Raw genomic sequence first — 70995 nt, forward strand, 5'->3', positions numbered from 1 at the left:
AGCTCTTTACGCAAGAGGTTATAGATAGAAAGGTTTGGCGGTTATTTGCCTTCTTCTAGATTAATTATATAATTGTACTTTAAGTTTTACGGTAGGACTTTAGCTCTCCTGCCCAAAAATACCCTTAGTAAGTCCCTTAGGCCTACTAGAATATTTAATAAATTAGGGTCGCGTTTATTCTTTGCGTTATTATTAGGTAGGTCCTAGAGCTCCCTTAGAACACTTATAGGCACCGTTATACGCCGTGGTAGTTGCTTATATATAGTAGCTAGAGGGTAGGAAATTCTTTAATATAACGTTTAAGGTATTAAAGTATACTCTTTATATATTGCTTAAGCCAGAGCAACCTATAGTGGTTAAAGTATCTTATAAAATCCTTAAGATTGCTACTTCCCTATAATATCTCTATAACCTATCCGGTAGTTCCTTATAGGATCTCCGTTATAAAGGGGTTATTACCTATACTAGGCTCTATACCTATTTTATTATTAAATAGGGGTTAGATTTAATACTCCTTTAGGTATAAAGTGTACACTATTTTGCCTGGGGCTATATTCTTTAGAATATCCTTTAAGCTTATTAGTAATATACACCCTTTTAAATCTTTATTATTCTACTATTTAAAGGCTTCTATTTTAAAGTGTATTTTAAAATCTACTTCCGTAAGCTAGGGGTATCTAAAGATAAGGTTATAACCTATAAATTTAGCCACTTAGAAGGGTTGTGGGCTAACTACCTTAGTACGGTTATATATATTAGCTACTAATACTATAAGCTTATAGGTACTATATAGTTTAATTTAATACTTATTTAGGAAGCCTATAATAGGTTTCCACTACCTTTATAATAGGATAAGTTTATACTCTTTTACTAAATTATATTATATAAGATTAATTTCAGCGCTACTATTATATAGTACTTAGAACTAATATACCTTACCTATAGGGAGTATTATTTTTAACTTAACAGTAATATAGAGAGTTTTTTCTTCTATATTTTGCCCTAGTTGCAGCTAAAAGAGGTCCATAACTAGGGCTTTTTTTTAGATTATTAGTGCGGTTATTGCCCTATTTATTTTTCTAATAGGATCTGCCTTTAAAGTTTTCTCTTAACTTCTTAGAGTGTTTCCGTAAAGGTGCTAGATAGGTATTAAGATAACCCTAAGAGTTTTTCCTGTTATTTAAGGTTTCTAACTTTAACCCTTTTAAAGTTCTCTTTAAGAACGGCTTCTTTAAAGGTTAAGCCTACCCTATATTATTACTAGAGTGCCTACGCTTTTAGTGACCCCTTAGCTTTCTACTAGAAAAGGTTTAGTTCCTTACTATATCTTTAGCGTTTAGAACTATTTATTTAAAATCCGTGTATATAATAATCCGTAATAGGGCTCCTATACACTTTATTTTATTATAAATTATTAACTTAATTTTAGCCTAAATAAACCCAATCTTCTTCTTTTTATAGATGCTACCGTTCTTATTTTTAAAGAGCCCCAGATCTATCTATTAAGTATAAGTTTCTATAAAGTTTATAAACTAGCAGAAGTTATAGCGGTTAAGCTATATCCCATTCTAAAATAGCTCTATATTATTATATTATACAATATATAGATCTTAAGTTTATTTCTTTAGGAAGGTTTACAGCTATAGCTATATAGTAATTTACTCTTTATTAAGCTAATTAAGTGCGATCTGGTTTAGTAATTAGTTTTTAATCTTACTAATAATTTAGCATATACGCTCTTTAATATTATCTTATATTATTAGCATCTTAAAAAAGTTATCTACCTTATAAACCCAATTATCTAACTACTAGGCGTTAGGTCTATAATATAGTTTTAAACTACTAAAGGCCTTAGTTAGTTAGTTTATATCCCTTTTCTATTTATAGCGTAGATAACTCTCTAAGTCTTTTATACCTCCTTAAGTAGGTACTAGGTAGCTCCTAGGAAGCCCTTAGCCTTAGCTAGGATATAAAAGATTTTATCTAGCCTAGATTAAGCTCTGCTAAATCTAAACCTACCCCTAAAGGTTTCTAATATATTTATTAGTGGTTCCTTCTTATATAGCTTTTAAGAGCCTTACGGCAGCTTCCAAATATCTATCTTAAAGAATGTTGGTTTAGGGCTCTTAACTTTCTAACCTTAGCCTTAGGGAAGCTCTAGCTATAGAGGTAGTATTAATACTAGTAGCTAGTATATATTTCCCTATAAGGCTTAAGTCTTAAGTTAGTAGTTAGTTTAGATTACCTAAAGGGGTAGACCTACTTAGCTTATAGGTAGTTTATATACCGCTACTATACTAATTATAGGCCGGTGGTCTTCCGGGAGGGTTTTAGTTAGTTCCCTAGTTAGATATATTAGTATATTCCTCTAGCATTTCTAGCTTAAGGGAAGATCTTAAAGTCGCCTCTAGTACTTAATCTTTTAATTAGCCTAGGTGGGGCTAAAGGGGTTTTAGCTGCTTTTTAGTAGTATTATAACCGTCGTAAAGAGTATTTATATTTTCTTTAGCGTTACTAGTAACCGTAGGTATGCGAGAGTCTTTAAGCTCCTAAAGTATCTAGGTATTAGGGCTTATTTATCTATCTTACCTAGAGGGTTATATTATTACAATCTCTTACTATTAGAGGGACCTTCCTATCTTTGCGCGACGGCTTTCTATAAGGTATCCGTGGAGTTTTCATTTAGGTTATTATAAGATTTTAAGGGAGGATAGTAGTTGTAAATAAAAGATATAAATAAATAATCTGGTCCTTAAAGCTAACTACCCTTTTAAGAGGAGTAGAAAGGGTTTATATATAAGGGGATTTTATAGATAGGGGGCTATAAGGACACGATTATAAAATAGGATAGATTAGTAAGAGAGACAAATCCTTAAGAAGGTAAGGCCTTTGGGATTGTGGAGACTATATACTACGGGCATGTGCTTTTAGTATGTAACTAGCGACTATCTAAAGGGCGTCTGAGGGTTGTCCTGAGGGCAACCTAAGGTGTCTATAATAATATCCCTTATATCTAGTATCTAAAACTATAGGGAAGTAATTATTAGCTATAACAAACTAATAGAGCTAGTAGAATGGCTCCGCCAGTCTAGCGAACCTTAGGCGCCCCTTTAGCAAACCCTTAATTAAACCCTCTAGGCCGTCGAAAACGGACTCTGCACCTGTACGTGGTGACGGCTACGAACCTGGGTCTTCGAAGTTCAGACCCAGAGCCAACGCAGAGACGTTGCACAGCGCGTGCAAGTAGGACCTGGTGGTTGTATGCGTCGTGGGGCGTAGTGAAAAGTTTTCANATGGGATGGTGAGATCTCGAAAACCACTACTGACGGTACCCCTTCACAATACAGCTACTAGTTCTCCTATTAAGCACCTGTGTAATCCAACGTGGATAATGGCTCTCAAAAACATCCCCCGACCCCCAACAGAAAGCATCGACGACCTCACATCGACGAACGAGCGATCGCGAACGAACGAGCAACGAGCAAATATACGGCCCCTCCTAACCCCCAGGGCGATCGCCCGCGGAGCATGCGGTCACTCGCCGTTATTTCTACCGAATACTACCTAGCAGCCTGGATTGCGACCCACGGTTTTCCCTGTCTCCTTTCGACGGAGTGGTGACCCTTAGGAAGGGCCTAGCTGGGGCCTAGGTATAAAAGATACCCAAATACACAATATCCCGCTCGCTTATCAGTATTACGGTGGTTAGAATGGATGAATCCCCCTTACGCCTTCGATGGCCCTAGGGGGGGGGAGGCATGGCGTATATGGCAAAGGTCTACGAGAGATAGCATATAGGGGATGGTTAAGATACGGAACACAAAGTATACAGCAATCGATTGGCAAGGCCTAGCTAGGGCGTAGTGAACCCTAGCTTTGGATAAGCTAGAGAAGGAAGCAGTGGTTCCCAAGGAGTTCGAACACCTAAGGAGGACAGGACGTAGCTGTAGGCCCGCAGGGCCGCTGCTACGGACGGACATGGCAAATCAGGGGTTTTTTATCCTACTGAGGTGGCTCAGAGGGTTTTTCCGTCCCCTACATTAATAAGGGTTTTCTTCTTGTCAACTTATAAGTTTCCCTTGTGTATAGAGTAGTCTGCGTGGGCCTAGATAGGATCCGTATCAGACGTTAATTAAAGATCTTACTACTAATTAAACCCTCTAACGGCTAAGCAAAATTAAAAATAAATAAAACTCCTTTTATAGGCAAACCGTACCTAGGCCGCCGTAGCTACGCTCTTTAAGTATAGGGAACCTACCCCCCTTAAGATAATAATCGGGTATATAATTATAATATAGCTAAATATAGAAAAAAATAGAGGGACTTAGGGGATAATTAGAAATAAAAGTTTCTATAGAGATTTGTAAAGAGGTCTATAATACTATTATAGTCCAATATCTTAGGAGTAGAGATATTAGAGTTACTCTAAAGGACTAATAGATAAAGGAGTAAGCCGTAAGGGTAGAGGATAGGCTAGGAGAATATATTAGTATAAAAGTACTCTATAAAGATTACCTAGTTAAAGTCCTAGTGGCTCCTATAAGCCTTAGAGTAGAAAAGGGACGCTAAGCAGACAATGTAGTAACTATATAAAATATAGTAAAATAAATAGAACGCCTTATATTAGGACTTAAGATTACCTAGCTTTAATAGCTTTAATAGAAAAAATATAAACTAAGTATATAATAAGAATAATAAGAGGATATAAGGGTTACTAGAAACTTACTAGGGAGACGCTAAATAAATATATAGCTCCCTTATTATTAGCGTATATATACTAGAAATATAAAAACTTCTTATCTAAAAAGGAGTAGTTATAGATAGCCTTATATATAATATAAGGTTCTATAACTATAGACTACGCCTAAAATAATGCTATTGCTATATATAATAAGGATATACCTAATCCATATACGTAGTATAGGTGTGCTATAGCTACTATTTAAGCCCTTATAATATAAGACACTATATAAATTAAGACTAAATAAAATATATAAACTATTGCTAAAGCATATATAAGCGTAGAAGAGAGAAAACTATATTAAATATAGGACATAAAAGGCAAAGGCTTAATAGCTACGGTAATAACTATACGCTAGGTTATATAAATAGAAACAATAGGCGATAAGCTATGGGGACGTAGGTACCTTCTTAGCGTTTCCTACCTTTAATACTAGGGGGCTAAGCTAGCTATCCTAAGCCTTAATAGGCTAGAAGCGACGCTGTATAATATTACTAGACTAAATAGGGATATAATAGTTATTATAGGATATAAGGGAGAGGACGCCCTATAGACAGCTATAGTAAGCTTAAGGCTAGGATAATTAAGAATTAGACTAAATATAGTAAATATAATATATATAGCTAGCCTGTAAGGGGTATATAGTTAACTAGTAAAAATAGGGGAAGAACTAAAGATAATAATAGATTTAAAAATAGAAGGGCTAGTAGGAATATAAGATATAGAAATAAAAAGCTTTATATAAAATAAATAGTAGCTAGGGAGTAGATATAAGAGATAGAGGTTTTAAATATTTTAGAGAAAGTAGAAATAGTAGATGTAAGGAATAAAGAAGAGGCGAAAGACCCTTACTAAGAGTCCGCCACTTATCTATTATATAATATAACTACAGTAATATAAACCGCCGTCTTATAAGGCCCTTACTAGACAGTTTAGACCTAAAGAAATACTATATAAGAGCTGTATTATAATACCTATATATAATTAATATACTGCCCCTTAGGGCTCTAGCTCCTATATAAACTAAAAGCAGCTATATATATATGCTTTATAATTAGCAAGGCTATTAGCCTAGCCTTATAGTCTTAGTAGGTAGTTAACCTAGGTATTATAGTTATTATAATCTAGATATATAGGGGACCTATATAAATTATTAATATATATAACCCTAGGGTTATAGGGGTACTATAAACAGAGAATATTATATTAGTAATAAGCTTGTTAGAAACTAAAGATATAGAGTTTATTCTATTAAAAGATATAAACCTTTACCTATAGTAGAAGGGCATCTATATTGCTGCTAAATATTAGGTAGAGTATTTACTAAAAGCTATAAATATCCAGGGCCTTAAGCTAGTTACCCCCCTAGGAGCAATTATATGGCAATAAGGCATCGCTAAAAGTATAATTAATCTTATATTTATAGACGAAGGCCTATACTAAAGACTTGAAAGGTGTACCCCTAAAGAAGAATAGGCATATGCTTTAGACTATATCCCTATTTAGATATAGCTAAACCTAGATATTAAGGTATAACTAAATAGTAAAAAATACGTAATAAGGAAGCTTAAAATAGACAGTTTCCTTAATATAGTTAAATAATAACTCTAAGACTTAGAATAAATCTACCTGTTTATACTAACTTAATAGCATAAGTGAGTTGTATCCACGGGCACGAAATACATGTAGTATTATATGCTTGTTTAGATGGTAACTGTCGATTATATAAAGCAGACTACGTGGTCTATATACTAATGCACCTCCCCCCTAATTAGTTAGTGCTTTATAAGTGCACCAGACGCGTAAGTAAGTGGTTAGTGCACTGAACGCGTAAACGCGTACCTAGTGTACCGAACGCGTAAGTACGCGTTTGGTACAACAGGTGCTGTAATTATATACTAGCAGTACTTGAAAAATAAAACCACCTATATATAGCCTCTGTAATTGCTTTAATAAAACCATAGAATATAAAGGAAAATACATAGGAAATCTCCCCAAGGTGCCGTCTAGGCTGCCTTCTAAACGGTGCCTTAAGCTAGTTGTAAGTTCTGCTTACAGTCCGTAAAATGAACTGTACGGCCTTTTAATAAGCAGTAGACGAGCCATAAGTTAGATTTTAAGGGCCGCTAAGGCGCTAGTGCTAAGCGAACTAATGGCGATTTTCTATCCCGGGGATAGAAAATCGTAATTGGTTAATTTAACCACCCTGTAAAATTCGGTAGGTTACATAAGTCCACCAAGTTCCACCGTAGCTTTTTACCATTTTCTACCTATACTATATAACGAGCCGTACGGCCTTCTAACGGGCCGTAGATATACTATAGGTGCTCCGTTAGTCCCGTTCTACCTATTCTATAACTTTTAGGTTAAGCTTATTTGTGTTAATTAGGGTTTTAAGGGCTTGACACGGCTTTACCTTAGTTATAGCGTCCGCTGGGTTATCTCCGCTGCTAATTTATTTAACCTCCGTAATCTTACGTTGTTTGTAGGCCTAATATAAGCACATTAGGTTAACCATGAGCCTCTTCTCTTATGTTATACCTAGTTTAACTAGGTAGTTGTAAAGGGACTTTAAATCGGTGTATAAAACCAAGGGTAACTGCTCTAGTTATAGAATCTTCTGGACCATTAATTTAATTGTAGCTGCTATATTAAATTTATAAGCTAGTGTATATAGTTTAGAAGCTAGTACACTACGGGTTACTTATTTACACTTAATTGAAGACTAGTATAGTATATTTGCGTCTTAATTGCGGTCCGTAAGTACAATTATAAAGCCAATTTGTGATAATAGGTCTTTGTTATTAGCAAAGGAGGCGTCCGTAAATGCTAGTAGGCTAAGGGAATTTAGGTCTAGTGGTATAAAAGTAAGTCCCCTTGCTACATTGTTAATTTGCCACTAAATGCGCTTATTAAGCTACTTAACATTTTCTTCTTGCGGATCTACTGCCTGGGCCGCAAAGGATAAGTTATAGGTAGATTTAGGTTGGCAGACTGTAGCAATGTAGGCGCCTCTTGTACGCTGTGCAGCGTATTGGTCCTTTATATTTATGGTCTTACGGGTCTCTTCGCGGGAACTAGTAAGGTCCGTAGGCTTTGCTGTAACGAGCTTTAGGTTTTAAGCTTGGCGTTTCTGAGTTAGCTTAATTAGGTTGCCCTTTTGTGTAATTAGGCCTCTATTAAACTTAATCGGATTCTGCTTAGTTAACTACTTTTACGGCTTTGCTAAGAACTTGGCCTTTTATAGTTTAGTTTCTTTAGCGTCCATAAAGGTCTGGTCTACTAGGAATAGGGTATTATTTATTTAAAGTCTAATAATACTAAGGCCGTTTAATGGGCTGTATAGGAGGTAGGGGTTATAGGTCAACTGTTTTATTTTAAGCTTACTAACGTAATGCTAGTAGTATATTTTAAACTAGTAGTTCCTAGCTTCTAGTACTCCGTAAAGAGGTTTTATAACCTATAAAATTGTTCCTGGTTATAGGTTAAGCTCATAGGGTGGTTATATAAAGATGTCCCTACTTAGGTAGGTATTAGACTGCATATAGGCTTGCGAGATGTCCCGTAAGTATAGGGCTACGGGTTTAGTTTGCTATAGTCCCGGCGCAAGTGCAAGTATAATTCGTTAGCTAACTTGTTAAATTATAGGCGATTATATAAGGACTAAGTCCTTTCCCTTATTATTATAAGCTTATACAATAAGCCTTAATTTCTTAAAGGCTTTGTTAGTACTAGGGTGCTTAATCTTGTTAACGAAGCGTAAGTTAAATATACGGACGCCTTGCGGGATGTCTTTCTCTATTATAACTGTAAAGACACCCTTTTTAAGTAGTCCGTTAATCTTTTTACGTCGTGAGTCCGTAAACGGGGTTTCCTGTACTAGAACTGATATATCCGTAGGCGGAGATTGCCTTGCGGATATTCCTACGGAGGTTAGGTGATTTTCTATTACGGTGTTCTTGGTTATAGGGTGCTTTTAGGGGCGTCCTTGACTACGCTTTACGGTAGGTTTAGTAGGTTTAGTGGGTTTTTAGGGGACTTCTGGGGTAGGCAAGGGTGCTTCTAGTTTATTTGATTTGGTGGGTGCTTTTAGTTTGTCTAGTTTAACGGGTGCTTCTAGTTTGTCTGGTTTAACGTCATGGGTGTTTTTAGGCCGAAAGTAGGGTTTTACGGACGTGCTTCTGAAGCTGGTTAGCCCACTAGGAAGCTATACGCAGCACGTCTCGTTTTTTACGGCTAGTAGACGATAAGGTCTATTCTAACTGCCGCTTTTACGCTATATAAGGACTTTAGAGTTAAGCGGGAGGTCGTGTACTAGGGTCGTGTTAGGTCCGTTGCGGTAGTATAGGGCGTTATTAATAGCTTGCTTGGCCCGTAGCTTAACTATTTTAGTTATTGCCTTCTGTATTGCAGCTGCTCGTTTTATAATAGACGGGGTAGAAGGGCCTAGGTTGCTTATTCTTAGGTAGGCTCCGTAAACTAAGAGGGTAGGTACTAGTCCGTTGGGGCTAGCGGTGTCGTTAATAGCTTTTACGGCCATCTATAAAGCCAGTTCCTTTTAGATGTCCTTATACTTGTCCGTAATGATCTAGTAAGCTCTTTGTAAGGCTAGGTAAGCTCGCTTAATAAGCCTAATAGACTAGTGCGCCTTAACTGGAATAGCTTTTGTTAATATAGCCATGGCCGTAGTATACTGCTGGAATTCCTTACTAATAAAGTTCCTACTGGCGTTGTGGGTGATATACTGCGGAGGTCTGACGTATGTGTCGATCTAGTAGGTCCGTAAAATATCCTAAGTGTGTTTTATAGATATATTTTGCAACTAACGGGCGGCTTAATAGTGGGTTACCTCGTCGATTATATGTAATACTAGACTGCCGTTAATGTATATAATGTCTACGTATACTAAGTGGTTAAAGTTAAGGTCCTTATAAAGGGTGAACTTAAATTGGCCTAGGGAACGTCCGTATTTCTGGTAGAAGGAGCAGTATTTAGTTAGGTGGTTAATTGCCTTTCTGTTAACGTTGTTATGTCTAGAGCGTTTAAGGACTTTATATAGCTTTTCGGCTGACGGGTGGCCGAAACGGCGGTATAGGCGGTGGATCTCCGTACTGGTAAGGTAGTATAGGTTATAGTCGAAAGATTCCTGAATGTAGGTCTGTAAAGTCTCTCCCTATATAAGGAACGGGTGTCTAAATCGTCGTGTAATTGGTAGGGTAATATGCTTGCTTCCTAGGGCAGTTATAGGGCTAATTAGGGTGTCCGTAACATTATTATAGTATATTTATAACCTGTCCATGTCTATAAGATAGAGTAGGAAGGGGGTGTCCGCTTTTACTACGTGGAAGTTAACTAGGCTAATTAGAGTCTTAACTTTAACTGATCTAATTAATGCGGTTAAGCCGATGCCGAATTGGACATTTACAGCCCTAGTTTACATAATATTAATGTCCGTATTATCATTTGTGGTGGTCCTATATGCGAGGTATTATCTATAGCCTGTGGTAGACTTCTTAGAGGTACTTATGTCGATTATAATACCGTAGAATTTCTTGGGGGTATAGCGTTTTATAGTGATATATGCAAATAGGTCCTGCTTATAATCTATAATATCCGTAATAGGGGTACTTATGGAATGGTTTTTGGGCGTAACTAAGTGTATAAAGGAACGGTTGGCTAATATGGTCGTAATATTAAAGGCTTAGCTGTCCGTAAAAGGTCTGAAAGTGGTTAAAAATGTCTTTAAGGTCTCTTGTTCCTAAGCGTCTGAGTTAAAGTTAATTATAAGGGCTTTTATTAACTTATTAGGGGGCTTTTCTACTTCCTTTCCTTTGTATTCTAAAATAAACTAGTTAATACGGCTATTAAGTCTCTTTCTAGACTTATTACGTTCTTTCTAGGTATGCCTTATAGACCAACATTCTTCCTTACCATATACAAAGCACTTCTGGCTGGTTTATCTGCGGGGGTATATTTTTGTACGGGGGTTGTTATAGGGGTTACGGGTGGGACTTAGTTGGTATAGGTGCTGCTGGCGGTAGCGGTGGTCCGTAAAGTAGACGTCTAAGTCTATTTATGGATATTAAATATCCGTAATAAAGGCTTAAGTGCTGCCTGGTGGGTTTAAGACTTTATACGTTATAATAGAGGAGCGTAGGTCATTAATAAGGCTAGCTAAGGTATCTATAGGCTTATAGTAGGCGTACTTATAGGGCTCTACTTCCTGGTAGGCTGTAATAAGTTTATTGTGCAGGAAGTTATCTGTTTGAAGCTTGGTGTTAAGGCCGTGCTATAGGTGCTAAAGGTCTTTAATGAGAATTTATAGGCACTCTATAGTTGATTTTTCAGTGTTCTTATTAATTACGGTCCGTAGCTTGGTTATATTCCATTAAGTAAGAATATTACGCTTATATTCCGGTCCTTTAAAGTAGTTACGCGTAGCTTTGTATAGCTTATTAAAGGGAACACTAAGGGGGTTACTCTTAAGGTTAGTGTAGTAGTGGTTAAGTGCTAGGCCGCGCAGCATAGTGGAGTAGGCTTGGCTAAATTCCTGTTTAGGAATATTAGCCTTCTAATAGAGGTCCGTAAAGATAGTAAGTTTAAAGTTAAAGTTATTGTTTTTACTGCTATACTTGGATTCGTTGGTATAGAGCTTAGCTAGGTTAGCTAGCTCCTTACCGTAGGTCTTTACTTAGGTAGGTTGCGGATTTGTAACTTATAGATCTGTAGCTTGTGGATATATAGCTTGCGGATCTATGACTTAAATAACGGGGGTAATTTGGTCCGTATTTTGGTTTATAGGGGTATTATAGTCCGTAATTTGGGTTACGGGGGTATTGTGGTCCGTAACTTGAGTATTAGGTGTACTTTGGCTAGTAAGATTAATTCTAATGCCACTTAGGTTTGTGGAACGAATTTGGTTAAATGGGTTAGCTATAAGGCTAGAGATTCTGTTAAGTTTAAAGGAGGCAAAGAGGTTGCTAGTTTTAATGTGATTTAAGATTTACTCTTTAGTCTATTCCGTTTGGTCCTCTTTACGTAGTGTATTGTATAGAGACCGTATAACAGTGACTTATTTATCCCTTTTAACCTATACGCCTTAGTAACGTAAAAGGGTTCGTAGGTTATGGATAGTAGTAGGGTTATAAGCCTTAAAAATAGCTTCCGTAAAGTCTATAAAGTCTTCCTTGTATTGCTTCTATAGGTCGTTATTTATAAGCTTAAAGTGTCTGTATTTAAGGATTTTAAAGCTAATGTAGTTGTTAACGTTGTTTGTAGACGTAACGTCGACGCCTTATCTCTACTTCTTTTGACCTTTGCTAACTTACTTGCTAATATCTGCTATATTATAGTGTAGTGTGGTACGTAGCGGGTGGTAGCAGCTTATAACGGGTGGGGGAGGTCTTATAACGGTCCGTAAAATCGATTAATAGGTCTATAATGGTTTATAGGAGGGTAGGGGGTTTCCGTAAAAGGTCTGAAGAGGTTTAAGGTTTAAGGGGGTTAAGGATAGGGGTTCCGTATAGGTCTATATTTGCGTCTATAACTTCTAGTAAACCATACTAAGACTTAAATAAGTATATAGAGTTGGAGATAAGTCCGTAATCCCCGACTTTTAACCTTTTAGTAGGTCGTACTAGGAGTCTAAATAGGTAGTTGCTGTCGTGTGTATTGCTTGGGGGGAGGTGTTAAGTAATTGCTGATCTGTGCGCGCTTACTAATTAGTGTTTGTACTAACTTAATAGTATAAGTGAGTTGTATCCACGGGTACGAAATACATATAGTATCGTATGCTTATTTAGATGGTGACTGTCAATTATATGAAGTAGACTACGTGGTCTATATACTGATGCACCTCCCCCCTAATTAGTTAGTGCTTTATAAGTGTACCAGACGCGTAAGCGAGTGGTTGGTGCACTGAACGCGTAAACGCGTACCTGGTGTACCGAACGCGTAAGCACGCGTTTGGTACAATAGGTGCTGTAATTATACACTACCTAATACTAACTAAGTGAGGCTTACTAGCTACCCCTAAGAAAATTAATTAAAGACTAGAAAAAATCTAAGTAGTAATTAAAAGTAGGCTAAATGAGCACTGCGTAATCTTAAAACTAGGCCCCTATACGCGATATATATAGTTTTTATTACTAGCTAATAATAAGTAAGAAGTAAATATATAGGTAGCTATAATCTTAAAAGTAAGAGATAATATAAAGATATAAGAAACAAGTTAAAGAATATCCTAAAAAAGACGTAAGAAATAACTGGAGATAGTTTATAAATAAGTATACTTTTAACCTAAGCCTCTCCTATAATAAGGGCCTTTGGGCTATAGTAAAATAGATAAAGAAAAAGGTAAGACGCTTAGTAAAAGAGTTATACTTACCGCCCCTATAAAGAGTAAGGGAATTATAAGCCACTAATAATAATAAGGTTTTTCCCCCAACTAGCTCTAGTAAACCTTAGTAACATTATAGGTAAAATACTAGTAACTTATCTGTAGGCTAACAGCGATATAATAATAGAAGAAATAGCCAGAACTATTAGCCGCCTTTTAAATAATATAGTACTAGGACTAGATAGGATTCTAAATAAGGCTTTAAAGACCTATAGACTATTTATATTACCTTAGCTTGCAGATATAGCTAGAGTATACTTTATAATAGGCTACTACCCGCAACTTAGAAGATCTATAATAACGGTTATTTAATAAAAAGAAGGTAAAGTAGACTACTTAATCCTAAGAAGCTACTGCCCTATTACTTTAGAAAACGCCCTTAGCAAGATCTTAGAAAAGGTAAGAGCGGGCTATATAGTAGATACGGCTAAGAAATATACCTTACTACTATAAAGCTAAATAGGGGCAAGAAAGAACCGCTTAATATTATTAGTACTTCTGTTACTTACTACTATTATTAAATCTACATAAGCTATATAAAGGGACTTTATAGTATTAATACTTAGCCTAAATATTAGCGGCGCCTATAATAATATACCCTATAAGTGCCTCCTATATATCCTTAGGGTAAAGGGCTTCCTAGAATAGTTTATATAATTTATTTAAGGGGTTATAAATTAGAAGGAAATATTACTAGTCTTTAGCAGATACTAAAGCGCTCTTATTATAGTTATAATAGGAATACTATAAGGATTACCTTTTCCGCCTATACTCTTTCTTTTCTTTATAAGAAATTTACTTAATACCTTTAAAAAAGGGGCGACTTAGGGGATAGGCTTTATTAATAATACAAACCTAATTATATATAGGCTAATAGCTATAAAGAATTACAGAATACTAGAGAAAGCCTATAATATCTATATAAAATAAGCAAGACAATATAGAGTCTAATTCTTACTAAATAAATACTAGCTAATCCATTTTATAAGAAAACGCAACTAATCTATAGATCTTTAGTATATAATTTATATTTAAGGCTTTAAGGGTTAACCAGTTTAAGGCCTAAGGGTATTAAAAGTATAGGTAGATAGTAAGCTCTAGTAGAGCCTATAAAGGCTAAGTATAGTATATCGCAATATCTAGGATAATTAATTCTATATAGGGTCTATACTTCTAGAGGTTACGGCTACTATATATAGTAGTTACCTAGCCAACTATAATATATAGATCCAGTATTTGGGCCATTAAAGAAACTAAAAAAGGCCCCCTTAAATTACTTCTTAAACTACTTTAAAAGGTCTAAATAGTATGCCTCTAGAGTATAATAGACGGGTATAAGTAAACGGCTATAGTACTGCTTAAAAAGGATGCTAATACTCCCCCTATAACTATATATTAAAGCCGCTATAATATAAAGGGTATAAAAGAAACGCAACTCTAATATTATAAAGTATATTAAGATACGCTTAAATAAACTATAAAGGAACTCTAGGGTACCCTATAGGAAAATAAGCCAATAACCCTAAAGTAGGGGAAATATATTAGAAAAATAGGTAGAGATAGTAGAAGAAAAATAGTACTATATTAGGGCCTAGGCCTATATAAAAGAGAAAGGGATAGGCGTAAGAGGCTAGTAAAGATAATAGTAAGAGAGAGAAAGGAGCTAAAGTAGAGTATAAAAAAATACTAGAAAACTATCTACTGTAATATAATACTGATTAGACTAACACTAAAAAGTTAAATAGTAGTTAAAGATATAGAGACTAACTTAGGCAAAAGGAACTTAAGCTATAGTATAGTTAATACGATTAGGGGTAAATACTTAAGGGCTCTAAGAAGGCCTAATAAAGGTAAAAAATATAATAGTAATACTCTTAGGGACAGGAATAATAGGACTAAAAGATTAGCTTTACTAGGTAGGTATTTTAGTAGATAGCCTAAGGTACGAATATAGCTAGCTAAGATAGATACTAAAACACGTAATGCTGCTATGCCCCTTATACACTAACTAAGAAATAATACTTTTAGTAGCTAATATAGAGAACTATAATATACTACTCTTAATAATAATAATTTATTGCTTAACGTCCGATTTAGATCCCTATTGGGCCTACGCGGACTACTCCTTATATATATATATAGGGAGAAAACTCTATTTAAGAAAACCCTGTAATTTATCTTCCCGCCTTTTAGGACTCGCCTATAGGGCGCCTATAAGGCTCCTGCGAGTTACCTATAATGCTCCTACTACCTTACTTTTTAACCTCCTTAGAAACCACTGCTGCCGTAATAAGCCTATAGACGCGCTAGTATTGTAAACTTTACTTTACTACTATAGAGTCATTAGGGGGCACCCATTACTTACCCCCCTGCCTTTTATTACTATTTCCTTTATAACCCGGAACTAGTTTAGTATATTTTAGCTAATAAGCTACTAGGTAACCGCCTTAAGGCCTTTTTATATTAAGAGCAGTATCTTATAGTTCTCTATACTAGCTACTAAGAGTATTACTTCTTAGTTAGTATGTAAGGGGCATAGCAGTATTATATACTTTAGTATCTATCTTAGCTAGCTATATTTGCATCTTAGGCTACCTACTAGGACACCTACCTAGTAGAGCTAATCTTTTAGTCCTATTACTCCTATTCTTAAGAGTGTTACTATTATATTTTCTACCTTTATTAGGCCTTCTTAGAGCCCTAGAGTGTTTACCCCCTATAGCATTAACTATGCTACGGCTTAGGTTCTTCTTGCCTTAGTTAACCTCTATACCTTTAACTCCTATATACCTCTCTAGCATTGGTCTAGCTAGTATTATATTATAGTAGTTAGTTTCCTGGCGTTCTTTTATACTTTACTTTAGCTCTTTTCTCTCTCTTACTATTATCCTTACTGGCTTCTTACGCGTCTCCCTTTCTCCTTTATATAGGCCTGGGCCCTAAAGCAGCACTATTCTTCTTCTGCTTTCTTTACCTGTTTCTCTAATATATCTTCCCTACTTTAGGGTTATTAGTTTGTTCTCCTATAAGGCGCCCTAGGGTCCCTCTATAGTTTATTTAGGCGTGTCTTAATATANTTTATAANATTANAGTTNNNTTNNTTTTNCGCCCTTTATATTANAGNGGCTTTAATATATAGTTATAGGGGGGGAATATTAGCTTCCTTCTTAAGCAGTGCTGTAGCCGTTCGCTTATATCCGCCTATTATACTCTAAAGGTAGGCTGTTTAGACCTTTTAGAGTAGTTTAAGGAGCGATTTAAGGGGGCCTTTTTTAGATTCTCTAATAGCCTAAATACTGGACCTATACGTTATGGTTAGCCGGATAACTGCTATATATAGTAGGCGTGACCTTTAGAAGTATAAGCCCCATATAGAATTAACAATCCTAGATAATGCGATATACTATACTTAGCCCTTATAGGCCGCTTAGGCCGCATATACGCTCTACCGGAGCTTACTGTCTACCTATACTCCTAATACTCTTAGGCCCTAAACTAGCTAACCCCTAAAGCCTTAGATATAAATTATATGCTAAAGATCTATAGATTAGTTACATTTTCTTATAAAGTGGATTAGCTAGTACTTCTCCAGTAAGAATTAGACTCTATATTGTCTTGCCTATTCTATATAGGTGTTATAAGCTTTCTCTAGCGTTCTGCAATTTTCTGCGGCTATTGGCCCGTATATAATTAGGTTTATATTATTAATAAAGCCTATCCCCTAGGTCGCCCCTTCCTTAAAGGAGTTAAGTAGGTTACTTATAAAGAAAAGGAAAAGTATAGGCGAGAGGGGTAATCCTTATAGTATTCCTGTTGCAACTATAATAGGGGGGCTTTAGTATCCGCTAAAGACTAGTAATATTTCTTTTTAGCCTATAAACCCTTAAATAAATTATATAATCCATTTTAGGAAGCCTTTTACTCTAAAAATATATAGGAGACGCTTATAGGGTATATTATTATAGGCGCCATTAATATCTAGGCTAAGTATTAATACTATAAAGTCCCTTCGCATCACCTATGCTAATTTAATAGTAGTAGCGAGTAGCGTAAGTGCTAATAGTGTTAAGCGGTTCTTTCTTACCCCTATTTAGCTTTATAGTAGTAGGGCGTATTCCTCTGCTATATCTACTATATAGTCCGCTATTACCCTTTTTAAGATCTTACTAAGGGTATTCTCTAGGGTAATAGGGCTCCCTAGAAATAAGTAGTCTGCTTTACCTTCTTTATATAAAATAAACGTTGTTATAGCTCTTCTAAGTCTTGGGTAGTAGCCTATTATAAAGTATACTCTAGCTATATCCGTAAGCTAAGGTACTATTAATAGTCCGCAGGTCTTTAGGGCTTTATTTAGAATCCCATCTAGTCCTAGTGCTATATTATTTAAAAGGCGGCTAATAGTTCTGGCTATTTCTTTGGTTGTTATATCACTATTAACCCTTAGGTAAGTTACCAGTGCTTTACCGTAATATTACTAAGGTCTACTAAAGCTAGTTAGGGGAAAAATCTTTCTATAAGGATTTTTGCCTTCTTCTTATTATCGCTTGTAGCTAGTAATTTACCTAGTCTTTGTAGGGGCGGGAGGTATAGGTCTTTTACTAAATATCCTACCTTTCTTTTTACCTATTTTATTATCCTCTAAAGACCTTTATTATAGGGGAGGCTTAGGTTAGTAGTATACTTATTTATAAACCGTCTTTAGCTATTCCTTACTTCTTTTTTTAGGGTATTCTTTAGCTGGTTTCTTGTGTCTTTGTAATATCTCTTATCTTTAGGATTATAGCTGCTTATGTATTTTCTTCTTACTTATTATTAGCTAGTAATAAGAACTGCGCATTATGCGGACTATACGTGTTATGCGTAGGGGCCCGCTTTTAAAACTGGGCAGTATTCTTTTAACCTATTTTTAATTACTGCCTGGATTCTTTCTAGTCTTTAGTTAATTTCCTTAGGGGTAGCCACTAAGCCTCGCTTATTTGGTATTAGGTAGATTTCTTTTAGGTCTTAAAGTTATTATTTAACTATATTAAGGAAGCTATCTATCTTAAGCTTTTTCATTGCGTATCTTTTGCTATTTAATTATGCCTTAATATCTAGATCTAGCTATATTTAGATAGGGATATAGTCTAAAGCGAGTGCCTATTTTTCTTTAGGGTTATACCTTTTAAGTCTCTAGTATAGGCCTTCGTCTATAAATATAAGGTCAATTATGCTTCTAGCGGTGCCTCATTGCCATATAATTACTCCTAGGGGGGTAGCTAGCTTAAGGCCCTAGGTGTTTATAGCTTTTAGTAGGTACTTTACCTGTCGTTCGGCAGCAATATAGATACCCCCCTACCGCGGGTAGTGGAGGTTTATATCTCCTAATAGGATAAACTCTATATCTTTGGTTTCTAGTAAGCTTATTACCGATATAATATTTTCTATTTATAGGACCCCTTTAACCCTAGGGTTATATATATTAATAATCTAAACCGGTCCCCTATATATCTGGATTATTATAACTATAATATCTAGGTTAATTGCCTGCTATAACTATAAGGATAGGCTAATAGCCTTACTGATTATAAAGTACACGCGTATAACTGCTTTTGGTTTATATAGGAGCTGGAATCCTTAGGGGCAGTATATTAATTATATATAGGCATTATAATACGGCTCTTATATAGTAAGGATATAGTATTTCTCTAGGTCTAAGCTGTCTAGCAAGGGCCTTGCAAGACGGTGGTTTATATTGCCGTAGTTATATTATATAATAGATAGGTGGCGGACCCCTAGCGGGGGTCCTTCGCCTCTCCTTTATTCCTCGCTTTCTCTATTTCCACTTTCTTTACGATATTTAGAGCTTCTATCTCTTATATCTGTATCCTGGTTACTACTTATTTTATATAAAGCTTTCTATTCCCGTATCTTATATTCCTAGTAGCGCTTTTATATCTAAATCTGTTATTATCTCCAGTTCCTCCCCTATTCTTGCTAGTTAGCTATATACCCTTTAAGAGTTGGCTGTAAATATTATGTTTGCCGCGTTAAGTCTAATTCTTAATTATCCTGGTCTTAAGCTTGCTATAGCTATCTATAATAGTCTTTCTATAGGGCGTCCTCTCCCTTGTGTCCTCTATAACCCTTATATCTCTATATAGTCTGGTAATATTACGCGGCGACGCTTTTAGCCCATTAAGGCTTAGGATAGCTAGCCTAGCCCCCCGGTGTTAAAGGTAGGAAATGCTAAAAAGGCACCTATGCCCCCCTAGCTTATCGCCTATTGTTTCTATTTATATAATCTAGCGTACAGTTATTCCCGCAGCTGTTAAGCCCTTACCTTCCGTCTCCTATATTTAATATAGTCTCCTCTCTCCTACGCCTTATATATGCTTTAGTGGCAGTTTACACATTTTATTTAGTCTTAATTTAAGTAGTTTCTTGTATTATATGGGCCTATATAGTGGCCGTAGCATACCTATACTACGCATATAGATTAGGTGTGTCCCTATTATACATAGCGGTAGTATTATTTTAGGCGGAGTTTATAGTTATAGAGCCTTGCGTTATATATAAGGCCATTTATAATAATACCTTTTTAAATAAGGAGTTTTTGTATTCCTAGTATATATGTGCTAATAATAAGGAAGCCATGCGTTTAACCAGCGTCTCCCTAATAAGTCTCTAGTAACCCTTATATTCTTTTATTGTTCTTATTATATACTTAGTTTGCATTTTCCTATTAAAGCTATTAGATTTAGGTAATCTTAAGTCCTAGTATAAGGCGTTCTGTTTGTTTTACTATCTTATATATAGTTACCGTATTATCCGCCTGGCGTCCCTTTTCTACCCTAAGGCTTAAGGAAACCGCTAGAACTTTAACTGGATAATCTTTACAAAGCACTTTTATACCAATACGTTCTCCTAGCCTATCCCCTACCCTTATAGCTCGTTCCTTTACCTATTAGTCTCTTAGGGTAACTTTAATATCTCCGCTTTTAAGGTATTAGATTATAACGGCGTTATAGACCTCCTTATAAATTTCTATAAGGACTTCTGTTTCTAATTATCCCCTAAGCCCCTCTACTTTCTCTATATTTGGTTATATTATAATTATATATTTAGATGTTATCTTTAGGGGGGTAGGCTCCCTATACTATAGAGGCGCAGCTACAGCGGCCTAGGTACGGTTTGCCGGTAAAAAGGGGTTTTATTTATTTTTAATTTTGCTTAGCTATTAGAGGATTTAGTTAAGGGTTTACTAAAGGGGCGCCTAAGGTACGCTAGATTGGCGGAGCCATTCTACTAGCTATATTAGTTTGTTATAGCTAACAGTCGCTCCCCTATAACTATAAATACTAAACGCGTCTAATAGGCTTTATATTTTATTAGATGCCTTCTTAATAGAGGTCTTTCTGCTTTATAGTGTAGTATTCGCCCGTTCTTATTGTGGAGGGCTATTACTAGGCGTGGTTCTGGTGGGCGCGCGCGAGTGCGAACTACCGTCGTTTGACGTATGCCTCCCCTGCGATGCATGCATTTTAGGGGGATTCTCTGGGTATTTTTCAGGGTTCTTGTGGTTGTTTTTGGTCTTTTTAGGCCGGGTGCAGCAAGAGCTCCAATCCCTACTACTACTCTTAATATAAAAAGGCCTTAAGGTAGTTACTAAGTGGCTTATTAGCTAAAATATGCTAGACTAATTCTACGTTATAAAGGAAATAGTAATAAAAGGCAAAAGGACGAGTAATAGGCGCCCCCTAATGACTCTATAGTGGTAAAGTAAAGTTTATAATACTAGCGCGTCAGTAGGCTTATTACGGCAGTAGTAGTTCTTAAGGAGGTTAAAAAGTAAGGTAGTAGAGCACTATAGGTAACTTATAGGCACTAAGTAGACGAGTTCTAAAAGGCGGAGAGATGGATTATAGGGTTTCCTTAAATGGAGTTTTCTCCCTATATATATATAATGAGTAGGCCGCGTAGGCCTAATAGGGATTCAAATCGGACGTTAAGCAATAAATAACAATAGTTTTAACTAAATTATAGGTAGTTCAAGGCGTAAGAGAAGATAAATTATAGGTTTTTTTTTTCTTAAATAAAAAGGAAGGAGTTTAGAAATTTAATTAAGCGGTAAGAATTATTAATAAGAATTTATTAAAAACTATACTAAGTAGGGTTAATTAGAGAGAAGAGTAAGTTAGTAGTAAATATATATCCTAGGTACTTTAATACCAAAGTACTTTGAGATATGCTATCGTATAGTTATATTAGAAAATACTATATTATATATACTGCTAGGATATAGGCTAAATAAGGCGATTTAGTAGAGGTCGTTTATCTAATAGGCCCGAATCTACTACAGCAACTTATTCCTTTCCTATTTTTTTAAAGCTATAAAATATACTAATTTAAAAGGTTAGTAAGTAGTTTAGATAACGGGGAATATTATTCTTAATAAAGTCTTATTATTACTTAGATATTATAATCGCTCTAATCTTATTAAATAAAACGAATATGTCTACCTTTTTTAGTATTGGTTTTAGTATCTCTTTAACCCGTTGCTTTTATCATTATATTATTAATAAAGATCTAGCCAATAAGAAGCTCTCGCCTAAACCTTTATAATAAGAACTACCAGTAATAGCAATAATTAGTTTATTAGTTATAATTATATTATATTATATAGAAATATAACTAACTTAATTATAATCGCACCTAATAATTATGTTACATAAATAGAACTCTATAATTAACTGTAGAAATAGCGGAAATAAAAAAAAGGAGAGGTAGAGCTTTAGGAGGGGCTTTAGGTAAGCTCTGGGGCAAGTATATTATCTATTATTATTATTAATTCTATTTATTGCCCGATTTGGTCCCTTTTTAGGTCTATATAAGCTACTACCTTTCTATATAGGAAAAAGCTCTATAGGGGGAAAAACCGAAGTATTTCCTTTTAGCTAGTCCTATGCGCTCCGCCTTCGCCTAGTTAGTATATCTTTATATCTTTCAGTCTGCCTTACGTACTATACTTTCTAGGTATATTAAAAGCTCTTTAGGGGGGGTAAAAGGGTTTAGCAATTCGCTAGTATGCTATATATGGCTAGGCGGGGAGTCCTTAAGGGGCTGGAAAGGGGCGTATTCTTTAGGGTCCTCCTATTAGATCTTAAGTATATTATCTATATATAATAACTTACGTATATATAAAATTACGTAGAGGTCCGTGCCTAAAAGACGTGATTAATATAACTATATAACCAAATTATAATTACTTTCTTTAATTATATAACATTCCTAAGGCCACCGCGAAGAACTTGTTAAGGCCCTGCCTAGAGAACTCGTTAAGGCCCCTCTATAAGGGCCTATCTGGTATCCAGTACAATTAGGTGACTTAGAAGAGGGTCTTAATAGGCGTGGTGCGCGCGACCTGGGGGATGGCGACGCGATGGCGCTGTAACGGCAACGCGATGGCGACCAGACGGCCTAACGAGGTGGAAACACGGGCAAAGCTCTAGGCAGGGAAATACAGGCCAGCTTCGACGGCCCCATGGCGTTCAACTCACAGTCGACTTACAGGCGACTTACAGGAGGGTCTTAATAGGCGTGGTGTACGCAACCTAATGTGTATATACATAAGGCGACTCACAGGAGGATTTTAATAGGCGTGGTGCACGTAACCCGATGTATATATATAAGGGAGGCTATAAGGGAAACACAGGCTAGTTAGATAAGAACTTAATAGTTAGAGATACAGGCCAGCTTATAAAAGGGGGGGACACAAGCTTAGTTAGTAGGAGAGGGGAGAGTAGGTCGTCCGGTATAGGACCTAGTATCTCTATAGCCCCTCTCCTGTAAGACACAGTCGGCCTATTATAGGGAGACCCTTATAGGCAACGCGAAATGGGAGCTAGTAGTGTATAGGGTGTTACGCCCCTATATTACTACTAGCCTCCTATAAGGCGTAGTGCGTAATAGCTACTGCTGGCTTTAGGGACCTTACCCCTTAGCTAGGCTCTAACCCCTAGTGCACCTAGTATATAGGTAGGATTACGTCCTAGCTGGAGAAGATTACTACGTGGCTTAAGAGAACGGATGCGCGTATTAGTATATTAACAGACGGAACCGTTCGCCTTTAGGGCGGCTTGCCAGTAAGATATACTTAAGGAGTAAACAGGAGTTACTTAGGTAGGGGAGGCTTTTTTAGTCTAGGCCTTAACTGCAGAAGGTACCTAAGGCTTCTATATTACAGGATGCAGCTACGACGCCCTTATAAGATTACGCCAGTAGGCATATAAGAAGGGAGTTACAACCCCTAAAAACGGTAGCTTATGCCTATACCGGCGGAAATAATAAAGAAAGGCGTAAAACCAGAGGCTATAGAAGGCTCCTAAGCCGTATAAAAGCGTACTAACTCTAGGAGGAGACTCTTATATAGACCGCTAGGGGGCGGTCTAGTACTTAAGCTAATCCCATTATAAGATACCTAAAAGAATAGTGAAATTCCCCGTTAATTGGTGGTGGCAGCTAACTACTTATAGAAAGCCCCAGGCCCTTAGGCTTAGTAAGGGAAAGCTACTTAAAAACTAAGGTAGAGGCCTAAATAAGTAGGCATATTAAACTCTACTATATAACTACCTATACTAGCTAGACCAACGCTAGAGAGGTATATAGGAGTTAAAGGTATAGAGGTTAACTAAGGTAAGAAGAACCTAAGCCGTAGCATAGTTAACGCTATAGGGGGTAAACACTCTAGGGCTTTGAGAAGGCCTAATAAAGGCGGAAAATATAATAGCAACACTCTTAAGAACAGGAGTAATAGGACTAAAAGACTGGCTCTACTAAGTGGGTGTCCTAGTAGATAGCCCGAGATGTAAATATAGCTAGCTAAAACAGACACTAAAGCACGTAATACTACTATACCCCTTACGTACTAACTAAAAAGCAATACTTTTAGTAGCTGGCATAGAGAACTATAAGACATTGCTCTTAATATAAAAGGCCTTAAGGCGGTTACCTAGTAGCTTATTAGCTAAAATGTACTAAACTAGTTCTGGGTTATAAAGGAAATAATAATAGAAGGCAGGGGGGTAAGTAACGGGTGCCCCCTAATAACTCTATAGCAGTAGAGTAAAGTTTACGATACTAGCGCGTCCGTAGGCTTAGTACGGCAGCAGTAGTTTCTAAAGAGGTCAAAAAGTAAGGTAGCAAGAGCACTATAGGTAACTCGTAGGCGCCTTATAGGCGCCTCGTAGGCGAGTCCCAAAAGGCGGGGAGATAGATTACGGGGTTTTCTTAAATAGAGTTTTCTCCCTATATATATATAAGGAGTAGTCCGCGTAGGCCCAATAGGGATCCAAATCGGACGTTAAGCAATGGATTATTATATTAATTATATAACATTTGGAATTATAGAGCCGATTATAATTATATAGTTATTGCTATTATTAGGAACTATAACAACCTAAAGTTATTTAAATTGCTGATTTCGCCTTCTTAATAGGAAAAACCATATATTTAGTGTTTTTTTTTACAAGATTAATATTATTAGAGAATATTCGTGATATTTTAGATATATAATTTTGCTAATAAAGTCGCAGTGTTTATATAAGGGATATTATTGCTATTACCTTAGGTTGCACTTAGGACAAACTCTAGGCCCATAGTAAGACTAGCTACTTAACTAGCTACTAGATTAATAGTAGGCTATATAATAAGAGATATAGAAGTTATAGATTATGCTAGGGCGCTATAGGCCATTCTTATAAAGCTTATAGTTTAGTTTATAGAGTTTCTAGCTTTATATTACTTAGCTTATACCTTAATTTAATAAAGGCCTTAGTTAATAGCTAGATAGTAGTCCGCAAGTACCTTTAACGTCTATATAGTAGTAAAAACTAGTAGTATAGCGCGCTATAGGTCCAGAGTAATCTTATTAAAGAGGTCTAGCATTAGGTCTTTATAGGGAATTTAGGCTTAGCTAGCTAAGTATAAAAAGTGGGTTTAAAAGGCTGGGAAGGTCTCCGTTATTTTATATTTAGGCTTTTATAATTAAGGCGTGCATTTTATATCTTAAAAGGTTCCTTATAAATAGAAGATAAGTAGTTAATTATTATTTTTTCTAAAATAAAAGGGTTTACTAAGTCTATGGTATATCGCGAACGTAGGTGCGTTTAGGCGTCTCTACTAGTACAGCTAAAGATATAGACCTTCTTAGCTTGGTTATTAGGGAAGTAATCTTTATTAACCTTAGGCTTATTTTATAGTTAAAGCTTCTAATTATTAAATATAGGGTTAGTCCTATTTATAAGTAATAGGGGGTCTGTAACCTTCGCGGATTTTAATAATATAGTACGTTAGGCTAGGGCCTTAAGGACTATAGCAAGTCTATTTAATAGGTTATCTTAAAATATAGGAGTATTTCTAGTTCTAAGCAGCTTCTATAGCCGTTTAATTTTAGTATTAGCTACTATAAGCTCTACTTAGGAGGTTAAAATATTAATTATTTCTTTATCTAAGGTATTTGCAGGCCCTATAGCTGCTTTACCTACTACTATATTTTCTAGTATCGTAGTAAGGGTGTTAGGTAAATCTAGGTAATTTCTTTAGGGGTTCTAATCTATGCGTATCTTATAGGTCCTTTAAGGTTTTATTTTTTCCCTTTAGGTCCTGTCCTTATAGTCCTAATAATATCCTTAGGGTCCTATTCTATGTCCTTATCCTATTTATAGTCTTATAGATATTCCCAAGTTCCTTTTTAGGAAGAAAGAGTAGTATAAGCTTTAGATAATATTAGTAACTTAGTTAATTAAGGCATAAGTACGGCAAGAGGGACGCGTAAGTCTATATAATTGGATTGTCTATAAACAAGGATCTAAAGCTAGAGAAAGGAAAGGAGAAGAAGAATAGCGCTACTAGATGTTTTATAAGATCTTCATGTCGCGTAACCGCAAGGTTCTGCCAAGTTCTGCCAGCCAGGTTCTGCCATTTTCTACCAGTGCCGTAATAAAGGCTATATGTAGACTATCGCGGCCTTAATAAAATTATAATTAAGAACTGTTACCTACTACTACTAATTAGTAAAATGCTAGATTAACTATTTAGGGCGAAGATCTTTATAAAGCTAAATCTACAAGACGCCTATTATAGACTATATATTAAAGAAGGGGATAAGTAAAAAACCGCTTTTAAAACCCAATATAGCCACTTTAAATATCTGGTAATGCCTCTTAGGCTAGCTAATACGTCTATAATATTCTAATTATATATTTATAAAGCCTTAGAGGAACTAGTTAACCGCATATATATTATCTATTTAAATAATAGATAATAGATTAATTATAACATTTAGTAGGTATATACTACTACTAAAATACTTATTATATAAGGTATAATATTTAAAGAGTGCCTATTATAGAGCTTGTTATACTTCGATAGCGAATAAAGTTCATTATAAGCTTAGTATAATATTTAATTGTAGCAAATTCTAGTGCGTTAATACCTTGGACGAAATGATAAACTTTACCCACTATACTCTCTTAGTAGACTCCAGATCTGCTTATATAATCTTAATTATACCTATATTTATTATATATATAGGTATTATATAGGTATAAAAACTCTCTTTTTTAAAGCTTTTTCTAAGTCTATTTACTTTAAAAATACCAAATAGATTGTATGGCACGTAAGTATACGTGAGAGTACTAAGAAGAAATCCTTTAGATCAAAGAGGGGGGGGCCTTATCGTAGTTGTATTAGCGGCATTATATACTAAATCCGCCGTCGGCTACATACACTAGGTGTTTTAGAGAAAGCCAATCTACTACCTACGGCTCTTCCTAAACTAGCAGGCACCATCGTCCCAGAACTTCTCAACAAAGCTACAGAAAGAGAAGCCGCTTATCTCTCTATTAACCCTCCCCGCTTATTAATAAACAACAAATAGCTCGTCTTTTTAACAGAAAAGAATCTTATCCCAAGTCTCGGTTTACACCCTCTATATCAAAAAATGGCTAAAAGTCAACCTAAAAATAATACCTATGTGCTTAATCGCAATTATACCGCAGCGTTAAGGTAAGAAATGCCTAGTTATAGACCAAACTAGGCCACATTTCTGACTGGCCATTAAGGTGTAGGCTGAACTACTAATTCTACTTATAGAAAGACACGCTTAAATTTAATCTCTACCTAAGTATCCTAACTCTAAAGCTAGACGTAAAGATTACTAACGTTGCTACTAGGACTGGGTATTTTATAAATTACGAAAACAGAACCTTAATAATTATGCTTATATTACTCCAGCATCTAGATTTTAGACCTCGCTTGTTATTTACTAAAATCTATATAGCTTAATAGATTTAACATTAACATTTCCCAATCCCCTCCTCCATACTAGCTCCCCCCTAACATAAATATTAGAACTTAGGATATATTCTAAGATATACCTATTAAATTTATTAGAAAATATAATATTATATATATAAAACTAATCGGGTTAGTTATTAAAGATAATAATCCTCTTTTAGTAATATATAGCTTATATAAGTTACTTAGTAATATATCTTAATTCCAGTTATAAAAAGAGCCACTACTAATATCTATAGAGCTTAGCGGATATCATTAATAGGATAAGATAGATAATGCTTCGTCCTTTATTACTTTTATTAATCCAACAATTAAAACAGAAGTAGTTAAAGCGATGCGTTAATACATATACACCCCTAAAGGGGATATTAAAGGGCTGTATAAGTAAGCATCCTTATATTATATAGAGCTTATACTAAAACAAATTAGATAGAGATATTAACTTGCGACCTTTTTAAGCTAACATAGCTTTAAGGAGGCTAAGCTTTATAAATATCAGACTAACCTTAACATGGCGAGGTTTTGGACAAATAAGTGAGCTATTACAACCATCCTAGTATTGCTTTAATGCTAAGAAGCCATTAACTACATAGTCCTTATAGAAGAGTTCACCGCAAAAGTACTAAAAGGCACTAAAGAAGCTTCTAGGGTCTACCAAATCGTCAAAAACGCGGCAGGCAAAGCCCAGCACGGTATTACAATTATCATTCCATAGCTTATAGTGGTAGCCAGGAAAAGTTTCAACTAGCCTAAATTAGTAATCTTTTTAGACTAGAGTGGATTTGAGCTCAAATCCACTCCAGTTCAAATTACTTAAGGTTTAGCTCATTCCTAAACAGGACTAGCGCTTGCCTATCAAGACTAGCAGCCTACTCCACTCCACTCCACTCCAACTTTAACCCAGTCCAAAAAGATCACTAGCCTAAATCTCGGAGAAAGCGCTGGGGCGACTAAGAAGCTCTAGGAATAGAGGGGTATCCACTATATCGGAAGCTCATCTCCGAATACCCCGCCTTGCTTGGCGTCTCAATTCTCGTATGCGCTGTGTTGCATTATTTATTCCGAACGTTGTTTCAGGACGGCATTAAGCTCAATTTGTATTTTTATGCAGAAGGGATGCAAGGGAAACAATCTGTGTGTCCCCGGGCATTTTTATCAACTCATGTGTTTAGAAACTTCGAGACCAACTTCTTCGGTAGCTCTAGGCAAGCGTAAACCTAATTACTACACATATGCTATTAAAATGATTATACCTCCTCTGCTAGAAGACTTTGGTTCGGCCTGTAAATGAACGTGATCCACATTTTTCCAAGTGTACCATTGCATGCATGAGCGGCGCATATATGCATGTCGAGCAGGATAGTGGCTGGCAGAACAGCGCAAGCCCTAGGAGTTGCGGGTGTGCTGTGTAAGGATATAAAGATTGTTTGCGTATGGCAACGGCCCGCATAGACTTGCTAACAATTAAAGGAGGCTTAAAATTTGGAGTTAATTGATCTTCTAAGGCCCTAATTAATTATATATCGATTGCCTATTTATATAGGTAGTGGTTGTAAGGTTTATAATAGACTTTTAGTATTACAGTATTATTTTTATTTATAGGGCTAAATATAAATATAGTAAATAATATACTTTAGGTAACCACTAAACCTATTTAAACCGCCCCGAATTAGTCCCAAATATAGCCAAGACACAGATATAGACTTATATTATAATTAGTAAGATTCCAGCTACTAGAGGACTTTTTGAGGGAACAATCCGCTATAGAGAAAATCTATATTAAAATTTATATATATTACATCATCTATACAATCAACAATCAACTTGCAATCAATCAGCTCGGATTTAGGCAAACAATTAATCAATCAATCAAGCGGAAGGGTCGTCAGATTGTTTGATTGCAAGTCTGGGCCCGCACGGCACTACCAGCACAGCCGCACAGCTGGCCCAGGAAATAGTACTACAGCTGATCCTGCGTCATGTACGAAGCACTAAATCTACCTTCAGCCACTCAAAGATAGACTGAAAGTATCACCAACTGTCCCTCCAGATTCCAGTAACGAACCCCAAGGGCTTCACCGGTGGTTGTGAAACACTTTACACACCCACCGGTTCTTTCTTGCTTGTCAAACTCTCGCTGTTTCGTGACCCTCCAGCTGGATCGGCCTGAGGATTTCTGTGGTGGTAGGCTATATATTCTAAGGCAACCGACCATAGGAATGCCGCGCTCCTCAACTGAGTGAATGAAGTCGAACAAGGTCTGAGCCTCATTCGCCTCCACCGTAATCTAGAGAAAATAATTACTTCTCTCTGCCTTTCTCGAAGCCTCACCGCTTTCCTCTGCGCGCGCAAATTTTCGAAACCACCCTCCAGTCGGCAATCATGTCTCCACCAATCCTTACTCCCTCCCCCCCTCCCCCGGGAGGAGACGAGAATCGCGGTTATCAGGTTCTTATTGTACTGATTGTGACCTTCACTACAGCCCTTATTTCAGTCTGTCTGCGGGTGTGGGTTCGTTTGCGTATAGCTGGTTCTCTCGGATGGGACGACTACACCATTATCGGGGCTATGGTACGTACTGTGAGAAATATCATGTAAATATAAGTCACCTTAACTCTGCTGACTAATCTCGTAGGGTATTGGTGTAGTTGGCTTAATCACCTGCATTCCCTCGGTAACGAATGGGTTTGGCAGGCACATATACTATCTTTCCCAAGAACAAATCGTGGCGGCCAGAATGTGGAATGAATTCTCGCAGCTTCAGAACATCCTCGGAGTCTGGCTGCTTAAGCTATCCATTATCATTTTCCTCCTGCGCATCCTTGGAAGAACACATAGGAATTTTACCCTATTCCTCTGGGTGCTTTTGGGCGTCTCTACCGCCGTCAATATCTCTTTAGTCATTATTTGGTTTGAACAATGCACACCTCTCAAAGCAGTGTGGGACTTCCGCCTGGATCATTCGAAATGTCTGACTAAGAACGCTATCGTGGGTGTGGCGTATCTCACAGCCGGTATGAGGTTTAATCTAAATGAATACTACTCAGTTGCTGACATTTCGCAGGCTTCAACATGGCCACGGACATTATCTGCGCGACGTTTCCCATGTTTTTCTTCCGCAACATCCAAATCAACCGCGGACGGAAAATTGCTCTAATGGTTTTGACCAGCCTTGGCCTTCTGTAAGTAGTACTCGGAGTATAATATTACCATGCACTTACCGCTGACGCCTCGTAGTACCTCTGTTGCTGCCATGCTCAAGATCATCTTCCTTCAAGGTCTTGTTGAAAGTAAAGATGTAACCTGGGCGCCTGTCAATGTCACCATATGTGCCATTGTAGAGGAATATGCGGGCATATTCTGTGCCGCTCTGCCAGCCTTAAAGCCGCTTTTCAGCAAAGCGCTAGCCCTCATACATTACGGCAGAGCAAAATCCAATTCTAATGCCACACGGCTTTTTATCACCCGCGGTTGTGGTGTTACTAGGGCGACAACAGGAAGCGGGCTGAACGATAGGGATGAGGGAATTCTACTTGATACAGGAATGATACAGGAATAACAGCCACGACGGCTTATGAAGTCAGTGCACACACACGTACGGGAGAAGAACCGGGCGGTTTGAGCCAATATGAGTATGGAAGGAGGCCAGAGTGAGTGATTCTCAGTTAGTTTGAAGATATCCGTGACTATCACGGGGCGAGATCAACGGGTGTTCATGGAATCTGTGGTGCTGCTATAAATGTTACCCTGGGTCGACATAACTTAGCAGCGAGGGGAAGGTAGACCTGATAGCTTTGGGTTGGCGGAGTATTTTTGCGGCCAGGATCCGGGCAGTAACACTTGGCAGCAGAGTTGGTAACAAGCAAGCTAGCTTGCTAGCTTGGCTTACTTGCTTGATTATTAATCAAGCAAGCCAGCAAGCTGAAAGGCCCGATTTGGGCAAGCAAGCAAGCTAAATGAGCCCCAGCTTGCTTGCTTGCCCGCTTGATAGGAAATATATATATAAAATTTTGGGTTGAGAGTTGAATCTGATGATATATTTTTGAATGCAAATACTGTAAACAAACACCGTTTATTCATTTTTCTGTGCCGAGCGTATATCTGCTTCGCACATGTACTTTCACGTGACGCGTCACGTGCAACAGCACGTGCCTCTCGCATCCTTTTAGAGCCTCCCTTGGAGCCTCCGTCGAAGCCTCTGTTGAAGCCTCCGTCGAAGCCGTCCTTAACACCACACTAAGCCTCGTAATAACCATCTGCACCGTATTATTACTATAAGTTATAGCTATAAAGGAGCTTTAAGGTAACTCCAGCCTTAATTTTATATACACTAAATATTTCTACACAAAATTAATCAAGCGGCCAAGCAAGCAAGCAAGCCGAACGATTTAACCCAAACAAGCCAAGCAAGCAAGCTCAAGGTGTCAAAAATTGCAAGCCAGCAAGCTGAGGCCTCTCAGCTTGGCTTGCTTGCTTATTACCAACTCTGCTTGGCAGTAACTTTACTGCCCGAATCTTTTGCCAAGTGCGATTCTGCCGGTGTAAAATCAGTGGCTTTGAGCTTGTTTTTAGTGTTATAGATCTTGATTTTAGGGCTGTATATTAATTAATTGATATAGAGCCACGACGTCGTAATTCAGCTATGCTTAAGTCATGATCTGCACCTGCATTGCAATTATAAGGTTTAGGAAGGGGTTATAATTTAATTTAATTATAGATATTATAATGCAAAGTCCCTGCGGCGTAGTAGTACGGTAAGTTCTATAATTGCTTTAATTTGGAGCTAGCTTAATATAATTATACTACTTTTCCGAAGTTCTTAAGTAGCCTATCTAGGCTATAATGTAAATATATAGGTTTAATATAACTTGGGGCGTTGAAAATAAGATAAGAATAATATAATTAATTTAAAGCCTTATTAATACGTGATTTAATAGGAAATAACCTTTTTTTTAAAATATTTTTAATACGCTATTAATAGAAACTAAACCCACAACCTCCTATTACCTAATTAGGCTAAGGGCCTCGGTGGCAACATAATAAGGCTTATAAGGCTTAGCGGCAATAAGACTTAGCGCTAAGTATTAGAAGTTAAGGCTACTCGGTTACTATAGGAGAGCTATAGTGCTTAGGGTAGTATTAAACTTTAAAAAAGTTAATTATTTAGGGTGTCTCTATTACTATAGTAGCTACTACGGTAATAGAGACACCCTAAATAATTAAGATCGCGATTATTAAAAATCGTATCGCTAGAAAGCTTGCAATAGAGATATTATTAACAACCCCCCACTAATATCGTTAATATTAGTAGTAGGATCTAGCTAAGTTATAAAGGACTTCTTTATATATATATTAAATATAGTATAAGGCAGTAACTTTAATAGAGTAAGGTAGTAAGCTATAAATCACCACTATTAGTTAGAAACGGTTATATTTATTAAAGCTATAAAACAGCGTTAAATAGCTATATCTCTAGTTAACTTTAAGCTAGTATATAATTTCTCAACTAGGTTTAGCCTGCTATGTACTTAATTGCTTAATTATATAAGTAGAATAACTATAGCTTATATCTTAAATTGCGATAACCTAAGGTCCTAAGTATTTAGCTATATAAGGGAGTTATTAGAGTTATTAAAATCTTTAGAGTCTTAGCTAGAGGATATTAGTATAGGAAATAGTAAGCTAAATAAATAGACAAATATATTTAATATTATTAATAGTTGCTCTTAAGAGGATTTAGATAAGGTAAACTAACGTTTCCGCTTATTAATAGCTGCTTATAGTAAGCACTACAATCTTATAGGTGCAGTTAATATAGGTAGTATATTTAATAATATTTTAAGTTTTTTACGGACCCTTACTATCAATCTCTGCCTTTTTTTTCTATTATGATATCTATTATTTTGCCTACTCTTTATACTTTATAGCCCTCTTAGCTTGCTTAAGGCTAGTAAAACTACGCTTATTAGCCTTACCCTTTTTTTTAAACGTTACCTTTAAAGTCTAAACTAGATTAGGTAGTTTTACTAGAATAGTATTATTCTTTCTATACACTCCTTAAATTTAAGAAGAAGCTATTAAGTTTATTACTAAAATAAGTCTATAAGAACTTCTGGCACCACAGGAGATCAACAAGGCTGTTAAGGAGTGGCCACATGAGAATGCCCTGCCGCTGTACCCAGGCTACGTTTGAATAATTAGAATGAGCCATTTTGTTGCACCAGGCAGAGGAAGAGATACGCACGACAGATAGTTGTTGGGTTCACCGTGGATGGCTATAGCTAGCATTAGTCTCAGTACTCTCACCCACTCATTTATTGCAGACCCTTCTCCACTCCATCAACTTAATTCAAAGCAAGCAGACGCCTAAGTTGATACCAGCATGGATTGCTCTGAGTTCAAGTGAGAACCCGCATTTCGTTGTAATCTCGGGGTCCAAGAGCAGCAAGGTGCAGCCACCATAGACATGCTGTCATTGATACAGCTATTCTATTACCAATGCCAATCTCTGTGACGTTGTAAGTGTTGTGCCCCATCTCCACCTTGCGTCGGTTCTATGCACCAAAATGCACCGATCTCGTGTCGCTCGCGTGCGGTCCCCCGACATTTTGGCGACAGATCTGAAGCACCGCATAGCGGCAGAATGTGTTTGACCTGATTGTTAGATCTTGTGGACAGTGTGTAAACCTTGTGACTCAAGCACAGCCGAGTGCCAAGGTACTGACCCGCTTGAGTTTGTCTGCTCTGGAGGAAACCCGACGTTCACCATCACAAGTCTCAAGCATCATATCAAGACTCATTCGTTCCTTGTTACCGTTGCGGAAATGTCAAATTCCCCACAAAGTGTGTCAAGCGTTGACAAAATGCCTCCCGATTCTTTTCAAACCCATGGGTTCCGCGAGGAAAAGACGGAGGAAGGACGCGAGGGAAAGAGGAACCCCGCGGGCCTTTTCCTAATACCACAGCTCACGGACTACCCAGAGGATCCTTTGGTATGTGTTTACGAAGGGCTTTAAGGAGATGACTTATAGATCAATCAGAAAGCTCATAAAATTACATAGAATCAGCGCTTGAGCAAGAAGTTGCGAATCCTTGCAGTGCTCTATCTAGCTGCATTCTCTGGTACGGTAGCAACAATGGCTGGATAGTTAGCATATCTGACGCAGGCAAGAATCTATCGTAAGAGTAGTACGGATCCCTCTTACTCGGTCAGTATATTGTTCTATGCCGAATGCCATGAGGAAATGGCTAACCTGTACGGTCTAGATATCTGCTGCAATAGCAGTTTTAGCAGGTGGCCCGCTCGTCTTTGCACCACCGGCGCAAATTTTTGGGCAATGTTAGGCGCCATGAGGTGTGCGATATGGTCAGCGCAAATGACGAATCAAGGAGACTACATATCATTTATATGCTCCCGTTTCCTGGGAGGCATATTTGGGTCACTACCTACAGTCATCGGAGCTGACACCGTTATGGATATCTTCTTCCTCCATGAACGCGATAAAGCATTCCTATGCTATTCGATCAGTCTTCTGCTTGGAACAATTGCTAGGCCGACCCTCGGAAGCTTCATCTTAACAAACCAATCGTGGACAATTTGCTTCTGATGGACAGTGCCGCTGCTGGCAACAACGACAATTCTCGTCTCCTTTATTGTAGAGAACACAAGCTTCGTACGAGAAGGTATGACTGGAAAAACCATACCTAGACGGATACCTTGCCTTAAGACTCAAGACGTACTTTCCCGGTATAAGTGTTACTCTACATCCAGCTACATCCGAGTTAGTGAGTCATCAAAGCTGAGGGTTGAGGTTTGAGGGTTCAGAGGTAGGAGCCAGACGTGCCAGAGTAACTGATTCGCTCATCTTGTAGGCTGGACGATCCCTGGCCCCGTTTTTGATTGGCATATCCCCTGCAACAGTCGTAGTCGGATTGTTCATCATAGTCCTCTTTGGATGGGCGCTCCTTCTTAGCATTCTCTCGCCAATCTTCCTACAGACGCCGGTTAAATTGGGCGGCTACGGCTTCACGCCAACGCAGAATGCTGCATGTGAGTTCATTTTTTCCAGACATTAGTGGACATCAATCCTGACTAACGCCGAGACCCTCAGTCAGTTTTGCCGAATGGGTTGGCCTTGGTACCTCTCAAGTATATGGCTTCTTTACTAATGATGGAAATCCCGTTATGGATCTGCAAGAGGTATAAGCATAGAATATGGTCTCCAGAGCTTCTGCTGCATTGCCTTTGGATGCCAATAGTTGTCATGGACATTTGCCTATGGTTATGCGGCGCAGCACTCGAGTACCATTTGCATTACATGGTTCTTACAGTTGGGATATACCTGTGTGCCTTTGCAGTGCTTCTAATGGTGCCAATTTGTGTCAATTATGTTGCTGAAAACTACAAAGAGTATGCGCCGCAAGCTGCAATTGCTATGGGCGTGTATCGGTTGGGTTGGGGTATCGCGATCCCATTCTTCTTCAAAGAGTGGGAGAAAGCGGTTTCGGTGGGTTGGGTCCTTGGCACAGCGACTTTTCTCAACCTGTTGGCAGGTATTTTGATTGCCCTGTATGCTGGAAGGGACCTTAATTGAGGCGATTGCCTTTGATGCAGGGCTTGGTATACACGGAGGAAGGGCAGACAATCTTACGAGAGAATAGCGTTTAGAGGCTGTTACGTGGGAGAAGGCTGAAATGAATATTGGCATTCTACAGTATATTGACGTGGGCTAACAGCAGTTCTTTCGTGAATTGCGGAGGATGTAGGAGGGATTCCGGTTACGGCTGCTCTAATACAAAGGATAGCTATCGTGGTGGTGAGTTCTGAGTGTGTCTAATAAGTTACTGTACGAATACTTTACTGTACGAAAAAGTTACTGTACGATGCGATAGTTAATGTTGGAGAGAGGTGGAGCGCACTGGGCATGCGGGGAGTGTGACGTGCCCTATAGTGGGGCCTGGAGCGCTGTTAAGAGCGGCAGCTTCTTGTTGCGTTTCATTTCTAATGGGCAGTCGAGCAGTTGAGCAGTTGAGGCAGGCATCCTGCCTTTCTTCGTCCCACTGTGGCTTCCCGATCTTGTTGCACAGCTGTTGAAAAGACTGGCGTCGCGACAAACTTCACTTACAGTAGTCTCCGCGCCTAAGCGATTTTACACCAAAACTCACCTAAAACACTGCTATATTTTACCGCAATAATATTTGCCAAGCTACTATTAAAACCATTAACTAGTTCTTACTACAATTAAATTTTTATTAATTATAGGAATTTGTTATAATAATATAGTAAAATATTATTAAGTGGTAAAGTTTAAAGAGAAGAGGGCATTTTATATATAAATTCACTAAAATTTTATAATACTTAACTTTAAAGTATATTTATATAAACTAATGGTTTATTATTAAATAAAAATACTACTTGTTCTTAATTATTAAAATTTTTAGAATAAATTTATAATTTATAGCAGTAGAAATTATGCTGCGAATATAGCGAGTTTTGGTGTAAAATCGCTTAGACGCGGAGACTTTTGTCCCATGACTGTAAGCTCGGGCTCCAGGGCGACCAAAGTAGTTATTGCGTGCAGCCACTGCCGTTCGCTACAATTACTATATACAGTTGGTGGTAACCAAGCAAGATTGGATGCGCGTACCGAATTTTGAAATCTCGCAGCGCTCGGGGAGGAAGCTGGTCGCGGACATGACTGTAGAAAATGGGGGACAAATCGGTGGTATGTTTTTGGTTAGGGTCCGAGCTTTACTATAGGCTTTTAGGTTGTACTGTGCCGCAATAGTTGCTTCACTCTTTATTATGTGCATCTCTTAACTCTCCTACTTCTCCTACTGACTCCGCCCTTATAACTCCTTTTCCTCTTGCTCACCATGGACCCCCAAATCACTGCTGCGATTCATGCATTCCGCGAAAAGCTGTACAAGCGCTCCTTCATACCATTGTCCAAACAGCAGGCTGTATCCGCTGTAGACACTCCTGCGAAAGGCCCTGTTTGGGTTAGCAGAGTCAAGTTCCCAGCAGCACATCTTGAAGGATTGAGCCGAGCTGTCGTCGATGCGGTAAAGGAGCTTGGGAATGGCAATGAACAGTTTGATATTCCCCATAACCTGGATATTGTCGGGGAATGGGTAGGATATCGCAGCGGCGTGAGCAAAGCAGAGCCAGAACCGGAAATATGTGATCAGCAGAAGTACGATTGCCTGATGCGCGACGTTGGCAGTGAAGTTACCATTCTTTACGTCCACGGAGGAGCTTTGTAGTACGTCTCTGCTCCATAGCCCTTTTGCTTTCCTGCCTGGATAGTCTATATTTCTTAATACTGATGGAATTTTATTATAGCACTGGATGCCCTGCAACCGTTCGACCTGCAACAGCTGCCCTTGCAAAACTCACTAGGGGCCGCTGTTTCTCAGTAGACTACCGCCTCTCACCCCAAAATTCTTTCCCAGGAGCTCTCGTAGATGTGCTTGGGGCATACCTCTCGCTACTCTACCCACCCCCAGGATCGTACCACAAGGCTGTCTCATCATATTCGATTGTTCTCGCCGGAGAAAGCTCTGGGGCTTACCTTGTGCTTGCTCTTCTATTAATCATTCAACAGCTACGCCCGTCTCAGCAAATTCAGGATACCGGAATCAAAGTAAGTGGTTCAAAGGTCGGGGTACCGTTTCCTGCAGGAGTTGCATTATACGCAGCCGAGGGTGACCGCACCCATTGCCTGTAGGTCTTTTTGCTCGCCAACTACAAGAACCAATCTGTGGTGGGGTGTCTAATCCTATTCTCAGACCATCTTACAAAAACAACGCTAAACTCGATCTTCTTCAAGACCCTCAACCATGTCTTGACGATCGTTTCCCGCCGGATGCCATATGGCCCTCTAAACCTCCTCGAGGTGACGTCTTCTGTGAAATTTCTGCCCTCTGTCATCCACTTGTTAGTCCTGCGGCCGCTGCTTCCAAATATTGGTCGAATATGCCGCCAATGTGGTTTGCATACGGGCAGGAGCAGCTGGTGGATGACGGGCGGATAATCGCAAAACAAGTCCTTGATCGCGGCGGTACGGTGCAGTTCGCCGAATATGAAGGCCTGCCGCATATTTTTGCGTTTCTCTTCCCGGCCATCCCACAGTCAGCGCATCTAATCGGTAGCTGGGCAGATTTTTGTCTGCGGTGTGCGCAGAACCCGGACGAAATAGAAAGCATAAGCATAAGATACGAGGCGACAGATAGGAACCTCGTAGGAAAGAAGATTGGACGGCTTACGGACCTCGATGAGGAGACTGTGAGATCCCTGATGCAAAAGAAGAAGAAACAATATAAAGTGTGGACAGGTAAGCGAAGCAACAAGGTTTGCCTATAGCTGTTTCTTCATTGTCCTGTCTTGGGTTGAAGTCACACATTAGTGGCCGGGCTACCATATAACTATTTGTTGCCAAGGGGGGTATTGTGAGGGGCATAATAAAAAACTTGGATTAAGATGCTAAAACCCCATGTTCTGTGTTTTGACTGTAATATATTCCTTTTATGACTTCTGTGGTTGTAAGGCCCAAATTCACTAAGAACGCGTAAATTTGTGCATGGTGCTCGATTGGACCTAGATGTATCCGTGCAGCGCGCCTGTGCAAATGTGTATGGGGGCACGAGAGGGTGGAATCCTTTCCTCACCTTAACTTTTAAATCAACAGGGCGGCCGACGCCACGGCTCTTCAACGAGAGCATGCTATCCAATCTGCAACCCGATCACAACTTGGAAACTGCTTCAAAATATATGTAACGCCTCTGCTGTTGCCCCGGGAGCTTGCGGATAAGGAGCTTCTTATGTCAGAGGGCGGTTCTTACGATGCTGGAAGTGACAAAAGCAGTAATAAAGACTATAATAATCATTCGGACTGCGACAGTAACAGTAACAGTAAGGGAAACGTTCGTGGAGATATTGCGAGGAATAATATATTGAGGAGAAAGAGGAAGGAATGCATGCTGCCCAGGTACCTGGTATGCGAGCATTGCGGGGAGGAGGCTGATATTACAAAGGACGAAGATGGAGTACGAACTGACACGAGAGTGAAGAGCCTTGAATCTATGCCAATAATCGTTCCTGGTAGGTGAACTTGAGACCAACTATGGTAATGGTTGCTGGGTTTATTGGGGTGAGGATGTTGCTGGACCCATAGAGGTTAATGGGAACAAAGAAGAACATCATCCCGAGGGGTTAGTTTGGACTTGTTGTGGACGGATCGGAGATGCAGACGGTCGTTTACAGGGGCTACGCTGGGCAGTAGACGATAGCAAATACCGTTGCTGAAGTTCGTATACTGACCTTTCGCCCGTTAAATTTCATTAATTACTCTCAGAAGGTATCTTGGTCTTGCGCAAGTATCTTTCGTTATGCACTGGTACGCTCTAGACTAACCAGAGACCATGGGCGAGCCCTAATTAGTGTGATACAAGAGTTAGCATGCTGAGACCAAGGTGCGTAGAACCAGAAACGATCTGGACATTAATAGCGCGAGGAACGGAGAAAAAAAAGACATAATACACTTCAGTGCACATACCACATATCTACAGGCCCGGATTACACATACAGACCTCATAAACGCCTATTAGATGGCGCACGTACGCCAGTGAACCATATGCTTATAGTGAATATTGATCGGAGGAAGACACGCGCTATCCAGTACAATACATAAAGCTCACACATCCTTCGATCATTAACCCTTAGCCAGAAAACCCTGGAATGCCTTCTGATCAATGGCCACGTTCCCAACAGCTCTCAGCTTCTTCCTTCCCTCCTTTTGTTTCTCGAGTAATTTCTTCCTTCTGCTTACATCACTGGCGTGCAGTTTTGCTAACACATCTTTTCTGAATGGCTTGATGGTCCCCCGCGCTACTATCCTCTTCCCTACCGCTGCTTGAATCACGACCTCAAACATCTGTCGATCGACATGCTGCTTGAATTTCTCTACCCAAGCTCTTCCGAGTCGCTCGACCTGGCTAGTATGCAGAACTCTCGCGACGGCGTCAACAGGTGCGCCGTTCACAAGGAGCTGCAGCTTGACGATGTTCGAGCGACGGAAGCCTGCGTCTTCGTAGTCAAGTGAGGCATAGCCTTTCGTTGTGCCTTTCAGCTTACCGAAGAAATCGTCAACAAGGTGGGCGAGCGGGATGTCGTATTTTAGGATGACTTGAGTAGAGGTGAAGAAGCTGAGCTCTTTCTGCTCGCCGCGGTTGGCTTCGCACAGTTCGATCACCTTGCCGATGTATTCCCCGGGGAAAGTGAGGGTGGCAGAGACGTATGGTTCATGTAATTCCGCAACCTTCGAATGGTGCACATCCTGGTCGGGAAACTCGGCGGGGTTCGAAATGATGGACTCGGCGCCGTCACGCCAAACGATTTTGAAGGGTACGGAGGGAGGCGTGATAATAATACTGGCGCCATGTTCTTGGCGCAGACGGTCTTCAAAAACAGAGCAGTGTAGAGTCCCGAGGAAGCCTAACCGCCAACCAGCACCCAGGGCATCTGACGACTCTTTTTGTACAGTCACACTCCGATCGTTAAGAACAATCTGGTTGATGCTTTCTTCAAGATGTTCGTAATCGCCTTGGTCGACGGGGAATGCCGCTACGAAGACCATAGACTTCGGCTCCTCGAACCCCGGCAGCGGCTGGACTTTTTGTTCGGAACCGATAGTCGTGTAGGTGTCTCCGACTTTGGCCTCTTGTGATCGTTTCATGCCAGGGTTGAAGTAGATATACCCGACCTGACCTGCTCGCAGCACAGTCTGAGGTGTCTGATCCGGATACATGATTCCAACTTCTCCCACAATGTACTTCAGACCAGTGGCGAAGGACGTAATGTGATCTCCGGGTTTAACCTGACCGTCGAATATCCGAACAAGGAGAATAACGCCCTTGTACACATCGTACCACGAATCCACCAGGAGCAGCCGTAGAGGTCCGGTGTCCCCAACTGGGGCAGGTATTTGCTCAATAACAGTGGGTAAAAGAGCTTCAACATTTAGACCCGTCTTTGCCGAAACCAAGACTGCTTTCTTCGGGTCCAATTCGAATGTAGTTTGCATCTGCTCGAGAGCTCTCTGAGGATCGGCGCTTGGCAAGTCGACCTTGTTGATTACCGGCACTAATTGAAGGCCTTGGGAAAATGCGAGATAGAAATTTGCTACGGTCTGTGCCTGGACGCCTTGGCTTGCATCCACCAGCAAGAGAGCTACAGCTGGATTAGCCATATCGGCCTTTTCAATCGCTCAAGGGACAAATTGTATACCTCCTCCGCAACTCGCATAGCTCCTTGAGACCTCCGCACGGAAATCCACATGGCCAGGTGTATCCACGAGATGAAGTAGATAGTCCTCTCCCTTGTAGTTGTATATCATAGAACATGTCTGAGCTTTGACAGTGATGCCACGCTCGCGCTCGACATCTAACTTGTCTAGAATCTGCTTATTCCCGCCGGGTTGAATTGTGCCTGTAAGCTCCAGCAGACGGTCGCTAAGAGTGCTCTTGCCATGATCAACATGCGCAACTATACAAAAGTTGCGAAACCTTTCTATTGGGATGGCTGCGATCCTTTTCTCTAGATCAGACTGAACTCTGTAAGCTTGCGCATTTCTTCGGCTGGTTGAACGGAAAGTCCGGAGGCCAATTGAATTGGGGATGTGGCGGAGAGAGGCATCGAAGTGCGTGGTATTTGCCCGCCAGCACTGCAGTAGGCTATTCGCAGTCCGAAAGCATGGTCGCATGAGTCCGGGGTGGTGGAGTCGTTTTCTATGCTGACAACCTCTCTCGTGCCCTTTTACCAAGCGTGCGAGGAAAACTTCATGTGCCGTGCCATCTTATCTAATCTCCCCACCTGCCATACTTTCAAGGCTGCATCCTCGCCGAATTTGCCTGCAAGGGGTCGGCGTTAACACTGCTTTGACACGCTCTTCGCAGATTGCTGGTAAAACCAATTTACAATCATTCATCTATCGAACTCAAATCTGCTTTCTACTCTTGCAGAGACAGGCCGCTTTTGCCATCGCACTGTTCAAACACTCCAAGCTCTTCGTCCGTTGCCAAGTCAACAAACCTGTAAACACGAATCGCGAAATTCCCTGCCCATCTTCTTGCGACAGCAAGACACTGCATAGAAAATCTTCGAGGAATTATGTCTCAATCAAAATTAGTTTCAAAGAAGGATTCCTCTAAGGTGCACAAGCTTGCGCTGAAGGGTATGTGAGCAATTTCCCAGATCCGCCGAAGAATGCCACGCTAAGTCTTCTTAGGGTCCTCTAAAGTCGTGTCGGAATTTGTGTGTATCCCATTAAATGCATTACCTCCCCCCAGAATGAGGTTGCTAATCATTTACAGTTTGAGTACTCGATAAATACAATACTGTGCATTAACCGAGTCTCAATGCCATCATGTGTGCTAATAGACCCATAGGTTCCAGCGGGGCGTCTACCCAGCGGAGGACTTCACAGCGTAAGTACCTAGAGAGTTTCAGCTGTAAATTGGCTGTACTAATAAAGCACTCAGTGTCAAGAAATATGGCTTGACGATGATGGGTGAGTTTTAGCTCGTTCTTTCTACTGGAGATGTGCACTCGCTGATGCGCTCCAAGTTACCGCCGACGACCAAGTCAAGGCCTACGTCAAGAAAATAATGTCGCAGCTTAAAGAGTGGATGTACGGCGGCAAAATCTCGAAGTTAGTTGTTGTGATTACTAGCAAAGAGACGGGAGAGCACGTGGAGAGATGGCAGTTTGATGTTAGTTTTGTCTTTCGCCCCACCAAGGCCTTACTAACTTTGGAAGGTTCAAATATTCGGCAAATCTTCAAAGAGCAGGTCGTCTAAGAAAGCCTCAGACAAGGAGAATGCGGCACCGGAGTGAGACTAGCTTTATGACGGATTTCGTTTGATATGTCCCCCCACTGACAGCAAGTAGGGCCGTAGAGCCACCTGTCGAGAAGACGGAGCAGGAGATTCAGGCCGAGATTCAGTCAATCTTTCGTCAGATCACGGCATCCGTCACATTTCTGCCAATGCTTGACGGTAACTGCACTTTTAATGTCCTGGTGTACGCAGATGCGGATTCGGACGTCCCGATGGAATGGGGAGATAGCGACGCAAAAGAGATCAAGAATGGAGAGAAGGTGCAGTTGAGGAGCTTCAGTACGAGTAACCACAGAGTGGATACACTTGTAAGCTATAGGTAGGTGACTTAGTCCCTAGATGTATTGGTCGTAGCTGACGGTGGTGTAGGCTTGCGGACTGATATTGTCATTGGGGAATTTTCTTTTGGATCGAATGATATGGAGTTTGTGATCGGGACCAATGGGGTGGAGTATGCGGATTCGTGGATACCATTGTAATTTGCCTCTAAAATCATATTTTGCAGACACTTCCAACTTATTCAACTGCTACTCGGACATCTCTACTTCAAATGTGTGAGACCTGAACTAGCTAAGTTGGCAGGTCTGATATGACCGCAGAGCATCTATCGCGCAAAGGACGCTAAAATTTGGCTTCTTTCCTATGAGATAGACGCATCTAAGAATACATACCAAGAATACCACTAATAGTAGCGATGGCAAGGTTAGTATGGTTCAGATACGTATTGTGCTGCAAGTTTTAGCGAGTAGATGGCTCTGGAAGACGGTCAAGCGGCAAGGATAACAGGCCGTTAGGGCAGATTATATGCACGGAGGAAATGTTGTCTGTGACGAGCCGATTATCTAACTACATAGTATTTTCCATTGCCTATAGAGCAAAAGTAGAGCAGGTTTTGGTCGAATATGGCCCGAAATTCTACGGAGGCGGTACCTCAACGGCGGTGCGGCTCCGTCTGCCACTCATAGAGGGCAATTTCCACAGGTCTGCATTCGGTCCTGTGACGATTTGGCTGGCTGGCTGAGGCAGGTGGTGGAGCGCGCGGCTGGCCTGGCTTGGCGGTGACTAGATTTTCTCAGGGGGTGCGAGGGTTCGAGTGAATAGCGAGGACGAATGGGTAGGATGCGGCTGATGTTGAGTTCCCAGGGCGATTATAGGACGGATTCGTCTTATTCAGCAGCAATGGCATGATGCAGACACATTGGTAGAGGCAGAGGTCCATACTTGGCCGGACAATATTGCACGATAGGCGCGGGAGGGGTGTTAATAGATGACGACAATATTTTAATTTCACAGTAGCCGCTATCGAGGATCAATTGATAGGAGCAAGTATTTATCCTGCATATAGGCTGGTCGGACAAGGCGATGCTTGTCTTGCATGACTTTGCATAGATCTAAAATGTTGTCCTTGGCCATGACTATTGAAGTTTAGGGCGCCACCATTCGTTTTCTATCTCATCCTCGGACTCGTCTCTCCATCTTCTGTTACCGCAGCGGCATAAGTCGGCTCGCCGGCGACGTGCATCAATAGGATCTATCTCAAAAGCTTGTACCCAGACCTTCGCCGTGTCTCTTGATCGTCGCCGATCAGTGTGGGAACGGCTGGCAAGACCTTGGGAGGCTCTACTACGTAGTAAGCAATGCACACAAGCAATAAGTACGGTTCCAATCCAATGTGGATAGCTTCAGGGGTTACAGCCAACCGTCAGCTGGGGTTGTACGGGCGTGGCTTGTCTTGGCTCTGCAAGTTCAGCAGACCACGCTTTCGCTTGTCCCAGCTAGTGTCGCGTGTCCCAACTTGACCGGCTTGTTATCTCAGCGTGTCCAACTTGTCTCTGCCCCTGTAGGACGCGCCGGTGGAAGCACTCCTGGGTGCTCTCTGCATGCCCTGGCTGGTGTGCCTGGATGGCCTCGATACCTAGGAATAGCACTCGCTTCGACACCGCTGCTTCCCTATCATCATGTTTCTCTGTACCGTCTCAGCCCGCCGTGTCCGGATGCCTACCTGGGTGGACGCTCGACTGCAGTTCGATGATTGCAGTTCAATGATTGCTTCCCTGCCCCCTTATTGTATTATTGTGGGCGTGAAATGCATGTTCGATAGCGCGCATTCTTTTAATGGTAAAGTCCATCATCTGCTGAGTAGGGTGGGGTGGGATGGAGGTTGAAGGTTTGACGAACTACCTTCTTCTCAACACTCCGGCAACAACCTCACGCAGCGCTCCAGACATGACGGAACTTCTCTGTCCCGCGCAGGCGAGCGGATCCGCGTGATGACAAGGAATTCACATTAATCACCGGCCAGGATTCGGCGCCACCATTCTCTCGCCAAGTGGGCAGCTAAACCGTGTTGCGGAAGGGGGCATGCAGCTGAGGTCAACTGCCCGGGTGGGCCAAAACAGACGGACGCCGCCTTGCGCCACAAAAGAGCTATTGGCACCAGGAAAACGGCTGTAATGGCATTTGCTCCCCCTCTCCCTTGGACCAAATAGCCATTCTACAGCTCCATTTATCCTTGCCGTCTATCCTATTTTCTCTCACTGAGTTTCCCCAACCCCCCCACGCTCGCTGCCCATTCCCCTACGCTTTTAGCTTCGTGCGCGTTCTAGTCTCTCATTTCTGCTGCTCGATACCATGCTTTGAGTCTTTCGCTCCTGTCTACTTTCAATCATCCGTCTGTCGTTCCCTCCGGCGCAATTCCACTCACTTAGCTTCTTAGCTGGAGCTGGCCATCCATTATTTTTACCTCTACCAGCCGTCAATTGAAGTCTGATCAGCAACTCTCTGGCATCCTGCTCTACATCTCAACCTCCTGGCGCGGTCCGGCGCTCTAGCCGAGCAGCGAAGCAGAACAATCTACAGCCGAATTGCAGGAATAAACGCTTTTTTGTTTTCACACACTCGTTATCATGTCAATGCTAAAGGGTTACTTTACCCCGGCGCGGGAAGATGCCCAGGGAAAGAAATCGGAGAAGGCCGTGGAAATGTCAGAATCACCACGCATGCCAATTTCACCGCAACTCCAACAACCGCAGGCCCCAGCCTGGAGAACAGCTCCGTCATCACCTTACGCATCGAGGCCTGGGTCAATTTACCCAGTTGGAGATTTCCGAAACGCTGCTATGGAAGAGATCAACGAGATCAAGTGCGATGTAATGGTGAACTGGCTTCATTCGCAGCAGGAGGAAAAGCTGTGGACCACGGGTGAGCCCGAGGAGGGGGTAGTGCTGAAGATGTCAAGAGGGAAATATACATGCAGCCCACCCGATCTAGCTGATGAACCCGTGGGCTTCTTCAAAGCAGTAGAGACCTTGAACGTCCGGGTATTTATACTGAATTGTCTTCATGAGCCGTGCTGACTGGTCTAGGTCGCTATGACGGTGAATACCCGAGTCATCAAGATCCTGCTACACTCCAACGATATGCCTTACGTGGAAATTCAACCTGGTCTTCGGTTACAGGTTCTTCCTGACATGTCCTATCTCCCTCGGTGTCAGAAACATCAATTTGCCGCCTTCATCGCAGATAGAGGTATCCTAGTTGTATGGGAGGATGAGCCGAAGAAGCTTCTTGCTCGAGCCGACACAATCCAGGAAGCATTGATGAAGATGATCTGGGGGAACGAATCGGCTTATCCTGAAGAAAACGAAAAGAAAGAGCCAGCGACGGAAGTATCAGCTGTAGATGCGGAGGATCCCGAAAACCAGCCAGAAGAGAAACCTCGTCGAATAGTTCTCATCCAGCCCATGCTGGGCGCAGCCACTCTCCTTCTGACTATCCTTGCTATCGGGTCTGGATGGCGTCAAATTGCCATCGAAACCTACGTCGACCGGAATTACGCGCGTGCCGCGTTCGCTGCTGTCGCACTGCCGCAGATGTGGTTGGCATTGGTAAGATGTACCATATGAGGAAGACCGAGGGTGAACCACGGGAACCACGCTAACATGTCAATAGTTCTTTTTCCAAGCTCTTGCAGGAAACGTCGCACAGTTGATCGGTCCAATTGGGCAGATGGCCCAGAACTCGAAATTCTATTCTGGTATTGCACCACGCCGTCTTGAGCGAGATACGGTGGGCAGCTCACTTCCCCACATTACTATCCAAGCGCCAGTGTACAAGGAAGGCCTTCATTCAGTTATTGAACCGACGATTAGATCAATAAAGGCGGCTATTTCAACATACGAAATGCAAGGCGGGACAGCCAACATTTTCGTTAACGATGATGGTATGCAATTAATCTCTGAAGAGGATGCCAGGGCTAGACAAGACTTTTACGACGAACACAATATTGGATGGGTTGCACGACCGAAGCACAACCCTAAGCCAAAAGACGGCGAGCAACCATTCCTTCGAAGAGGTAAATTTAAGAAGGCTTCGAACATGAACTACGCAATGTGGGTCAGCAACAGAGTCGAAGAGAAGCTTAATCGGCTTCATCGTCCACAGACCTGGAATCAGCAAGATGAGAACGCCGCCTACCGAAAGGCCCTGGCCGAGATTGTTGCTGATGATGAAGGCCGGACATGGGCTGACGGAAACATTCGGATAGGAGATTATATTCTGCTCATCGACTCTGACACCCGTGTGCCCACTGATTGCTTTTTGGACGCTGTCAGCGAAATGGAACGGTCACCACAAGTCGCAATTATCCAATTCTCTTCCGGAGTCATGAATGTTACGGAGAGTTTCTTCGAGCGCGGTATAACTTTCTTTACGAATCTTGTCTATACTCAGATCCAGTATGCTGTGGCCAACGGAGACGTTGCACCTTTTGTAGGCCATAATGCCGTTCTTCGTTGGTCCGCTTTGCAGGAAATCGCATATGATTGTGAAGACGATCATCGGGAGAAATACTGGTCTGAAGCCACCGTGTCCGAAGATTTTGACATGGCACTTCGTCTGCAAACCAGTGGCTATCTGGTGCGACTGGCTGCATACACCGGCCAAGGTTTCAAAGAAGGTGTATCGCTTACCGTCTACGATGAACTCGCCCGATGGGAAAAATATGCATATGGCTGCAACGAACTCATTTTCCACCCGATCCGCTACTGGCTCACGAGGGGCCCTTTTACGAAGCTCTTCCGAAACTTTATAGCCTCTAACATGCCGCTTCCATCCAAAATCACCATCCTCGCATACATCGGGACCTACTATGCGCTTGGTTCGGCTTGGATTCTCACACTCATGAACTACTTCCTAATAGGCTGGTTCAACGGTTCGCTGGACCATTACTACATCGACAGCTTCAAGGTCTACTTCGCTATCATCGTTGTGTTCACCGCTCTCGGAAACGTGGCTCTCGCTATTCTCCGCTATCGAATCGAGGAGAAATCTCTTTTCGCAGCTTTCATTGAAAACTTCAAATGGATCCCGCTCCTCGTTGTTTTCCTCGGCGGCATTTCGTTGCACGTGTCCCAGGCGCTACTGTGTCACATGTTCAGCATTGATATGTCGTGGGGCGCCACAGCGAAGGAGGTTGAGAATATTACTTTCTTTGAAGAAATCCCTAGGGTCATTAGTAGATTCAAGTTTACCTTTCTCTTCTGCATTACTATGACAGCTATGATGATTGTGGTAGCAAGATTTGTGCCGGAGATGTGGCGCATCAACTTCTTCACACCCATCTGGCCTCTATCGAGCATTGTCTTCTGTCATTTCTTCTTGCCGATTGCGCTGAATCCGAATCTAATGTTGTTCACCTGGTAGATGGCAGGATCGTGCTTGAACTCTTTTCTCCAGCGACATTACAGGCGTTCAAGGGCGTTACGATAGCTGGAATGTCCTTTGTCATCTTCTACTTCCTTATCTTCAACGACTTTCTCTTTGGCTACGACACTTATTTCTTCCAATCTCTCTTTAACGCGCACAGAGCTAAGGAAACGTAGATGAGGAGATAAACTAAACAGGGCGTTTGTATATAGACTGGACTTCGGGTAATTACCCGCAACTGGGTTTGAGGTGCTTATACATTTGAAGGTATTGTAATGAATAATCAAGATTATTGTATAAATTTGCCTTTGGAGTTGGTTGATGTGTTTACGTATGTATTGGAAGTGTGTGGCGTCCTTCCCGTACAAATCCGTACTTGAAATGGTCCAGTGCCCGGGTGCACGTGGGCTGCCCTCGAAAGTTACCTACCTTCCCTTCACGTCCCGGGCTTGAGTAAGCCCTCAAAGGCTCCTACTTGACATTCGCTATGGCTTCTTCCACTTTACTCTTCCCCTTATGCCATCATGGTACTCGTCTCCATCAAAAACCTCTTCTTTCCCCCGAAACCGCTCTTCGGTACTCGGCGGTACTCGGCCGTCGACCTCGAAAGTCCCTCCACAGTCCCTGCGTCCGCTTCTAGATATTCGAGTGATTATGGGCATTCGTCCGAGTCTACATGCTTTCTTGACAAGACCGAAGCCGGCGTGGATCCATTAACATCGAACTCATCAGTACATGCACCATCAAGTTCGCGGAGCTCGATCGATCCCCGTGTCATATCAGATGCGACAATCGGCCTCTCGGATGGCCTCACTGTGCCTTTTGCTCTCACAGCCGGGCTGTCAGCCCTTGGGAGCAGCAGAATCGTCATCTTCGGAGGCCTGGCTGAGTTGATTGCGGGTGCAATTTCCATGGGGTTGGGCGGCTGGTTGGCCGCGAGGGGCGAAGCGTACAGTCCCTCTCCACTCCGTTTCTGTCTTTCCTCTGCTCTTCCCCACTCTAGAGACGCAAGACTGGGAGTTTGGACTTGATTCGATGTTAGCTGACATATCTACTGTCTCAATAGCGAAGCCTATACCTCCACCCTCCATAGTACCCAGCTACTTGTCCGCCGCTCCCCATCCACCGCTATATCGCTCGCCCATGATATTTTGCAGCCATACGTCTCACCGGACAATGCCAGCGAGCCCTGCGGCCTGAAGATCACGTCTGACGAGGCACTACTAACGGCCTTTATAATGCGCTTCCATCACAATCTCCCTGAGCCATCGTCTACACGAGGGGCCTGGATCTCGGCCGGCACGATTGCCGCTGGTTATTTTATTGGCGGCTTCATCCCTTTACTGCCTTACTTTTTCATTGGTGAGGTCGGAAAAGCGTTTTGGTGGAGCGTGGGACTGATGCTTTTCGCTCTCCTTGCGTTTGGTTGGGGAAAGACGTGGATTACAATTTCAGCAGCATGGAATGGAAGTATGAACGTGGGAGAGAGCGTTAGACAGAAGAACATGATTTGGAAGTGCATGGGGGGTGGTATGCAGATGGTAGTACTAGGAGGGATTGCAGCCGCTGCGGCGACGGGTCTCGTGAAGGCTTTTGATAATGCTGGTGCTGGATAAAGCTGGGTAAATAGCCATGTTATAATATATGTATCTAAGCGGCAACATGAAGTTTTTACTATACAGAAATGCTGCGATCGGTGGCTAGGAAGCCACGGTTCGATTTTCTGTAAAGTGCAGGGTAGCTCTTCGAGCTCATTTTCAAATTCCTACCTAGAGCTTCCAAAGACCTTTAGAGCAGCAGCTCCATTCATCAATTCAGCGCCGCACTCTCAACTTCGCATTGCTCCTCTGCTCATAGCTCAAGAAGCGAGCTTCCTATCCTTATTGCCTACCACTCCTACCGTTTCTGGATGCGTATCCGGCTGCTCCCACACGCCCGGCGTGCCGGAATAGCGCCAGATAGTCCCGTCCTGATGCCACGAGTACAGATATATCCCCGCCGCCACGACGGGCGTCGCCGGAGTCATCGATCAGCTTCCACGCCTCACCGGCAGCTGAATGAGCAAAGATCTGGCCGCCGCGGTGCAGTTTGTAGAACTCATCGGCGGCGCCGGCGGCGATGGCTTTGGTCGCGTCGTTGCGGTCCAGCAGCGTCCAGACGCCGTGGTCGGGCGGCGAGGCCGTCCAGATGCCGCTGTTTTCGTGCAGCTAGTAGAGCTTCTTGCCGCTGCTGCTCACGGCCATCTGCTTCACTTTGCCGGTGCCGGACAGTAGAGTCGGTCTGCAGTCGAGGGGTCGCTAGCGATGGAGGATAAGGCGATGGCACTGGAGATGTTGGAGTTCTCTATTTTATCATGCCATTTTGGTTCCCGCTAGCCATATATTTTGTGTATGCACGTCACATCGTCGGGGTGTAGCGGATGAAAGGCGTTATAGTTAGGAGGTGTAGGCCACATAACTGAGGCTTCGACATGCGAACGGGGGCCCTATGCTGTGGCCGATTTCGTGCAAGGCGCAATGTGCGAATAGGCTCTCGGTCGTCCAGTCGAAATCATCGTTGAATGCAATGCTTACATGGCCACTGACAAAAAAGCCGCCTCACACGACCGAAGATGTCTGCGCTAGTTGAGATTGCCCTGCGGCCCGAATGGGGCGAAGTGAATGTATATATCAGCATCGTTGTCTGCCTTAGTGAAGGTGAGGGTGTAATCGCAGCCTAGAATCCGAACGCTGACTTGACAATCTTCTTTTGAGCGCCAGGTGGCAGATCCGACGTGATATTATTGTGCTTCCATTTTGCCTCTTTCGACGCCCATCTCTTCCGTACCGACGATGATGCTGGAGGTGTTGTTCCATAATCTGGTCTACTCATTGAAGCAATTGATTCATCGTAAACTTTGACTCAGCATGCTCAGACCAAGAAACCGATGAATATCCGCTGCGCGGATTATCGAATATCCGCAAGCTAACCTATTCGATCGATCGATCTGTTCCTTGGTCTAAGCCACTTTAGCAAGCTTTTAGAAGCTAAGCCGCTTTGTTTATATAAGGCAAACCATTAACTTTAACAAAATTAATATAAGCAACCGCCACGTCTATTATCCTATAAATACCTATATTAGAATTGCCTTAATTAGCTCTCTAATTAATAAATTTTCTAGAACTAACTGCTAGCCATAGGTGCATCTAAAAGGCGTTAAAGAAACCCCTCTACTTTATTTAGCAGAAGCCAGTCTTCTTAAGCTTTTAATAATAAACTACCCTCTCTATTAACTAATACCGCTAGAGGATTAAGAGATATAGCAGATATAGTACCTGAGGGCATTAGCGGTCTCATCCTACCCCTATTATCTCCTCTATTACTATCCTTAGCTTAAATATAGTCCTTAATAGCCTATTTACCGCTACTAAACTATATAGATCCCTAAGAGGATAAAGAAGTAGGAGTTAATAAAATACCCGTAATATCCGCAATATCCGTAATATTTACTAAGAGGATATCCACCGCAGAGAAGGTCTAGGTAATTATTAACCGTTTTAAGTTATAGTGGATATCTATAGGAGACCTAGCGCTTAAATGGATTATAATAGCTAAAGGTTTATATAAGGCACTAAAGAAGAAAAGAGTAAGGGAGCTCCTTAGCAAACTCCTAGAGGATACTGATATCCTAAATATCTATACTAAAGAGATAAAAAAAATGCGGTATAGCGGGTATTAGTATTGCTTTTACTATCTAGGGAGAGCTTAAAGAGCTAAGGGAGAAAGAGTTACTATTTAGCAGCTTTAACTAATATATGGATATTAAGCAGCTTAACCTTAGGCAGTGCTATTAAGCTATAAAGACTTACGTACCTATACTAGAGTATATAATTACAGTATATTAAAAGAATTAACGTAAATATTCTCTATATAAAGGCCGTGCGGTTCTAATAGCTTCTATGCTTATATTTTAGCCTTTTATAAAACTCTATAAATTATATTCTATAGCTGCTAAGGATGTATCTCTAAGCTAACAGCGTTAAGCGCTATATACTTTCTATACTCTATAGGCTTAGATTAATTAATAATTATATTACTTTAAATTAGTAGAAGGAGCGGGTAGTTTAGAAGTTAAAGTTTAGCCTATAATCTTTATAGTATAGGTATACACTAACCTATATATAGGTAAAAATCCGCTTAATAGGTGCGGCTTCTAATACAATTATTATCTATAATAACTTTAACTACCTCTAATAAGTTAGGTATTAAACACTTAGGAATACTGGGACGTTCTATTTACGTATAACTAGTAAGCTTATCTTTAGCGTATATATACCTAATAGTAGGCTTTAATAAAGTATGCTTTATACGGATATTTTAATTAAGTTCTTAGATATTATAGAGGCTCTAAGTAATCTATAAAACGAGATATAAAAGTAGATCTTAATAGCTTTAATTTATAAAGCTATTATAAAAGCGTACCTAGGCCTTAATATATTACTTAGCAAAAACCTATAGTTTAAACATCTATATATGCCTACTAAGAACTTAAAAGAGTTATTATTATATTATTGAGAGGGAGCTCTTGCTGCACCCGGCCTAAAAAGACCAAAAACAACTAAAAGAACCCTGAAAAACACCTAGAGAATCCCCCTGAGATGCATGTATCGCAGGGGAGGCACACGTCAAACGACGGTGGTTTGCACTCACGTGCGTCCACCAGAACCATGCCTAGCAATGGCCCTCCACAATAAGAACGGGCGAATACCACACTATAAAGCGGAAAGACCTCTATTAAGAAGGCATCTAATAAAATATAAAGCCTATTAAACGCGTCTAGTATCTGTAGTTATAGGGGAGTAACCGTTAGCTATAATAAACTAATACAGCTAGTAGAATAGCTCCGCTAATTTAGCGAACCTTAGGCGCCCCTTTAGTAAACCCTTAACTAAATTCTCTAACGGCTAAGCAAAATTAAAAATAAATAAAACCCTTCCTTACTGGCGAACCGTACCTAGGCCGCCGTAGCTATGCCTCTATAGTATAGGGAGCTTACCCCCCTAAAGATAATATCTGGATATATAATTATAATATAACTAAATATAGAGAAAGTAAAGGGGCTTAGGGGATAATTAGAAATAGAAGTCCTTATAAAAATTTATAAAGAGGTCTATAACGCTATTATAATCCAATACCTTAGGAGTGGAGATATTAGAGTTACCCTAAGGGACTAATAGGTAAAGGAATAAGCTATAAGGGTAGGGGATAGGTTAGGAGAACGTATTGGCATAAAAGTGCTCTGTAAAGATTACCTAGTTAAAGTCCTAGTGGTTCCCCTAAGCCTTAGGGTAGAAAAGGGACGCTAGGCGGATAATACAGCAACTATATATAAGATAGTAAAACAAACGGAACGCCTTATACTAGGACTTAAGATTACTTAAATCTAATGGCTTTAATAGAAAAATGCAAACTAAGTATATAATAAGAATAATAAAAGAATATAAGGGTCGCCAGAGACTCGCTAGGGAGACGCCGGTTAAACGTATAGCTCCCTTATTATTAGCATATATACACCAGAAATGTAAAAACTCCTTATCTAAAAAGGTATTATTATAAATGGCCTTATATACGACGCAAGGCTCTATAACTATAAACTCCGCCTAGAACGATGCTACCGCTATATATAATAGGGATATACCTAATCCACATGCGCAGCACAGGTGTGCTACGGCTACTGTGCAGGCCCCTATAATATAAGAAACTACTTAAATTAAGACTAAATAAAATGCGCAAACTACCACTAAAGCACATATAAGGTGTGGGAGAGAGGAGACTGCATTAAATATAGGAGACAGAAGATAAGGGCTTAATAGCTGCGGGAATAACTATACGCTAGGTTATATAAATGGAAATAATAGGCGATAAGCTAGGGGGGTATAGGTGCCTTTCTAGCATTTCCTACCTTTAATACTGGGGGGCTAGGCCAGCTATCCTAAGCCTTAACGGGCTAGAAGTGACGTCGCGTAATATTACTAGACTGTATAGGGATATAAGGGTTACAGGGGATATAAGGGAGAGGACGCCCTATAGGAAGACCATTATAGATAGCTACAGTAAGCTTAAGACCAGGATAATTAAGAATTAGACTTAATGCGGTAAATATAACATTTATAGCCGACTCTTAAAGGGTATATAGCTAACTAGTAAGAATAGGGGAGGAACTGGAGATAATAATAGATTTAGATATAGAAGCACTACTAGGAATATAAGATATGGGAATAGAAAGCTCTATATAAAATAAGTAGTAACTAGGATGTAGACACAAGAGATAGAAGCTCTAAATATCCTAGAGAAAGTGGAAATAGAGGAAGCGAGGAATAAAGGAGAGGTAAAGGACCCCCGCCGGGGGTCCGCTACCTATCTATTATATAGTATAACTGCGGTAATATAAACCACTATCTTGTAAGGCCCTTGCTAGACAGCTTAGACCTAGAGAAATACTATATCCTTACTATACAAGAGCCGTATTATAATGCCTACATATAATTAATATACTGCCCCTAAGGATTCCAGCTCCTATATAAACCAAAAGCAGCCATATATGTGTGCTTTATAATTAGCAAGGCTATCAGCCTATTCTTATAGTTATAGCAGGCAGTTAACCTAGATATTGCAGTTATAATAATCTAGATATATAGGGGACCGGTATAGATTATTAATGTGTATAACCCTAGGGTTAAAGGGGTCCTATAAACAGAGAATATTATATTGGTAATAAACTTACTAGAAACCGAAGGCATAGAGTCTATCCTATTAGGAGATATAAACCTCTACTACCTGCGGTAGGGGGGTATCTATGTTACTGCTGAACGATAGGTAGAATGCCTACTAAAAGCTATAGACACCTAGGGCCTTAAGCTAGCCACCCCCCTAGGAGCAATTATATGGTAATAAGGCACCGCTAGAAGCATAATTAACCTTATATTTATGGATGAAGGCCTATACTAGAGACTTAAAAGGTGTAACCCCGAAGAAGAATGGGCACTTGCTTTAGACTATATCCCTATCTAGATACAGCTAGATCTAGATATTAAGGCATAATTAAATAGCAAAAGATATGTAATAAGAAAGCTTAAGATAAATAGCTTCCTTAATATAGTTAAATAATAACTTTAAAACCTAGAAGAAATCTACCTGATACCGAATAAGCGAGGCTTAGTGGCTACCCCTAAGAAAATCAACCAAAGACTAGAAAGGATTTAGGCAGTAATTAAAAATGGGTTAGAAGAGCACTGCCCGATCTTAAAAGCGGGCCCCTATACGCGATACGTATGGTCCGTATAATGCGTAGTTTTTATTGCTAGCTAATGACGAGCAAGAAGAAAATATATAAGTAGCTATAATCCTAAAGACGAGAGATATTATAAAGACATAAGAAACTAGCTAAAGAATACCTTAAAAAAAGAAGTAAGGAATAGCTGGAGACGGTTTATAAATAAGCATACTACTAACCCGAGCCTCCCCTATAATAAAGGTCTTTGGAGGATGGCGAAATAGGTAAAGAGAAAGGCAGGATATCTAGTAGAAGACCTACACCTTCCGCCCCTGCGAAGACTAGGTGAATTACTGGCTATAAGCGACAATAATAAGAAGGTAAAAATCCTTATAGAAAGATTCTTCCCTTAACCAGCTTTAGTAGACCTTAGTAATATTATAGGTAAAGCACCGGTGACTCGCCTAAGGGTCGACAGTGATATAACAACTAAAGAAATGGCTAGAACCATTAGCCGCCTTTTAAATAATATAGTATTAGGACCAGATGGGATCCTAAATAAAGCCCTAAAAACCTGCGGACCATTAATAGCACCTTAGCTTGCGGATGTAGCTAGAGTATGCTTTGTAATAGGCTACTACCTAAGACTTAGAAGAGCTATGACAACGTTTATCCTATATAAAGAAGGTAAAGTAGACTACTTATTTCCAGGGAGCTACCGCCCTATTGCCTTAGAGAATATCCTTAGTAAGATCCTAGAAAGGGTAATAGCGGACCGCATAGCAGATACGGTAAAGGAACACGCCCTATTACTATAAAGCTAAATAGGGGTAAGAAAGAACCGCTTAACACTATTAGCACTTACGTTACTCGCTGCTACTATTAAATTAGCATAGGCGATGTGAAGAGACTTTATAGTATTAATGCTTAGCTTAGATATTAGTGGCGCCTATAATAATATACCCTATAAGCGTCTTCTATACATCCTTAGAGCAAAAGGCTTCCCAGAATGGATTATATAATTTATTTAAGGGTTTATAGGCCAAAAAGAAATATCGCTGGTCTTTAGCGGATACTAAAGCCCCCCTATCGCAGTTGCAACAGGAATACTATAAGGATTACCCCTCTTGCCTATACTCTTCCTTTTCTTTGTAAGCAACCTACTTAACTCCTTTAAGGAAGGGGCGACCTAGGGAATAGGCTTCGTTAATAATATAAACCTAATTATATATAGGCCAACAGCCGCAGAGAATTGTAGAACGCTAGAGAAAGCTTATAACACCTATATAAAATAGGTAAGATAATATAGAGTCTAATTCTTACTAGAGAAGTACTAGCTAATCTATTTTATAAGAAAACGTAACTAATTTATAGATCTCTAGCATATAATTTATATCTAAGGCTTTAGGGGTTAGCTAGTTTAGAGCCTAAGAGTATTAGGAGTATAGGTAGATAGTAAGCTTTGGTGGAGCGCATATGCGGCTTAAGCGGCCTATAAGGGCTAAGCACAGTATATTATATTATCTAGGATCGTTAATTCTATATAGGGTCTATGCTTCTAGAGGTTACGCCTACTATATATAGCAGTTGTCCGGCCAACTATAATATATAGGTCTAGTATTTGGGCCATTAGAGAATCTAAGAAAGGCCCCCCTAAATCGCTCCTTAAACCACTTTAAAAGGTCTAAACAGCCTGCCTCCGGAGTATAATAGGCGGATATAAGCGAATGGCCATAGTACTGCTTAAGAAGGAAGCTAATATTCCCCCCCTATAACTATATATTAAAGCCGCTGTAATATAAAGGGCGTAAAAGGAACGTAACTCTAATATTATAAAGTATATTAAGACACGCCTAAATAAACTATAGAGGGACCTTAGGGCGCCTTATAGGAGAATAAACTAACAACCCTAAAGTAGGGAAGATATATTAGAGAAATAGGTAAAGAAAGTAGAAGAAGAATAGTGCTGCTTTAGGGCCTAGGCCTATATAGAGGAGGAAGGGAGACGCGTAAGAGGTTAGTAAGGACAATAGTAAGAGAGAGAAAAGAGCTAAAGTAAAGTATAAAAGAATGCTAGGAAACTAACTACCGTAATATAATACTGGCTAGACCAACGCTAGAGAGGCGTATAGGAGTTAAAGGTATAGAGATTAACTAAGGTAAGAAGAACCTAAGCCGTAGTATAGTTAACGCCATAGGGGGTAAACACTTTAGGGCTCTAAGAAGGCCTAACAAAGGCAGAAAATATAATAGTAATACTCTTAAGAATAGGAGTAATAGAACTAAAAGACTGGCTCTACTAGGTAGGTATCCTAGTAGGTAGCCTAAGATGTGAATATAGCTAGCCAAGACAGATACTAAAGCACGTAATACTACTATGCCCCTTACGTACTAACTGAGAAGTAATACTTTTAGTAGCTGGCATAGAGAACTATAAGACACTGCTCTTAATATAAAAAGGCCTTAAGGCGGTTACCTAGTGGCTTATTAGCTAAAATATACTAAACCAGTTCTGGGTTATAAAGGAAATAGCAATAGAAGGTAGGGGGGCGAGTAACGGGTGCCCCCTATTAACTCTATAGTAGTAGAGTAAAGTTTACAATACTAGCGCGTCTATAGGCTTATTACGGTAGTAGTGGTTTCTAAAAAGGTTAAAAAGTAAGGTAGTAAGAGCACTATAGGTGACTTGTAAGCGAGTCCTAAAAGGTAGGGAGATGGATTATAGGGTTTTCTTAAATAGAGTTTTCTCCCTATATGTATATAAGGAGTAGTCCGCGTAGGCCTAATAGGGATCTAAATCAGACGTTAAGTAATGAATTATTATTATTATATATGCCTACTATTAATATAATACCTATTATGTAAACATCTAGGCTTAACCTAAAACCTATTATAACTAAAGAGGCTTCTATATTTAAAACCTATAAGGTACTAAATAATATCTTTCTTTATTAAATAAATCTATAATATACTAATAATAATAAATTCAATTTACCGCCCGTCCCAGTCCCCCTAATAGGTCCACGCAGGCTAATACCTTCTATAGGAAAAACTCTAACCTAGAGAAAACCCCACCTCGGGCCGTGCTGGAGAGATAGTAGCGTTCCGACATTAGAGCGCTAGCGGCTCGCCTTCTACCTACCTTTAAGTCTATATATTAAGCTAACTGGCCGCGCTTTGCGGACAATCTTACTCTACCCCCTTCTTTCCTTATCCTTTTACCCTTATTCTTTTACTAGTCCTCTAGGCTTTAAAAGGGCTAGTATCTACTTATATCCTCTGTATCTATTACCTTTACTACCTAAAACTAGAGTAAAATACCTAACTATACTAGCCATTTTGCTGCTGCTTAGGCGCTTTCTTTATTATTTAAAATATCTTAAAGGCGTTCCGAGGCGCATTTTGCTATAAAGTCTGCCCTTTAGTAGTTTAGATACTAGAACAGCATATAGTAGACTATTTACCTTATTTAGCCGCATTCGCACCGTGGGAGAACCACTAGTATACTAACGGATATAAGCTATATATTAAGCCCTATTACCTCTATATAAAGAAGAAATAGTGCTATAGCCTTTGCTTTTATTAGGCCTTCGTATAATAGGATTATAGGTTTCCCCTATAGGGTCTTCCACGTGGTTTCTGTGCGGTCTTTAGCCTTTACCTACTACCGTCGTCGCTATTCTAAATCTGCCCATTTCGCGATAAAGGTAGTTGCCCGCCTTTAGTGCTGGTGACCTCCTATACAGTAGCGGCGCTCCGCCTACGCTTTGCCGGCGTTCCGCTGGCCACGCTTACGGGGGTTTATTATAGCTTCCTACTCTATATAGTCCTTCTAGTGCGCGAGGAAGCCTTATATCTTATTTTTATAGTCCTTTACGCGTTTCCTAAGCGCTTTTAATAGTACTAGTGGCTGTTTTATTTTTTACTGGCGCTTTACTAATATATTCTAGATACCTTTAAGTGCCTCTACTAATTCCTTTTCTACCCTATTAAAGGCCGTCTTGGCGGCTCTTTAGAGGGCTATTATTTTAATATAGAGTTGGATTAAGGGAATAGCCGCTTCCTTCTCTATTATAGCTATTAGTGTTTACTAGTATACCCCTATAACCCTATGGAGACACTAGTTCTGGACTTTCTATAGTGGTTTAAGTAAGCTTTTCGCTGGCGTTCCGCCGTCGTCCCGTACTCCCCACACTTAGGCGCTATATAGCATTGCTAGTTGGACGGTGGCTGTATATAGGAGGCGTAAGCGGCGCATTAATGGGCCCTATATAGACGCGGTAATCCTTAATATTACTTTAAAGGCTACTAAGCCCTTACTTACGGCCTTTTTAACCTACTCTTTCTATTAGAGCTTAAGGTCTACCTAGATCCCTAGGACTCGTATACTGGTTTTCTAAGGGGCTGTCTTATAGCTGGCGATACGTATGGTAGACGCAAGGTCTATAGTGGCGTGGTGTTGTCGCCTTATAAAGTGTATAAGCTAGTACTTCTTAGGGGCAAACGCCGCCCCGTATCGATTTGCCTATATAGTGTAATAGTTATAGGCGGCCTCTAATTATTAACAGTTCTCTGCTGTGGAGTCCCCCTAGGTAATAAGGTTTGTGTTATCTATAAAGCTAAACCCTAGCGTGCCGCTATTAGGGTGCTAGAATTTCTCTAACAGCTCTAATATAAAAAAGAGTAATAAAATTAGTAATAAGGGTGACCCCTAGGGGATACCTATCTGTGTTTAAATCTAGTTACTTTTATATCTTATAAACTTAATATAGGTTTTATATGCTGTTAGGAAGCTTTATATAAAGTCTATAAGCCACTTTAAAAAGCCTTTTTTTTTTTTAGAATATAGAGGAGCCTTTTATAGGAGACGTTGTTAAATGCCCCTGCTAAGTCTAGGCTTAGTATTAACACTATACACCTACGGCGCGTTTGCCACGCCGTCTATATATAGGAGCTAAGCAGTCCTACTGCTAATAGTATGGATTATTTACGCCTTACTCCTATCTAGTTCCAAGGGAGTAGCCCCTACTTCTCTGCAGCCTTAGATATAATATTAGCTACGTGCTTTTCTAGGACTTTTACTAGCGTGTTTTTAAGGGTAATTGGTCTATAGCTGCCTAGGAGAGAGTAGTCTTTCTTTCCTTCTTTACGTACTACTACAGTTATAGATTCTTTAAGGCTTTTTAGTATTATTCTGCTAGTAAAGCAATAACTAGCTACTTCTACTAAATCTTTTATAATAACTAGGGCAACCACTTTAAGGACCTTATTTGGTATGCTATTTAGCCCTAGAGCTTTTCTATTTAGAAGACTTATAATAAGCTTACCAATTTTTTCTATTAAGATAGTGGGGCTAATATTAAGTATATTTTGTTCCCTTATTATCTTTATATCGCTAAGGTCTGCTATTTTAGTTTTAGGAAAGAACTTAGCTGTAAGGATATTAGCCTTTATAATATTATTGTCTATTAAGGGATCCTTAGTAGACCTCCTAAGGTCTAGTAGATAGGGGTCCACCTTTGCTATACTTGCTTTTTTACTCTATTTTAATAGAGTCCAAAGTCCCTTATTATATAGTTTTAACTAATCTTTAGTAATTTTATAAATAAAGCGTTTTTAGTTATCACAACTAACTCTCCTAGTCTCTTTTTACAGTTAATTATTTAATGCTAAATATCTTTAGTGGTCCTTAGGGTTGTTATAAGCTTAGAGCTGTTATTACGTCTATTAGGCGCCGGTGTAGAGCTATATAGCCTATAGCAACTATTCTTAATAGGCCTGCCGGCTAGGCTATGCTTATAGGCAGTGTTCTTTAAGTGCTTACTTAATCCCTTCCTAAAGGGCTTAAAAGGGGTCTTTAGATGTGGCCTAGTTAAGCTCCTAGATGCTTTAGAGAAAGCCCTATAAGTCTAGCTTCTTAAGGGCAAGGCGCTGGCGTTCCGCTAGCGGACAGCCGGCGTTATTAATTTAGATATAGATCGGTATATGGTCTCTTATAAGGGCCTATTCCTTAACTATACTATAGAAGTTAACTTTTCTGTATAGATCTGGTGATATAAACGTAAGGTCTATTATATTCTCCTATTGCCCTCTTTTCCATATAGGCTCTCCTTTTAGTATGGCGAGTACCAGGCCTTTAGCATTGGTTTCGGCCAAAAGGCGTTCCGCCTGCTCTTTACTGGCTATATGCTTTCCGCCCTATATCGGGTAGTAGGCATTAAAGTCACCTAAGAGTATAATTTCTCCCTTGGCTTCCTTAATAGCTATTTTAACCTTAGGCCATGCCCTAATCTAAGGGCCATCTTTACGCAGGTTATAGATATTAATAATTATAGCCTTTAGCCCCTTTAGGCGTACCTAGAGGGTTACAGTAAAGGGGCCGTGCTATCTACGCTTTTAATACACGGCGTTAATATTCCAGCTAATTATAAAGTAGACCTTTGTTATAGGGAGAGCGTTATATATAAGTGTGAATCCCCTAGGGTAGTATGTTGATTTAGTGTATCTATTATATACCGGCTCCTAAATTATAAGGACCTAGTAGTCCGCCAGTATAACGCTGTTAAAGAAGGGGCGACACGCCCCTTAGTTTATATTTCCGCAGTTATACTAGATAATTATACACTTACTTATTTAAAGTGGGTGTGGGCTTATCTATATCTATATCCTATTCCTCGTTGTTTTTACTATTAACTATTATTGCTCTATTAGCGTAAAGCCGGAGCCTTAATTATAATCTATCTCTGCTTACTATTTTAATAAAAGATAGTTTACCTAGTCCCCGTTTAAGTGGTTATTCTTAGGTCCCTAGGTAAAACATTTCCCGTCCTCTTTTCTTATTAGTGCTAATTATAAGGTTTCCTGGTATTAAGGGTTGGTATATTATTTCTACGGCTTCTTATATACGGAGCGACTGCGTTAAGAGGGCTATCCTCTTTATTTAGATACCTTTAAGGTAGCTTTAAAAGGTCCTATACTCCTTTTTTTACTATACTTTATAGGCTTTACCGCAGTTAATATAGGCTACCCTTTCCTTAGGGCAATCTGTGGTGTTATGTAGTCCCGCATATTACCCACATTTTATTTACTTTCCGTATGCGCTTTATATATGCCCCTATTAATTATAGCGGTAGCATTACTTTATAATTACGCTATTCTTAAATAGCCTAGTCTTAAAAAGCTAGGATTTAATAACTATCCCACTTTTTATAATCTTTTGCTAAATTGCTTAGGTTAGGGCGCTAATTATAATTATTTCCCTAGTCTTCTTAGGTTCTCTCTAGGCGCTACTAGAGCTTGCCTGGCGTTTCGCCTACGCTTTAGGGTCGTATAGCTATTAGATCTAGCTAATAGCTATTCTAAACACGAGGCGCTTTATAGCTTTATAGATGGATTAAATTAATTCTAAATTATCTACGTCCCTTCTACTGTTAATTAGAGTCTTAAGTAGGACTCCCGGTACTTTTAGGAGGTAATCTTTTCTTAGTATCCTAAGTCCTAGCGCGTCTGGCCCGTTTAGGATTTAGTCCTTTATTATTTAGGAGGGGATATAGATATCTACGTCCCTACTATTAAGGGTGCGTATGGTATATACGCTTAGTATTATTCTCTAAATAGTCTTAAGAAGCTCCCCTAGTTCGTGGCCCTAGGGCTCCTTAAGCCGGACGCGTACACTCGCTCTCTATAGTGCCGCGACTATGTTTACCGTATGGGCCGCCTACGCAGTAACGGCTGCCTAGGTTTGGACCTGTACTAGGGGAACTCCTAGGCCTAGGGGTCCTTCTTTACGCGTTTCTTTTTAGATTTTCTTAATACTAGCTTTAATTTGGTTAAGCTAGGCCTTAGTCTCTTATTCTTAGGTTATCTAGGGGACTAGACGCGTTAAGAGGGCTTTAATATACTATATTGCCTCTTAAATAGAGGCAAGTATCTAGTGCCGTAGAGTTTCTTCCTCCTCTTTTATAAGATCGTCTTTAATTTATTTAAGTATTTTCTTTAGTTTTTGCCATTGCTGGTAGCTGTCCTTTTCGCGTTATTACCTACCTGGTTTGTGGTTCGGCTCCCGCGCGTCACGACTCTTATAACTCCAGTAGGAAGCCTGCGCCCCTCCGTCGTCCCCCATGCTCTAGATGGGGGGCAACGTAGTTTTATAGGGTTTCTCAGTGCGGGGAATAGGATTCCGATATCGGGTTGCTTTATTAAGTGGTTTTGGGCTGGTTTCGCTGCTGTTACGGCTTTTAGGGTTATATATATTAATAATTTATACCAGTCCCCTATATATTTAGATTATTATAATAATAACAACTACTCGAGTAGGTTATAGTGATGTTGGTTAATAAAGCTTTAATATACTAATAAAGTATTTAAGGAGCGACTATTTTTAATCTATGGTAATTAAAAGACTATAAAGCTTATTTAGTTATATTAGGGAGAACGTACTAAGTTAATATCCGCCTATAATAGCCTATGTTAGGCTCTACCTATTCTAGCTCTTTAGTACCTAAAGCTAAACTACCTATATATAGTTATATAGTATTACTATAGTGGCGAGTAATTAGCCTAAGAGTACTCTACGCTATATACCTATATAAACCACCTAGGTTAAAGGAATATCCTAGCTAAGCGTATGCTGTTTTATTATATAGAGGAGCTAATTCTCTATAGCTTTAATACTTATATTATAGCGTTACTCCATACTTAGATTAAGGACTCCTATAATACTAAGTCGCCTATAAATATTAAGCGGTACCTTAAGAGTCTATCTCCGTAACGTCTATTAGTAGTAGTTAAGGATATCCGTATAGCTATTTTTGGCTAAAAAGTCTCTTAGGTGGCTAACTATACTAGCTAGCCTATAGAACCGCGGCGAAAGGGTTACCCTAAGTAGGCTAATAGTGCTATATCCTTATAAATACTTTCTAAGCCTACTAATACAGAGTTTCTAATATATATCCGCTTTTTATAACTAGTAGAGATATATAAAATCCTTAAGTATGCTATTAAGCTTATGGATATCGGCCTACTTAGCTATATACTCCCCTATATCTATATCTATTTTATAGGTAGTTAGAATAAAAACTATTTACTAAAGATGTTATGTTTCTTTTAGTTAACTTTAATAGATACCTATTCCCCTAAGCTCTAGTAAGCTATCCTAGTAAATAGTTTAGTAAATAACCGCGGTAAATAAAATAGTTATTACCTAATAGATCTTAATAATAAGTTACTTAATAGGGAGCTAAAGGAGCTTATACATACTTATAGCAATTTAACATTTAACCTAGACTTACTCTTCTACTAGAGTATCTATATAACTACTAAAATATACGTAGAAGTGGAAATGCATCCGTTTTGGGTGGATATTGGCCGCTGCTTTTGGCGGCCTTCTTACCTCGCTTAAACCCTGTCCTATCGCCGCTTTAAAGTCGCTCGGCTTGTAACTTGCAAGCCATCCCAGAGGGGTCGAAAACAGTCCCCCTCCAACAACATTCATCGGCGCTTATAGTAAATGGCTATGGCACAGCCTATAAAATCAGTGGCCAGCATCTACTTAAAGGAGCGGCCTGCCCACCTTCTCTTCACTCCCTATCCTTTCACCAGCCTCAACCACAGTACTCTTTAACTATGCCTCCTCTGTCCGCGTCCTCTCCTTTAACTGCATCCTCTCCTCCAACTCTAGCCTCTCCCCAACTCCAAGCACTTGTCTACCTACTAGACCAGTGCAGCAACACGAAGCCGGTGGTGCGGCGATTAGAATAGCTCGAGTTTTAAGAGCGACGAGATTGCTAGTTATAGGGGCCGTGAATCCGAAGACATCACATCGAAACCCACGCTCACCTCCCTATCCCTCGTCCCGTCAGCGCCCAACGAGAAGTGGCCCGTGCGCGAGCACCAGAATCAAAAACAACGCGTGAGCGTGCTCCAAGGACTTATTTTAGCTGTAGTATACGTAAAATACCGTTCTGCAGGAAGGGCAACCGCTAGAAATCTTATATAGAGCGATTCAACTCCAAGATTGAGCTTATATATTAAAATACTATAGTATTTGGCCTCAGCACGCGCATCGAATTCAGTTCAATTAATTGGCGAGATCTTATCGATAACGGTTGGACGCGAATTGACGGGATAAGGGATACAAGCCTAGTCTAGACTCACACTCAGATTCACTCTCGGACCCAGATTTACAGCCAAAATCAAACTTATCCTCGGACCTAGACACAGACCTAGACTTATACTTGGACCTAGACACGGATAACAAACTAAACATTGGCATATAGCCCGACCTCGGTCCGGAGCTAGAAGACACGGTGCTAGATTCTAAAGCTGAAGAGATATTGAAGGATATCGGAGAGCTAAGGAGGGAAGGACTAGCGAAACCAAACCATAAACCCTACACTAAGAAACTATGGAAGAGAGAAGGCGAAATCTAGAAAGCGTAAGATCGCCTGTTCTCAGAGTTGCTAACAATCAAGCTTGGATTGGAAGATTGATTGATTGATTGGTTAAACCAATCAAGTTCTAATCAAGCCTGGAGTCTGATTTTGTCAATCAATCAAGCTTAAGGCCTCGCGATTGATTGAATTGATTGGTTTACGATTGATATACTGTATATAGGTGGTAGATATAGAGGAGCAGATATTTATGATTTTCGTGATAGACTTTTAGTGTTGCGCCCTCTAAACAAACAATATAAACTACCTTAATAGGCAACTACTAAGCCTATTTGAATTATTTTTCCGCGCCAATAGGAATTTGTCTCTCGCTGCGCGTCCTTTATATTAACAATATACATTATTTAAACCTCATTAACCAACGTATACACTACTATTATAGCCAATAAACTCAGCTAGGCTAATATTAACTCCCTAGACGCGGAAAATAAACCAGCCCCAACAATATCTCTCTCCAAAGCCCTAGCGCCCGACGATACCCCTAACGATAATGTTAGACGCTAAGTGTAGCTTAGTTTATGAGTCATACGGGGAGGGGGGTTCCCCCCCTACCTGTAACTTATACCTCATATATATATAGTCTCTTTTCTTCATAGATTAATCTTAACACGAGTTCTCACAGATAAACTAGCCGATAATAATAATACAATTACTAGTTATAACGGTATTAAATAGGATAGACTACCTAATCTTACTAAGCCTTATTATAGTTTAATGTGGAAAGTTAGTTGGATATATAAATATAGTTATCACTATTAAAGTATAAAGATTCCTGGCTAGATTATCTTTATTTATAAGTACTGCTATATCTATAAGATTATTAACTCTAGAGGCGAAGGAAGATATAACGTTATAAGGGCTATAACTACTGCTTCCGCTTATCTTAAGAAGCTTATGCCTGGCTATAGATATGATAGCGGTGGAAAGATTACGCCTATATTGTAGAAGGATTAGCTTATACTTTTAGAGTAGCTTTAAGTTAAAGGCTATAAGCTTCCTTAGTCAGCAGTTAATACCCTTATTGGTGGCTTTAACGCCTACACCTTTTAGTAAGTAGTAATTAATTGGCTAAGGGAAAATAACTATCTACTACGCGAATTTAAAACGCCTAGTTTCCGTTAAATAATAAGGCTAGCGAACCCTAAAGCTGAGTAAGTCCTCTAGAAGAATTACTAGTTAGTAGCTAACTACATTATAGCAGAATATAAGGCCTTACTTCTAGTAGTTAGGGTTAAACTTGCTAACGCTTAATTGCGCCTTTATATATTATTTAATAGCTAGATAACTCTAAATAATTACTACGCACTTACCAGTATATAGGTTTACTACCTAAACTTACACGGCCGCGTAGTAGACTATATACTTACCCTTCTAGTATAGCTTAGCCGCTACTTTAGAATAAACTATATAGAGGTTATAGGTAATATATTAGCCAACTTCTATATTATACCTAAGCGCCTTAGCTACTTTATAATAGATAATAAGCTAAAGAATAATATAACGCTAGAAGCCTTATCTAAAAGGTTTAACTTTAATAAGGATAAGAGGTGTAGGCGATATGCTTGCTATATACTTAATCTTATTGCGTAATAGATTATATAGGGTAAGGATAAGGACGCCTTTTAAAATAAGAATAAAAACCTTTCTATAAACCCCTTTAAGTTATATAAGTTCTGCCGTCTAATTTATTCTAGGAAGAAGAGGAGTTCCTTTAGAAGTGGTGAAAGGAGGGCCTACTTAGTGCTCTATGCAATCTTATTAACTCTATTAATATGCTATAGATAATTAAGCTTTTTAAAAGCTTCTAGATAAGGGCAAATAATCTACCTAATCTAAACTTTAAAGTAAAGCAGCTTATTAAGCTAGTAAGGACTAGATAGAATAGCTACTTTAATACCTTTATACGCGCTACTAAGCTTTAACTAGTGCTTAATGCATTTGCGTTATATAAGCTTAATAAATATAATAAGGAGGTTACTTTAGCTAAGGTAACTATAATTAGGAAGGGTAGGGAGTATAAGGAGGTTAAGTCTTACCTTTAGATAAGGGTTAGAGGCCTAGATATATATAATTAGACGGTTATAAATAAAATATATTAAAATCCTTTAGCCGCTTAAGGAGGCTATAAGCTTACTTAAAGGCAGGGGTAAAACTAGGGCTTATGGCGCTATATAGGAAGTTATCCCTATATTTAACTGGCTAATCTAATTGCTTAAAGCTAGAAAGGATTATATTACTAAGGCTACTTAGGAATGTTATCCTAATTAAGAGGCTATAGAGGATTATATTAAGATTAATGTTAACGCTATATAGGTAAAGCTTAATAAGTATTACTCTAAACTTAACAAATCGCCGGTATATTATATAGTAGTAGTTCTTTATCTACGCCTTAAACGCTTCTATATAAACGTATAGAAAGATTAGCTTTATTAGATTAGAAGCTATAACTCTACCTTTTAGTTACTTTAGGTAGAGTATAAGCGGCAGCCAACTATATTAACTTCTATAACTATATAACCCCCTTAGAAGAAGCTAAAACTCTATTCTAGCTGTGATTTATATATTAACGCGTATACTAGGATAGAGGACGTAGATAAGGTAGAGGCTAATAATAAGTATAAGCTTTAGAAGAAGCTTAAGCCTTTAGATAAGGACTACCTACTTACTAATAATCCTATTAAGTATTAGTAGTAGCTTTATATAGAGTATCTAAGGCTAAGCGAGTTTGCCCTAGATATAATAACAATTCTAGCCTTAAGTAGTAATTGCGAGCGAGGATTTAATAAGGCTAGTAATTTACTTAAAAAGTAATAATTATAACTACAGCCGCCTATAATAGCCGCCTTACAGTATAGTCGCTCTTAGAAGAAGATGGGGCTTAAAGCGCCGTAAGACCTAGCTAGTAAGTAGAGTAATTTATATCTAGCTTGTAGCTAACGCCCTTACCTATACTAGAAACTTTAGCTCTATAATAGGATTATAAAGAACAAGCTATTTCTATACCTACGCCCGTAAGGAGCTCCTCGCGACTGTTATTACGAGAGCTTTTAGCTTCTATCTTAAACTCGGCGAAGCGGAGGGGCCCTTAAAGGAGAAGGCTAAACGGATACTATATTTTAATATTATTGGGGTTATAGTAGTAGGTAGTTAAATTGTTCCTTAGGCCGATTTTAGAACTTTAAAAATTAACTACAACACCATGCCAAGACTCTATTTTATCAATCTTCTAATTAATTTGCAATCAAGCCGGCCAAAATCCTCCCAATCAATCATCAATCAAGCCTAGAGCTGGATTTTATCAATTAAGTCAAGTTTGGGGTCTCAAGCTTGCTTGCTTAATTGTTAGCAACTCTGCCTATTCTTCACCTATATATATATCTTATGCCCGCGAAGCCCTACTGCACGCGTCCACGTCGCCGCGGGTGGAAACATTATTAGGAAATCGTTCCTTATAATGGCCAAGTGCAGAGGCGATAGTAGGGAGCTGTCGCAGCGCATGCAGCGCGCTGTCGTCGCGGTTCTGTAGTGTTGAGCCCGCGACGCGTACGAAGCATCGTACAAAGCATCGCCCTCAACAACACCAGGAGCCTCACTGCCTCCGTTTAAGGCTCCTGTTCTACCACCTAGGGAGGCCTATCAAGGGAAACTGGGATACGAAAACCACCCGACGTACAACTACCTAGCTCGTAGCTAGGGCCGAAACTGGCCTTATCAAGCCAGCGGATGCGGACGCGTCCTAGGCGTACGACAGGACACCCTTAGGCTTGCACTAGCTCTAAGATCGCAAGGCGAGGGCGTAGGGAACCTCTCCTTATAAGAACTTATTAAGGTTAACGCGTCGCAGACACCTTGTACGAAACTTGTTAAGGCCCTAAGGCCACCGCGAAGAACTTATTAAGGCCCTGCCTAGAGAACTCGTTAAGGCCCCTCTACAAGGGCCTATCTGGTATCCGGTACACCCAAGTAACTCAAAAGAGGGTCTTAATAGGCGTGGTGCGCGCGACCTAGTCGACGGCGACGCGACGGCGACCAGACGGCTTAACGAGGTGGAAACACGGGCAAATCTCTAGGCAGCGGAAACACAGGCCAGCTTCGATGGCCCCATGGCGTTCGACTCACAGGCGACTCATAGGAGGGTCTTAATAGGCGTGGTGCACGCGACCTGACGTATATGTATATGCATATATATATGGGGGAGGCTATAGGGGAAACA

The 70995-nt window shown here is 40.1% G+C and overlaps 8 protein-coding genes across 8 annotated transcripts; 7 read left to right on the forward strand and 1 right to left on the reverse strand.

Moving 5' to 3' along the window:
* Window positions 1-29479: 29479 nt before the first annotated feature.
* K441DRAFT_742369 (uncharacterized protein) lies at window positions 29480-30662 on the forward strand (the record flags this gene model as incomplete). Its single annotated transcript, XM_067654385.1, has 3 exons — window positions 29480-30051; window positions 30125-30490; window positions 30541-30662. Exons 1-3 carry the CDS (start codon window positions 29859-29861, stop codon window positions 30660-30662), a joined length of 681 nt encoding a protein of 226 aa, XP_067496917.1. The 5' UTR covers window positions 29480-29858.
* Window positions 30663-34339: 3677 nt separating this feature from the next.
* On the forward strand, window positions 34340-36500 carry K441DRAFT_701289 (uncharacterized protein; the record flags this gene model as incomplete). Its single annotated transcript, XM_067653325.1, has 8 exons — window positions 34340-34468; window positions 34768-34830; window positions 35029-35159; window positions 35204-35261; window positions 35349-35526; window positions 35808-36029; window positions 36282-36292; window positions 36369-36500. 8 exons carry the CDS (start codon window positions 34340-34342, stop codon window positions 36498-36500), a joined length of 924 nt encoding a protein of 307 aa, XP_067496918.1.
* Window positions 36501-37131: 631 nt separating this feature from the next.
* Window positions 37132-39062, forward strand: K441DRAFT_623082 (alpha/beta-hydrolase). Its single transcript, XM_067646027.1, has 3 exons — window positions 37132-37741; window positions 37822-38202; window positions 38268-39062. The coding sequence occupies exons 1-3, from the start codon at window positions 37353-37355 to the stop codon at window positions 38839-38841; spliced, it is 1344 nt and encodes a 447-aa protein (XP_067496919.1). The 5' UTR covers window positions 37132-37352; the 3' UTR covers window positions 38842-39062.
* Window positions 39063-39991: 929 nt separating this feature from the next.
* Window positions 39992-42277, reverse strand: K441DRAFT_670848 (GTP-binding protein lepa). Its single transcript, XM_067650334.1, has 2 exons — window positions 41764-42277; window positions 39992-41706 (listed from the first exon to the last, which is right to left on the reverse strand). The coding sequence occupies exons 1-2, from the start codon at window positions 42236-42238 to the stop codon at window positions 40190-40192; spliced, it is 1992 nt and encodes a 663-aa protein (XP_067496920.1). The 5' UTR covers window positions 42239-42277; the 3' UTR covers window positions 39992-40189.
* A 123-nt stretch (window positions 42278-42400) lies between these two features.
* K441DRAFT_670850 (mitotic spindle checkpoint component mad2) lies at window positions 42401-44067 on the forward strand. Its single transcript, XM_067650335.1, has 9 exons — window positions 42401-42709; window positions 42764-42789; window positions 42849-42874; window positions 42924-42962; window positions 43017-43045; window positions 43102-43247; window positions 43294-43367; window positions 43426-43692; window positions 43743-44067. Exons 1-9 carry the CDS (start codon window positions 42646-42648, stop codon window positions 43753-43755), a joined length of 684 nt encoding a protein of 227 aa, XP_067496921.1. The 5' UTR covers window positions 42401-42645; the 3' UTR covers window positions 43756-44067.
* Window positions 44068-46525: 2458 nt separating this feature from the next.
* K441DRAFT_594256 (uncharacterized protein) lies at window positions 46526-49076 on the forward strand (the record flags this gene model as incomplete). Its single annotated transcript, XM_067644948.1, has 3 exons — window positions 46526-46693; window positions 46739-47260; window positions 47325-49076. 3 exons carry the CDS (start codon window positions 46526-46528, stop codon window positions 49074-49076), a joined length of 2442 nt encoding a protein of 813 aa, XP_067496922.1.
* Window positions 49077-49603: 527 nt separating this feature from the next.
* K441DRAFT_594284 (DUF125-domain-containing protein) lies at window positions 49604-50695 on the forward strand (the record flags this gene model as incomplete). Its single annotated transcript, XM_067644950.1, has 3 exons — window positions 49604-50028; window positions 50146-50557; window positions 50582-50695. The coding sequence occupies 3 exons, from the start codon at window positions 49604-49606 to the stop codon at window positions 50693-50695; spliced, it is 951 nt and encodes a 316-aa protein (XP_067496923.1).
* Window positions 50696-50841: 146 nt separating this feature from the next.
* Window positions 50842-51579, forward strand: K441DRAFT_356664 (uncharacterized protein). Its single transcript, XM_067641349.1, has one exon. The coding sequence runs from the start codon at window positions 50989-50991 to the stop codon at window positions 51391-51393; it is 405 nt and encodes a 134-aa protein (XP_067496924.1). The 5' UTR covers window positions 50842-50988; the 3' UTR covers window positions 51394-51579.
* The last annotated feature ends 19416 nt before the right edge of the window (window positions 51580-70995 follow it).

The sequence above is a fragment of the Cenococcum geophilum genome, assembly GCF_001692895.1.
Source record: "Cenococcum geophilum 1.58 unplaced genomic scaffold K441scaffold_86, whole genome shotgun sequence".
Taxonomy (NCBI): domain Eukaryota; kingdom Fungi; phylum Ascomycota; class Dothideomycetes; order Gloniales; family Gloniaceae; genus Cenococcum; species Cenococcum geophilum.

Bases quoted from the DNA above. Each gene is read 5' to 3' on its own strand.
- K441DRAFT_670850 (XM_067650335.1), top strand. From the start codon at position 42,646: ATGTCTCAATCAAAATTAGTTTCAAAGAAGGATTCCTCTAAGGTGCAC. The intron at 42,710-42,763 runs GTATGTGAGCAA...AAGTCTTCTTAG, and splicing joins GCACAAGCTTGCGCTGAAGG to GGTCCTCTAAAGTCGTGTCG. The intron at 42,790-42,848 runs GTGTGTATCCCA...AATCATTTACAG, and splicing joins CTAAAGTCGTGTCGGAATTT to TTTGAGTACTCGATAAATAC.
- K441DRAFT_670848 (XM_067650334.1), bottom strand. From the start codon at position 42,238: ATGCGACCATGCTTTCGGACTGCGAATAGCCTACTGCAGTGCTGGCGG. The intron at 41,707-41,763 runs GTATACAATTTG...ATCCAGCTGTAG, and splicing joins CTATGCGAGTTGCGGAGGAG to CTCTCTTGCTGGTGGATGCA.
- K441DRAFT_356664 (XM_067641349.1), top strand. From the start codon at position 50,989: ATGCGTATCCGGCTGCTCCCACACGCCCGGCGTGCCGGAATAGCGCCA.
- K441DRAFT_623082 (XM_067646027.1), top strand. From the start codon at position 37,353: ATGGACCCCCAAATCACTGCTGCGATTCATGCATTCCGCGAAAAGCTG. The intron at 37,742-37,821 runs GTACGTCTCTGC...ATTTTATTATAG, and splicing joins GTCCACGGAGGAGCTTTGTA to CACTGGATGCCCTGCAACCG. The intron at 38,203-38,267 runs GTAGGTCTTTTT...TCCTATTCTCAG, and splicing joins GGTGACCGCACCCATTGCCT to ACCATCTTACAAAAACAACG.